Genomic DNA, 63,578 nt, shown 5'->3' with positions numbered 1-63,578 from the left:
ACAGACAGCAGACTGGGGCCACTGCCATTGATGTGCAAAAGGTATGGAGGGAAATTAGCTGAAGTTTAAGGTGACCCTTGTGAGTCAAAGGTCAGTTTCGCCTCACGCAATCAAGGGAAAAGTAAAGTCAAATAGAGTTCTTTCAAAGGATCAAAAGTCAGTCGCCGGTGTCCCTCCTTTTATCTCCCAGGGACCAGGGAAGGTCTCAGTCTTTTCCAATTCTGGTTGAACTTATGAGTTGTTGGTGCAAAGGTAACCTAGGGATACTCTTTGGTGTGTACGATGTTCCCTCCCTTCATGCGGCTCATGTTATCATTATCTAATGACACAACACACGCACACCCACCCACGCACACATACACAGCTATGATCTTACAGTAATTGCCTAATGTCGAAAACCGACGCCAGACATTATTCACATTTGAAACTGGTTAAATGGTCTTTTAATATTTGGCACTCTGATTTTGTGTTTTCACAAGGGAAATCTAGCAATTGGAAGATATGATACACCAATGTGTTCTGCCATTTCCACATTACAGAATAAACAAGTAACGCAATCAGTGTCCCAGTTGATGCATAAAGCAACAAAAAAACACTGTTCTGCCGCGGCTGTGGGGACTACATCTGGGAGGATCTCATTATCTTAGGATCTCCTGCCCATTTAAAGCCACTATATCAGCCTCATCTTTTGGAGGAATCAATAGCGGGCTGACCTCTTCATCTATCATCCAAGTATCGACCGATCCAGGATCGATGGGGCACACACTCGATTGACTCAACACACAAATGTGACGCGCCATACCAATCTTGCGCCCCCCTCAAGGTCTCGTGTTTCAAGACATATCGGAGGGGATCCCATACACCTATACACGCTACACTTTGCGCATCGACGTCCATCTGAGAATACACAGCATGCCCCCGGGAGCTTGCTGAGGGGCCTTCGGGTGCAATCAACATGGATGTGTCCCGTCAGGGGGTTGGGGGCTGGGCAGGGGCTGAGGCTAGGCTGGGCCGAGCTGCGCTGGATTTCACCTGAGCTGGGGCTCGGGAGCAATCAAGCCCAGGCAGCACATGCAATTCTCCACAGCCCCGACCCGTAGCCCTCGCACGCTCCTCCCTCCCTTAGGGGTGGTAGTGCATCAGACTCTGGAACTGGTCAATCTGCCACCCAATTGTGGTTCTCATCCCGCTGACCCTCATGTGCTTAGTTCTTCCTCTTTATTGCACCAGGTTGAAATAATTCTCAATAACAGCAGGTAGGCCTCGGGCGGACACACGCTGATGAGGTTCTGGTTCGGATTGGCAATGATATATACTTAACTGTATAGCTGACACTATCTTCCAATATGTATTAGTATACATATTCCTTTGTGAACAAGTAAAACAAAACAGGGTTGTTTCTTTCAAGGTGAAGAAAATTCCTGCAGAGGTGAGCCTGAAAGTTCAGAAACAAAAAAATGATCGATACAAATCTGAAATTAGTTTGTTGAGTTGGCGCCCTCTTCGGCTATAATAATAATGATAATAATAAATTAAATTTACATAGCGCTTAATATGGTACTCTAAGACGCTTACTTGCTATGAGGACCGCAAAACACACTACAGCCTATAATTCTCCCTTGGGATCCATGCCTCTTGCCGCTGCTGTTCAGAAGTTTGATCAACAGATCCCAACAGCCTTCCAGTGAGGAGGCTGGATGGATCTGTCCTTTTTCATGCCGATGCAGGGGCTGCATGTTCAGGGAGAAGTCAGTCAGTCAGTTTAGAGGATAGGCTAGGTGAGGGATTGGGGTGCTGGGGACCATGAGAGTTTTTGTTTGACAGGTGGCAGAGGGTGAATACACTAGTCCTGGGAACATCACTGGGCTCCTGCTGGTACCCCACTAGCATGTTGAATGGATGTGCACTGAGTGTGAGCGAGCTATACCCTCTGAACCGCTTAAACCCAAGCCTTTTTGAAGTGAGAAATTAGATGCATGTTTCTCCAACTGTGTGCGTCCAACTGAGGGATTTAACAGACGGAGCCATGCATTAAAATACCTACAAGGCAAAGAAAAAAGGATGTTCTGTCGTTCTCTGCTTTCAAGATCAGGGTCAGTCTTCCGATACTTAACATTAAAACAAATATCTCAAATCTCTTGGCCCAAAAAATTAAAAGCCATTCAAACGGTTCCAAACAGCCAATAACTTTGGACTGTTTGCCCGAGCTAAGCAGAAGGTTGGGCACTTTTAAACCGTCTGCCAGACCAAGGCGGTCAGGAGGTATGGAACCATCGCAGGCGATAAATCTCAATCTAAGTGGATGACCGCTGAGGTGTGACAGGTTGGCTTCCAGAAGAGGGAACCCGATCAAAGAAGGGGAGGAACGGAGGGAGAAGGGCCTGTGTTTCACCTCCAAAGAACAAGATATCTTCATCCGTAATGATCCAGATACATCATCTATACAGTTTATATATATATATATATATAAACACAGCTTTATCAACTTTTTTTTTTCAGATATCTTTCTCAATTTGAGTTTTTTGTGAGTAAAACTTCTTATTTTTTCTGGTTAAGAAAGGCCTGTTAAACCCTGAATTTTTTTAGTCCCTAGTGTTCCATAAAGTGGCAAACAACAATAAGAACATCGAACACATCTTTTGAACTGATTAAAGTTTCTTCAAGCTGCTCTATTTTAATAGTGTAAAATATGAACTCCTAATAGACTCTTTCACAGAGACTCATTATGGGTCTGCTTCTTATAAGCACCTGGGCTCTGGAACTACACTTACCTTCCCTGGGTTGGAATACTTCAGTGCCCTGAACATAGAAAGATGCCTACGATGACGCCTCAGAGAAAAGGGTATCATGTAGGACAAGCACAGGTGCCACTCATGACAATAATGATGGATCTGCTCCTCTTATGTACGAGGGAACAGAGTACACTACACTAGCTTTACTACAAGTTCCCTGGTGCATAACATGAGGAGACCCATAATTAGTCTTATGAGCGACACCCTTGTGCGTCCTAGGATGACAGCTTTGTCAGGTTCATTGGTGTTAGTGATGGACACTTCCTTAGGCATTCCACATCACATTTATAGACACATTCGATCCCTTGATACTGGTAATGGTGTAAACTAAGGTTTAAACAAACGTAAACCGGTTCAGGTACAAATAGCCTAGTCAAGATAATCCACCTACCTCATGGTGGCCGATAGACATGTTTGAAACTGCTTATTATTGTTATTTAAAATAAGTTCTGCTAAAAGCCTGAAAATAGAAAGACAGAGAATTTTTTCTCTCTAAACCCATCAGAGCCAAAGTTATCCGGGCCAGAAGCAACATACGGAGGCACTGTGTTTGCATAGCCACTGCAGAAAACACTAGATATCGAGCAGTATGTCTGTGGTTATTAAACACCTGACCAGTAATATCAAAGCGTCGTTAATGTTGGAGAGGTGGAACATGAAGCAGATAAAAAACGTCCTGGAGCATTATGTTCTCTAGTCATGGTTGGAACAAAGTCTTAGCTATGCTTAGAGCTCGAAACAACTTTTGATGTATTTCTTTGTCATACTGTTATTAATACATTTATAATCCCCTTTAGATTTCAAACATGTTTAATTGTGTAATATATTGGTGGTCCATCCACAGAAAATAGAGATGCCTCTGTGTCTTCATGTTTCTTTCTTTTGTTTTATATAACTGAATCCATTTCTTCTAGAGTAACAATAGGTTCAACTGCTTTTTATTGCAAAATGGAAGCCAGCTCTAGTTGAAATACTCGAATAGTAAGCCTATTATCAAACAATGGAGAACCTTTTATTGCTGCACAATAACATTACATTCCTGCTCCATACTAACTCATTAATGGGACACAAGAGATTCAGCGCAAACCAAAGATGAAATACAAAGTTGCAATTTTGTGTACTTTATGGATTTATAACTAATCACGATGAAGCGTGTGTGGTTCAGTGAAAGCAAAACAATAACGAACCACGGCCAGTAACACATGATATGTTTTTAATTGAATCGGAGCGCGGAGACCTTGTTGTCCGGGCATCAGCGTGAACGAGGCTCTGGGTGGGGGGACGCACGCGCCTCGCTCTTCCTCGAGGGCAGAGGGATGCTCGAGCGGCTGCGACTCTAAGGCTGTGTATATAAGAGCTTCCAAGATGCCACTAAACAGTCGTTTGTTCTGTTGCAGATATCGCTTTTCGAGACTTCGTTTCGGTCCGCCGCACCAAAGAAGGCTTTACTCTCTAGGTTTCGCGTTTAGTTTCCCCACGCTAAGATCTAAAGATCTGGACTGAGAAAGAAGAAGAAACGCGGTGGGTCTGCGGACTCCCGGGTCCACCATGCGCTTCATGAGACGCCCGACTCCAAGCGAGGAAGTTATCCAGAGAAAAAAAGTCCTACTTGCAAGAGTGTCACTTTTTTAAAACATAGACTTTAACCTGAAGCGTAATGCTACGGCTTTGTTATGCAGGAGTCTGCTAATATGAGAAACATGAAACAAGTAGCCCTAATTACAGGTGCGTTTATGGTTCATTTCTTGAGGGTTTGAACTTCATTTAGGTGACTCAGGCAAAGTCCAGAGCGTCTGGATAATGAACAATGGATACCGTGAGTCTTTCAGTGAACGGCGTTTCTTACACCGAAGCGCCCAAGATCTACGAGGCGGCCGACCTGCCGGACGACCCGTTCACCGGGCCCATCAAGTCCTTGGCTCCGTGGAACTTCACCTTCCTGGCTGTGCTCATGTTCGTGGTCAGCTCGCTGAGTCTGAGCGAGAACTTCCTGGTCATGTTCGTCACCTTTAAGTTCAAACAGCTCAGACAACCGTTGAATTATATCATCGTCAATTTAGCCATCGCCGACTTTCTCGTTTCGCTCACCGGCGGACTTATAAGTTTCCTGACCAACGCTCGCGGGTATTTCTTCCTCGGGACCTGGGCGTGCGTGTTGGAGGGCTTCGCCGTTACTTTCTTTGGTAAGTTGATGGACTTTTCTGTATAGATCTTCAAATGAGCGTGCTGTTTGTGTGTGTTACTGCTGTCAGCCTACTTATTTGTTGAAGCCCCTGTTGGTGTCATCATCAGGGCCGTTGAACATGAAAGAAAAGTAAAGCATCTCGACTAACCCCATATATTATCCAGCGTTAGGACAACTTCTGCATACTAGATTGTAACTTCGATCGCAGCCTGACGTCAATTCTCTGTCCATTAATTAGACGTTTGGGAATGGTCTAATGGCATTTTTCAAACCGTGCGCTTGGGTTGCAGGAAGATTATATTTATTTGACAGGGACTGAATACATTTAATTTTGTGTGAATGCATAGCCCTAACATGTATACTGTGGCAGATCAGAGAGAGGGAGTGGAGTGGTAAGGATTATTTGATGACAAGTGGTGCATAAAGGGGTCTACCACATGGTTTGGCGCGTGTTCTCAATGTATGCTCATGCCGAACGTGTGAGAGCAGCATGGGCAAAGAGAAACACCACCAATTAACCATTTTGCAAGGGTGAATTATCCATACATCCCGTATGGAGCAGCATTTATGCATATCCCAAAAAACAGTTGATTGAGTAGAGCCTACTTTTGGCCCTTTATTAAATTGAAAGCGATGATAAGGTTGGACTGCACATATAGTAGGCTATAGTATTAGCCTGGCTATTGCCAGACCAAGCTCCATCGTAGATTGCAGCATGTTGGTCTGAGGAAGCTGCTGTCATTTTCTTTAGCACAAGAGGCGTGATCAATGGGCCTAGTTCAAATGACTCTGTACGCAATTGGCTGCTTGCCGTCGATACTCTGTCGCAAAAACGTATTGAAACTAGTAAGAAATGTATTGATCTTCCCCAGACCCTTCTGCAGGGCGAACTCAAATCGCCGGCAGAATAGGCGGGGCTACCCCGTTTAGTTTAGTATATTATAGGGATTATTTGGTTATCAACACGATGGATGCGCGCGCAGAATGGTGGCAAAATTTATTTGACCGGTTGCCATATCTCCGTGTGGTTAATTAAAATGTGGTTATATGCTATAGATCCTATAGTATCTGTGGTGTAAAGGCTGGGACGAATTCTTAATTATAAATATTAACACTTTATGTTGAAAGTATGATGGACGACGCGATTTCCGTTGAAACGATGGCGCAGTGATTATTCTTCAAAACGAGAGCTGGTTAATTGTGAAAAATGAATTAAACTGTAATCAGACAACTTGGTTATATGCTATAGACCCTAGAGTATCTGTTGTAGAAAGGCTGGGACGAATTTCGAATTATAAATATGTAGGTTGAAAGTATAGACGTCGCGATTCCCATTGAAATGATGGCGCGTTATTATTCATCAAAACGAGAGCTAGTAAATTGTGAAAAAGGAATTAAACTGTAGTCAGACAACGCGGTTATATGCTATAGACTCTAGAGTATCTGTGGTATAAAGGCTGGGACGAATTTTGAATTATAAATATGTACAATCCATAACGCTAGCTCTCTGGCTCATAGCTCAGCAGACTAGAATACCTCCCGTTGGCAAGTCGTAGCAAGAGTCCTTCCTATTTATGAGAAAAACTTTATATTTGGATTTTAAAACGCATGAAAATATAAATGAATGATCTCAATTTCTTTTCTTTGGCAAGTGACCATGGTATAAGCGGGATAATGCCCTTCGAGGTGTCTACTGCACTACTACTTTTTGAGGGAGATGAACTCAAACAGAGTATACATTTAATAAGCATGCAATACGAATAATAAAAGCTTAAATATTAAAGTATTTGAATTGTTTTATTGTGTTGGCAAGCAAGAAGTAGAATAAATGGGATAATCAATCTTATTAAAAGGGTTTGTGCAACCAACCGCACAACAAGACATGATTGCGGCTCTTGTCGCATTGTCTCTCCTTCTACGGAGTGGCGAAGTCACGCCCCTTCCGGTAGTGCCCATGGGACCTATGAGATCTAAAAAAATATGAATGGGTTTCAATGGAGAGAAAGTAATTATTTTCTGGTCCCAGTCTTTATATGCCCTGGATTACACATATGTTGTTTGTGGATTTAAATGATAATTTCTCATGCAAAGAAAACTAAAAATGTTCGTGAAGAAGTTTGATAATTTTAGGTTTTATGTGAGGCCGCTTTGTGAACTACAGCTCTTCGCTGCTCTCGACGCATATGATATACGTCACCACACCCGCCCTTGGAACTCGGCACAGAGATGGCGATCTCTCTGCCCCACTTCACCGCTTTTTCCAAGGGGAGGATAAAAGCATCGAAAGAGGTGAAAACCATTATAAGTCGGGGCACGTGCAGAGTTTCAGTTATGCCGATGGGAAGATTGTCGGTCTTCTCCACGCCAGTCGCAGGGAGCGTGACGTCACATACGAGCCGTGTAGTCTTTCTCGTTGTGTATTCTCTATAGCCTTTATCTGAACAATTGCACAATTAACGGTCGAACTCTTTGCATGAAAAATTATCCTTTAAATTCACAAACAACATATGTGTAATCCAGGGCATAAAAAGACCGGGACCAGAAAATAATTATTTTCTCTCCATTGACACCCATTCATATTTTTCGATCTCATAGGTCCCATGAGCCCTACCGGAAGGGGCGTGACTTCGCCACTCTATAGGTAGTAGACCGTGATGGGTTTTCAAATTGGCAACTCATTGCTTGCAATTATTCAATGCTGCTGACAACATGCCAGCCAGCATACCGCTACGCCGTCCACCCTTTGGGGCAGAGACCGGGGTTGGTCAGTCCAATAAACATAATGTGGTTTACTGATAACATTCTTCACGCTTCGCACAAGTCCAACCCAAAGTGGCAGAGACAACCATCCCAGCATCCCGTCTTGTCTCTCTTCCAGGGATCGTTGCCCTTTGGTCCCTGGCCGTGCTGTCGTTCGAGCGCTTCTTTGTGATCTGCCGCCCCCTGGGGAATGTGCGTCTGCGGGGCAAGCACTCGATGCTGGGCCTCCTCTTCGTCTGGACGTTCTCCTTCGTATGGACCTTCCCGCCCGTGCTGGGCTGGAACAGCTACACTGTCAGCAAGATCGGAACCACCTGCGAGCCGAACTGGTAAGCAGGGGGACACAGTGGGAGGCGCTGATTTTAGGGGTGAGTGGGAAACTATCTAACTTTCCATCTTTCGCGTGTGATCACAAAGTGGGCCCCCTTGGATTGAAGGGGAATTTGGAGAAAAAAACGGTGCTGTTTAATTTCAAGGTTGTCATGAATCAAAGCTGTGACCTGTTTGTGGAACGAAACCTTGGTTTCACACACAGAGCCACATGGATACATGGCACAAACACACACACACACACACACATGCACACTCAAACATAATCATTCACAAATGCACCCAAGCACAAACAATGCAATAGATCGAGACACATTCTTCTTCCTCTCTGTTTAAGCTGTGTTCTAACACCAATGGTGTAAAAGGGCCTTGTATATATTTTTAAGTATCTCAAGAATCATGTCAGCGTTGACCTTGGCCTAAGGGTGCATTCTGGGAAATGCCATTGAAACGCCAAAAACCACAGATAAAGGAGAAAGAGGGTTATTGTGGCTGGTGGTTATAGGAGGGGACCCAGGTGCTGTCGTTCAGTTAAGGAGAGCTATTGCACAGATGAAACACAATGGGGGAAACCGGTTGAGACATCAGCATTAGGGAAGAGGAAGCTGGTGGATTGTATGGATGACCCAGTCTGCCTCTGGCTACACTACACACCGCTTGGCTACTGTCACCAATCATTTAGCCATCATTGACTCCTCGGCAGGTTCTGCAAACAAAACTGGTGTTCCGGGAGGGGGAGACAGGGGGAGAGAGTTACAATGAGCCTAGCCACACAAAGAACTGTCTGTGACTGTTGCTGATCCAATTAGAATTTGTCCTTTCATGCCGGTCGAAGCGTCCATATGCCGTCTGTGCAGAAGGTTACCGGAGGGCAGGTGAGGAGGGCAACAGCAGAGGCACATCTCCCTTTTGTGGAAGCTTTGAAAGGGTGAAACATGTGAGGGACAGAACGAGTGACATCCAGTAATAAATAGGAAGGGGCCGCGATTGATATACGGTCTCACCCCCAGGGTTTCCTATTTGCATCCTCTTCAAATCCAATCCATCACATTTGACCTGCTGATTAACGTTATTGTCACATTTGAAAGAGCATGTTGATCGCACACTAACATGCATGTGTGTGTGTGTGTGTGTGTGTGTGTGTGTGTGTGTGTGTGTGTGTGTGTGTGTGTGTGTGTGTGTGTGTGTGTGTGTGTGTGTGTGTGTGTGTGTGTGTGTGGAGTAGATGGGGTAGATTAACACTTGTTTTATTTAGAAGTTTATTGAGCAGGGACAAATACATTGTACATTGTTTCATACAAAATATAAAATAGATGCCATGCATGCAGGTTTCTAGTCAAGACTAATTTGCAACCCCTGTCCCTGGTTAGGCCTTTACTAAAAGTTACACATGAATAAAAATACAGAAGACATCATATACAGGAGACATGACAAGACAAAAACAAGGACAATGATTGCGTGTGCGGACACGCGCGCCCATATGCGTGCGTGTCAATGTTCACAGGTTTTATTCAGTTTCAACCATTGTTTTACTTGTGTGTTAAAAACCTTGAGCTCTGTCAATGTTTTGATTTCTGATGGTAGTGTATTCCACAGTTTAGTGCCTAATGCTAGAAACGATGATTGTCCGAATGTGGTTTTGCGCTTCGCTGTTCTACAATTTCCGCTCGTTGCACCCCTGGTTCAAATTCTACTGTTCAGTTTGTTTATCAATTGGCAGAGTATTTCTGGAGCAAGGTTGTTCACACACTTGAAAATTTGTTTTAAAAAATGAAAAGCTAACAAAGCTGTCAAATCCCAGTAAATTGTGTTTCTTTCAAATTTGGCAATGATGCCATCTAGTAGGTTTCTGATCCATTATTTTAAGTGCCTGTTTGTATAATGGTTTTATTGTTGTTTGGTTGGCTTGACCCCTAACGGTTATACAACATGACAAATGGGAAAATATCATCTGGTATGCATAAATTGTTGTGCTGCCTTGAGAGGTATATATTTTCTTAGAAGGTGAAAGCAATTTAAGTTGGTCTTGACGGTCTTGCATAGCTTCTTAACATTTCTGTTTAAATTAAGCTGAGAGTCTAAAATAATACAATTTGAACTCATCTACTTCGCATCAATCTTTACTCTGGAATTTTCAATGGCTTTTCTTTTAATTCAAAAGCACATTGACAGTGTCTTTTTATAATTTTAAGTCAAATGATTGTTTCTGAGCCACTGGGATACACCAGACATCTCTTCTGACAGAGTTTTGGCTGCCAACTGAGTCGTTTTTGCAGACACAAATACCACGCTGTCGTCTGCATCCATTTGGCATCTGGCTTTTTTACAACTGTCTGGTAAATCATTAATATATAAGCTAAAAAGTAAGGGGCCTAAAATAGAACCCTGTGGAATTCCCATTGAACAAGTCTGTACAGTTGACAGGGTAGAATTTGATCTAACTAGAGCTGTCCCAAATGATTATTTTTCAAACGATTAATCTAGCGATTATTTTTTCGATTAGTCGACTAATCTAACGACTAAATTTACGATTCATCTAATGATTATTTTTTCAGTTACCGATTATTTCACATTACTTCATCAATGTAACTTTTCACACAATATGGATATCAAAACATTTGTTGTTAAAATATCAACATTTATTAAACATTTCTTTAACATGCCACTTTTTTGTGCAATAACATTGTGCAAACACGGCACTTAAATTGTGCAAACTGCAAAATAGTGCATTTTGATGCCATATGTAGTATCTAACAAATGAACAAAATAAGTCAATCAGGAGGAATATACCAAATATAAAAATACTCCCTCTCTCATTGTGCAAACTGAAAAATAATGCACTGCCACCTCAGAGACCCAACTTCGAAAAGGATTTATGTAATTTAAATTGTCAACTTGTAGTGTGTGTTTACTACTTAGAACTTGTTGATAGATCGTGGAATTTCGACAGTCAACTGCTAGAATAGAACTACATAACATGACAAAAGTTCTCTTACTACTTAGAACTGGTTGCTAGATCATGGAATTTCGACAGTCAACCGCTAGACTAGAACTAAATAACATGACAAAAGTTCTCTTTTCACCAAAGTATAAAATCCGAACCCGACAAAGTCTATTCATAATATTGTAATGACCACGGAAGAGGCAGTGAATGAAGTGATTAGACAGCTTATTAGATACCTAATAAACCATTGGAACACGCAAGACCGGTCACCATAGCAACGCTGGTAAACAAACCCTCGGAGCTCGGCTTTAGGCCGAGTTTTATACCACCAGCCTCTGTACTCCTGCTACTGCTTGCCGCCGCCATTGTTATGAATATAAACGATTGGCGACTATCGTTCTGGTGCATATTTACCGCCACGACTTGAGTGAGTGGGGGGGGGGGGAGGCGACACGTCGACGCAAATTATCCATGTCGACGAATTTTTGAAGTCGATTACGTCGACTACGTCGAATAGTCGTCCCAGCTCTAGATCTAACCCAGTGCTCTCTATGTTTAAGATATGATCAGAACAAAGCAATTGGCTCATCTGAGAAATTAAATGTTTTGAGTTTATTAAGGAGAATTTCATGGTACAGTGTCAAAGGCTTTTTTCAAATCCAAGAATACTGCCACCACTACATTGCCCTCATCTAACAACTGTTTTATAGTTTCTGTGAGGTAGCAGTTTGTCAACTCTGTTGAGTAGGCCTACCTTGCTCTTAACCCAAATTGTTTGGGGTGCAGTAGATGTTTATTTATTTATTAAGTAATCAACAAGTTGTTTAGCAACTGTTTTCTCAAGAACTTTTGAGTGCAGGCAAGATAGAAATCGGCCTATAATTAAAAACCAGGTCAGGTGAACCAGACTTGTGAATGGGAGTTAGAATTGCCTTTTTCCAGGGCTCAGGAAATGCATTACTTCTGATGGAGCAGTTGACAACATGAGTCACTGGCACTTGGACAACAGAACTGTGTTTTTTAATAATTAAAGTATCCAATCCAAACTAATCCTTAGCCTTAGATTGCCATAACTCCTTAATAACATTACAAATCTCACTTTGATTTACCTCTTTAATATGAAAAGAAGTTGAGAGATCTCTCTGTATATCATCAAACTCCATTGGTCGAAATTTAGTTGCCAGTTCCCTAACTGATTTAGTGAAAAATGTATTAAATTCATTTGCAATTTCCAATCCATCATTATTACCTAGTTTTTGCCATACACAACTCCTTTGTTACCTAATTTCTTTAACCTTTGAAAATAAGTGTGTCTGAATTAATTCTGGTTACCAATGACTGTTTGAGTGCAATATCCCTTTTCTTCATTAGTCGGTGAATATCCTTATTTAACCACGGTAAAACCCTGGGACGACTTGGCTTTCTCAATTTCTGAGTGTATTTCTGGATCAGATTAGTAAATGTTTTCATCATTGTATCACAACAGGTGTTAACATTGTGAGATTGTATAGCACCATCCCAAGAAATATTCCGTAAGTCGTTTTCAAATTGTGTTGTTTTGTTCTTTGGAATACCTACAAACTCTGGTTTACCATTGCACCAGGATTTTAGAAGTTTTTTGGTTCGTTTTCTAACTATTAAAACCATATTGTGGTCAGACAGGCCTGTGATTAAATTGTATGTCTTTGTCACTCCCTCAATTCTATTTGTAAAGACCGGGTCAATGAGGGTTTTGCTGACTTTAGTTAGTCTCGTTGGTCCTTTGATCATTTGCTGAAAATTATGCTTTGAAGAGATTGTTTTTAATTTTTCCTTGCTGCCTTTGTGCAACCAGTTTATATTACAGTCTCCCAAAAATATAGTTTCACAGCTATAATTTAGTTGTTTAAGTAGTTAGTCTAGATCCTGGTAAAATGAGGCACCATGTGATGGAGGATTATATAGGGTTACAATATTGAATTTCATTTTTGTTAACAACACAACATTAATAGCAATACACTCCAAAGGTGTGTCCAGATTAATTTCAATACATTTAAAACTCTCTCCTTTATAAATCATTGCTCCACCCCCCCTACCAATCAATCTATCTTTCCTAAAGCATACATAACCTGGTACATCAATCATATGTGTTGGGATATTACAGTTAAGCCAAGTTTCAGTCAAACATAAATAATCTAGATTGGAGTCTGTTAACAGGTGTTGAACCTGATCTTGTTTTGAAATAATACTTCAAATGTTCAAGTGTCCTCCTACAATTCCCTTTGGTTTGGTCTTTGCATCCCATATGACCTTTGCATGATTTACAGTCTGGAAGAATCTAAATTGTCTCTGTTTACCTTCAGCGCGACCACTGTGTTTGCATGATTCACTGATTGCATGTTTCACTGCATATTTCCTCCCTGTTGTCGTGTGTTGGTATGAGCAAGATGGTTCTGACACTGTTGGTAAACTAAAGTCGGCAGCATGAGGAGTGGAATCCTGGGTGTGCTGTTGTGGGTCAGGCAGCAGTTTCAAATGAAGCAGGTCCGTGGGTTCCTTCTCTCCTGTCGAAACATGCTGCACCTGCATTTCTTCAGCTTTGTCTAATGTTCTCTGATGATTGATAGATTTTCTGGGTGAGAAGTGAAGTCACTGTTGGCTCTTGGTAGATCAGCAAACGACTCCATGTGGAAAAGTCCATTGGTTCTGTTCCTCCGGTGTTGACATGACGCACCAGCGTTGTTTCAGCTGTGTCCAGTTGCACATTCTGAACAGGGCTTAAATTTGTTACTGGACCAGGGTTCAGCTGGATATCCCCTCTGAGGACCCGTACACACGAAGCCGAAACGGGCGAAACCGTTACGGTTTCGATCTATCCGGTTTCGGAGTATCTCCGTAAAGACGGAGTCAAGCGTAACCGGGTAGATCTGTAGAAACACTGTAGTACACATTCCAGGCCCATAAGGGGCGCTGCTTCTGCTACAGAAAGCCAGAAGAAAAATAAATAAAAAGAGGAGGCGAGCATGCGCATAAAGGGTGAGACTCCGCGGGCTTAACAGTCATTGGCTAGAGGGTCGATGACCCTCTAGCCAATGAAATCGGCTTCGCGTGGACTAAGGCCCCGTCCAGACGAAGCCGATTTCATGGCGAAACCGCAAAGGTCTTGCACGGTTCGGCCTTCCATACACACGAAGCCGGCGAATCCACTGACCGAAACCGCCAACTTCTGAAACCACCCTCGGAGGTGGTTTCAAATCTACCCGGTTTCGTTTTGGATTCGTGTGGACGCCTGAAACCGACTGAAACCGTAAACCATGACGTCATCACCCCACCCCTCGACCCTCTAGCCAATGACTGTCAAGCCCGCGGAGTCTCAGAACTCACAACAACAAGGATTTCTGTAGCAGAAGCAGCGCCCCTTATGGGCCTGGCATGTGTACTACAGCGTTTCTACAGATCTACCCGGTTTCGCTTGGCTTCGTCTTTACGGAGATACTGCGAAACCGGATAGATCGAAACCGTAACGGTTTCGCCTGTTTCGGCTTCGTGTGGACGGGGCCTAAGTAGCTGCAAAACCAGTAGAGTGCTGTAAGCATGCCATTTGCTCCTCTTCGTGATTTGTTTACTGCCTTTTTCATTGCTGTATAACTTAAATTTTGGTGTGTTATTCAGAGGAGTAGGAAGTCCAGAGGTATACTGATTTCTAGCCAAACAAAGACCTTGAACAGGTGGAGCAATCAGAAGCCACAGGCAAAGTAACAGTGTCCAAACACATCCATTTTCTCTGTACCTGTTTATTTGAATCTTGGCTTGGATTCAGGTCTTTCTTTGAGGTAGAGCATTTTTGTTGAAACACATTGGTTAAAACTGTTAGAAACTGATTAAAAAAGATAAAAGTAAGGAGAGGTGTGGAGCCTAACAAACCACACCTGCTCTTGGCCGTGATTTTTTCTGATCCCCAACTGCACTTACTGTTCATCTTGTTTTTACAAGCACACACAGACTCACCAGTTCCCCTTTTCCCTGGGAAGATGGATAATACAATTTGATCTATTTTGGTTGTACATAGGTTGTCATGGTAATTACATGATTAGATTTCATCATTCCCCCTGGACCTCTAATAGTGTCTGTAGGGTTTGCCACAGTTGTTAAAAGAGGCTCCTTGGTTAAGAGGTCGACTGATATTGGATTTTTAAAGGCTGATATAATAACATTAGTTTGGAGCAGGAAAAGGCAGATAGGTAGGGGTGTAACGATACATGTATTAGTATTGAAACGAATCGGTACGGACGTCACGGTTCGGTGCATGGATTTACACGGAGAATACACGGTATAAAATGTAATAAAACTGCCGTGCGAATTAATCAATGTAATGCCGAACTAATGTTAGATCTGCGATCTTCACGGACAACTGAGACGCCTGAAATGGTGCCGGCAAGTTCAAGCTACACACACATTCCGTTGATTGGTCAACAGAATCGCACTACCATGAGACAGGGGGATAATAAACAAACACATTATCCGTAATGTATTTATGGACGGCGAAAGCTTCGTTTATTGAAAAAAACGTTGCACAAAAGTTTGCCATCCTTCTTGGACGTCCTACATTGTTGATCTTTGCTCATTGTGCGCGTTCTTCTTTTTCCTTCGATTAATTACGAGGCTACACTATGTCGGGCTGCTATGAGGTCACAATGCTAACATAGCTGCTGCGGCTATTGCGATCCGGTTTAACCCCCACCTTAATGCCTCCGACGTCCTTTGACGGACGGTGCAGTGGGCACGAGGGGTACTGTCGGCGGGGGAAACGCGAGCCGTAACTGAGCTGCACCGAAACACACCTTCACTGATTACTGTTGGAACACGGGTTGGAGGCGGTTTTAAGTATTGCAGTTGCGGGTAGGGGGAGATGCAGGTTTGCAAAATAAGACCTGTGCAGGACTCTGGCACTGGCACACTAACCGCAGGTCGGAAGAACGAGTCAATAGTTCGCGAATTGTTCAAATACACATAGCAGGTTGTGAAATCTTTCTCCTTCTCACAGAGATGTTTGCGCTCGCTCGATATTTAATCTCTAGGACCCTCCCCCTCCACACATTGGCCACTAAGAGTGGCCATTCCCTATCCTTCTCACACTCATTGGCCTGCTACAGATTCCGGATTCGTTGACGCACCCCTTACCCGTTTAACGTGTAAAAATAAATCTTACCCTGCGTTCACACCAAAAGATGCAAAAAGTTGACGCTCGTCGTGATCCCATTCAAAGTGAATGTAGAGACGCGTTGCTGCTTTGCTGCCGCAGCATTTGCTGCCGAGAAAACGGGCAGCAAAACTTGATTTGCGGCGCGTCAAAATGTGATTTGCGGCGCGGCATGCCCGTGCCCGCTGCCGGGCACGCGCCGTATTTTGCGGCGCGTCAAATGCTGCTCGAGTTGAAATATTTCAACTTTTGACGCGCCGCAAAACCTTTGCCGCGCCGCAAAACTTTTGACGCGCCGCAAAACTTGATTTGACGCGCCGCAAAACTCAGGCGTCAACGCGTTCGGGCAGAAAATGCATCTTTTGGTGTGAACGCAGGGTTAGGCGTCCTCTACCCCTATAGTATAACACTACGGTGTGATGAAACGTTATTTTAATCCTTTATGGTATCGTTATGTCTGGATAGGTATGACTTGGAGAGTGGTAAATGTTCAACACATGGTTTTTTTTTTAGAAACAAGGTTGCACTCTGGAGGTGGTTCATGAAGAATCTCTCGTGGCTGCTAGGGAAAGTGTCATGCACACAGGTACAAGGCCATAAGCCAACAGAAAATCAAATAAAAGGCAAGATATTTACAACACAAAACATTAGAATGTCGGCATCTCTAAATGGACAGCGCCTTCAATTTCTGTGCCAAAGCTCATTGGGTCAATGGAGGGCTGTACTAAAAGGAGAGCATCACTTTCTTGTATTTCACACCATTTCGATTTCTTTTCTGAAGAATTTTGGTCTACAATGGATGATGTTCTGTGGTTTATCCCTGGCCAGGATCGGATACTTCTGTTGTGTGTCCCGTTTTATGGTTACGCCATTTACAAACCATTAATGTTCCCGGGGATTTATTTTCATGAATGGATTGTTTTGTGGCTGGGTTATTTGGAAGAGGGGACACCAAATTGTTAAGTCAAGTAAAAGTTGAATGTTTGATTTTTCCTCCCTTTCTGTCAGTTTTTTATCTTGAACAAGGAGCTGATAGTGTTGTATATTCGAGAGATGACGTTTGTGGGGAGAAATGAACTGAAAACAGTTCAGAAATGAATTTACTTGAATAAGCCCAAATTTTCTAACCCTATCGCCAGAATAATGCGTTGAAGGTTTTTTCATTAAGTGGAGAATTTCCTTCTGAAAAAAAGATCTCTGATGTAGCCTACATTGAAAAAGTAATTCAAAGTCTGACATGCATTTTTAGCTGCCCCACTACCAGTCAGGTCCACAACTATAAAAAACATTTCTCAGGTATACAATGACTATACACAATGCCTTTGTGTATAGAGCCTCCATGCAAAACGGAGATACACGTTCACAATAGTTTGTAAAATGTCCCATCTGTGCTGAATAATCGGTTGAACTCTACCTCATTTAATCCAACTCAATTGATGTGCAACACAATTGAGCTCCTCTTTCTAACCAGCTAAAGGCCATAATTGCCAGAAATAGCCTCTCCGGTCCAGAGCTGTACTGTAGGAATCACGGGTTCTATAAACCGGCTTTCAGCCCTTGAAGGAGCTGTTGATGAGGAATGTGCTTGCTTTCTGGGGCTGAAGCAAAGAGATCTGAGGACCACATCGTCTCACGACATGTGTTGCGTGTGGCATGGTGGAACAGTGGTTAGAAGTTACAGCACCGATGGCCTGGGTTGGAGACCTTTCTTTGTGGAGTTTGTCGGTTCCTCCCTTGTTAAGGTGGGTTTCCTCCTGGTGAGTCAGTTTCGTCCCACACCCTGAAGACACACATGTTGTCGGGTTCATACTCCTTCTTTGGCACTTGACCAAGGCAGCAGCTGTAGACCTGCAGTGGGTCGCCAGGTCTGCAGTATGAAGAGCTGCCCGCTGCTCCGAGTGCTGTAGCTAGTGCAGGGTCAAATGCAGAGCACTACTACATGTGAAATCATAATTAAATTATAATTGAACTAAAAAGGTTCAAATACACACAATATTACAAAGAGAGAGTTTTATCACTTGTCTTTATGCTGTAGTGCGTGTGTCTCTCCATCTGTCGAATACTCCAAATTCAATGCACATTGTGATACCGTCAATGATGCAGTTGACCATAAATGACCATTGCATTGAAGCGCAATTCTGTTTTTCTGCTCCCCCCTTCCCCGCCCCCCTAACAGGTACTCAACCAACATGGTGGATCACAGCTACATCATCACTTTCTTCGTCACATGCTTCATTCTGCCTCTAGGAGTGATCATTTTCTGCTACGGCAAGCTCCTACAAAAGCTCAAGAAGGTCAGTCCACAACATTTTTAGGCTATTGCTTATAACTATTACAGAGATAAATGAGGTAATTTCAACATGGGCCTCTATAGTTCAAAGTGAAGCCCTTTTTTTGGCCAGTTCAAGTCTAGTTCAAGGTTGATAAAGTGTAACCCTATTTTAATTGGTGTAACTCTGAACAAAACAACTTGTATAGATGACAATGTCAGTCACAGAGAACTATGTTCTCTGAACAAGGGTTTTCAAAGTCAAAGTCACCAACTGGTGACAAACAGTGTTAGTTTTGCTGCTGGCATGTTTTAAGTGGTTGTTGTTCAAGATGTTATCTATCACCTCGAACAAATGTTAGAGATGCTGGACCACGTTTCATCTTGATGTTGTCCCGATCCAGAAAGCGCTCGCAAAACAATGTTTTGTTGACCTCAGCTGTTATGGCAAAAGCATGACAATAGAATACACAGTAGCAATGACAGACTCTAATTCACCCCCATTTATTACAACAGACTATCTTTCTATCGACTATTTACTACGAAGTATATACATTTATTGCAGACACGTTTTATTGTAAGCGACCGAAGCGAATTCAGTTACAGTATAATGAACCCTTTTTGTTCATTATACTGTGTCATCGATGGACAATCACAGGTGTCGCTCATAACTCTAATCACGGGACTGCTCCTATGCACCAGGGCACGGGTAGTAGGCTCAACTAGTAAAGGTTAGTCTCCTCACCGTGCCCTTACATTGAAGCAGGTATGGTAGGCCACAGAAATCGGGATGTAGCCCACCCTTCCCTGTCCCACCCGCCTGTGTCCCGCCTTCCCCCCCAGGTGTCCCATGGCCGCCTGGCCACGGCCCGGAAGCCGGAGCGGCAGGTGACGCGCATGGTGGTGGTGATGATCGTGGCGTTCATGGTGGGCTGGACGCCGTACGCCGCCTTCTCCATCGTGGTGACGGCGTGCCCCACCATCCAGCTGGACCCCCGCGTGGGCGCCATCCCCGCCTTCTTCTCCAAGACGGCGGCCGTTTACAACCCCGTCATCTACGTCTACATGAACAAACAGGTAGCTGTGGCCCGGGGGCCCGCGCTCCGTGCTTGTGTGTGTGCTGTGTCCCTGTGTATGCGGCGGGTCTGTGCGGGTGGGTGTAGCTGTGTGTGTACGAGGGGGGTTGCCTGTATGGGGGTGTGTGTGGCAAATGTCATCCACGAGTAAATGAACCTGTAGCCTTGGGGTTAGTTGTTGTCTCTCTCTTTAGTTGTATGTACGTTGGTACCTGTGTTTGCGTGTGTGTGTGTGTGTGTGTGTGTGTGTGTGTGTGTGTGTGTGTGTGTGTGTGTGTGTGTGTGTGTGTGTGTGTGTGTGTGTGTGTGTGTGTGTGTGTGTGTGTCCTACATCCTGAAAAAAGAAGGACTGGAATGAGGTGGGAGGGTGATGATGCTGTGTGGCCTTAACCCCTGGCTCCGCAGCTGGTCTCGTGATGTCTGTTCATTAAAGTATGGAAATGTGCTTTGCCCCTTGTCCATGACACCATTTGCTGCCTGGCTGGAAACACTGTGTGGATCGGTGCACACGTACACACCAGTGTACGTGTGCAACTAGTTTACACGAGTGTGCCGGATAGAGAGGGCGAGACAAATGCTGACCCAAGGGAGGCACGGTACCACTGTTTGTACGGAACACATTAAAAGGCCTGTATGGAAGGTGTCGGTTGATGGATTTTCTTTTACGGTAGTTGCTGAGTTTTAGGTTGTTTCTCAATAATGCATGGTGTATGAATAAATGAAATGTGAAATCCAGAGAGTACAATTGTCCAAGCCTGGTGCTTTAATAATATATTAGATCCCTCTAGTTTGCTGCGGAGGTTTGGAGATTGTAACCGAATTGGTGCTCACGGTCTGGTTCGATAATTACTGTGCATTATTTGAGCTTGTTGGCTTGTTCAACGTTAGGACGCCAAATTACTCTGAACATTTTAATTGGGGGAATTGAGTGCCCCGACAGAATCACCTGCAGTTCAGATTATGCTGAAATACAACCGTGAAATGTTTTACCTCCAAACCAAATAATTACTCATAGATATATGACTGAATTATATCCTCAGAGGCATATGCTTAAATAAGTTCAAGGCATTAGAAAAGGGCACGCTATTGAAACAGGCTTTGTCAACGCAAAACAGCATATAGGACAAAGTCATGTAGTTTCCTCTTTAAAACCACATCAAGGGTCTATAAAAGACTTAAGTGCAAATACTGAGGATTTGGAACGTATTTAATCTCCCCACTGTGTACTAGTGGCACTCACTATTTATCCCCGAAGGCTCCCAGATGTCCTTATTAAGGAGCAAATGGAATTCAGACTTAAAACAGGCATTAGGATGTCTAGACAACACTTAATTGACAGGGGAAGTCCCATGTCCAGGTACAGTGTCCTTGAGAAGACATCCTAAAACAAGGGCACTTCTGCTTTGAAGCGCTGCCACATAGACCCTGACCCACATGGTAGAAACACACAGACACTCGCACACATGCACTCACACAAGCATGTCTCAAGGACGATGCAACACTACTAGAGAGCACAGCGCTATCGTGTCGACGCGTGTATTTCAGCCGGTTTGAACACTGCTCCCCGGTTGTGAGGCGTGTGTGGATTGCAATGCTCCCTGTTTTATTCATGAGCATCCATTATAGGCTTCCCAGGGTTTGCAGTCACCAAGCTGTCAGAGTTGGTTATCAGAATATAGCGAGAGCCCCACACATCCCACGGGAGGGTAGAACAGGGTCACAGGGCTGCCGCTGCTTGTTCTATTTCCTCTTTATTGGACATGTGTGCGAGGGGAGGAGTGGGTGCCATGTGAATGGTACCCAATCCATTGACTTCAGCGCCGCTGAGGAAGATCTTGGGCTTCTAAGCGTGGTCAGAGCTGGCTCAACTACTTACCACAGTCAAAGGACGTCAATTCTCTCTTTCTTTCTTTTTTTTCAGTCTCCTCTTATCTTTCCAGCATCTCTATCCACAGGCATGCAAACTAGTCACCTTTCGGCGAAATTCGCCGTTTTGAAGACAAAATTGACCACTTGTGTGATTCGTGGAGATCCGTTGAGAAAACATTTTGGGGGGGGGTCTGATGGCCAGCCATGGAGTCCTTGTAGTGCCTGCTAATACATTCTCAATGGAGAGGCGAGTGGACAGAGAGAAGGCGCAGCATTCTGTCAGGCGGCACGACAAGTGGGCGCACTCCTGTGGAACTGTCGCTTCCGTGCTCGTCGAACGCATGCACCCGCATGCGTTCGAAGCCGCGCGGACATCCGACAGCGCGAGCGGAAAGTCGCCTACCATCTGAAACGGCCAAGCGTGAGCCCAGCGGAGCCTTTAAATGCCTCGTTTCCACCGAGCGTTTCCACCGCCGACAGTACCCTCATGGTAGGCCGGATGTCGATCGCCGCGGCAGCTACGTAAACATCCCGAAGGTGAACGACGAGAACTGATTCCGAAAACAAAAATAACAAAAATGGTCACGTAAATAAAACATACAAACGAACATAGCTTCGTCTCCCCGCGACCTTATATTATCTAAAAGGTTCTCATCGATTCAGCCAATGAGAGTGCAATCACGTTGCCATGGCAACACGAGGGTAAACAAATGATAAGGCACCACCACACAAGTTAAGTAACGATCGCTGTAGGCTTCAATATCATGCAAGCACCTTGGTTTTCTTTTTATTTTGTTCTACATCATAATTGCATGCTTTAATAAAGTATTGTCTTCTTTAATAGGTCCATGCTCCACCTCCTTGTTCGCCCAAGCTAACGTTTTACGCGACACGTCCATTGTCCAGAATAATACCTCGCGGTTTGTTTTTATCCCCATGTCACGCCCACTTTTGGCGGTGGAAACGCGAACCGTGCCGCAACTTTGCGAACCGAACCGAACGCACCCTCCGGTTGAAACGCGCCAAAAGAGAATTTTTCAGCGGGTCACCAGTTGTGTTGATACATACTAGTCGATATAGCCGAGAGAAGTCGCTCGAAAGCGGGCCCTTGAGACACTGGTCCAGACCAAGAAGAAAAATAAATAATGGCATACTCCTATTGCCCTGTCCTCCCACCTCTTTTTATTCTTCTCAATATTCTTTCTTAATTTTGTAATAAATTATGTACCTATTGGGGCTGCCCTTGCACATAATAAATTAATGCTTTGTTCTTAATTGTGCACAGTCCTGTAATTTTTTTTAGCTTGTGACTAACCCTAATACATTAAAAAATGTAAAAGAAAACTCCCCGGAGTATAAACCTGGAACCCTATAGTGGGTCTGTGTTTTTCTCAGCTCACGCATCATTCTCACCTTTTTCACCCCGAGCCAGTTTGCATGCCTGATCCAGTGCTCCGCTTCACGTTCTCTACGCTGATGGAGTTATAAGTATAGGGCTCTCAAGTCCTGGTCGATTGGTCTCTTGGTTCATTGAAATGCCTTTCTTTAATCAAAATTTCATTGATCACTCACTCTGACCAAGAGCGGATCCGAAACCCACATGACATCCTCCTAACAGCACCTCCCTGATATTTTGGGTACCAGCCAGAGTAGATGGAACCATGGACAATTTAGTTAATCTACAGATAACGTGCAGATTGTTTTTTATTTTTATTGCATCCCATCGATTGGTCGAAGTGTTGGCCGACTTCTAATCGACCAAGATTTTCTTTGGTTGACTCCAGCCCAGTTATGTACCAAGGCTGGGGGTGGGCGGGAGGGGGTTATTCTGCATGCTGCGATTGTCCCGAGGGTTTCCATGTTGTTTTGCTGCCCGCCTCCCACCACATATCTCGGTACTGTTGTTGTTTACTCTAGAGAGACTAGCTGAGCACACACAAGCCCACACACACAAACACAAACAAACACACACACACAGCAGGACATCTACCTGGTGTCACACTGATGCCAGCAGGACAGGAGCCCAGATGGAAATATGAGGTCTGCTCCTGAAAAAATGTATTTGGGTCAATTCTGTATTTGCTTCAGGGAGGAGGCTAGGAGCTGCAGAATAATGCTGTGAGATCTGCTGGTGCCTTGCTCAATTTGCCTTTGCGTAGGTGATTATGTTGTGCTTGGCTGGGAAGGCTCAGCGGAAGACGTACTGCTAATCTGGGGCAGGGCTGAATGGCTCTGCATTCACCTGGTGCCAGAGTTTTTCCCGCTTACCTCAGAAGAGCAACCCATGCATATTTTCCACTTCTACTAACATGCTTAGTTTAAAAGTCATTTGCATACTTCTGTATGCACAGAGGAGTCGACTACTGATGTGTTTCTCTTTGTTTGTATTAAGTTAAAGTAAGGATTTTATGTCTTGGCATTCCTCATTGTTCTGCCTAGGTCTATTTTTTTCTACGAAATCCATTTGAACCATTTGACCAATAGATTTCCTTTAAAAGGAAAGTGTGACAGACACAGAACCAGGGCTCTCATTTATCGACGTTGTGTACAAAGAAATCTGCGTACACCATGTGTTTTCGACAAAGCTTTGAATTGATATATTGGTTCAATTTGTTCTGTTCAGATAATGCTTTTTAACCAACTTGTAGAAATACAATTTCCTGTAAGTAATGAGAATTGTAATGGTAAAATTGGCGAAGTCCTATTCCTCAAGTAGGCCTGTACAACAATTGAATCAATAAGATTGATAATTGCCCATTTATTAGATAATTTGAATATGCTGAATCTTAAGTTGTGTTTGTGTCTGGGTGTGTGCCTGGATTTGCGTGCGTGTTGCGTGTGATTTAATTAACATTGTATAAAATGAGAACAGAGAGAGAGCAATGTGACGGGAGGTGGTGGGGACTGGCGGGACACAATTGCAAACCACTCTGGCTTATTTTTTAGCTTTGATCGTAAGTGTTACAAGGAACGTCCTACTTTCATAATAACTTATATCGCACTCTGTGATAAATGTATTTTCTATAGTTATCATTTGCATTTTACCGTCCACATCCATTTAATTAATCAACAATTGAATAGTCTATTTCCATTTTGGTCATATTCATTCACACATTTCCCATGACGTTTAATGACCATTAACGGTCATATATAACGTCATTAGGCGTGAATATATGGTAATGAGCTAAGCCGGGCATGAGCATATAGGATTTAGAACGAGTAGCGATTAATATATCAAGGGTAGTTGTGCAAGCATAAGAACTCCTCATGAATGCCAACTTTTTAGTGCGTACGAACATTCCTAGTTTAGGGATTTAGAACTTCTTATGCAAAACATTGATAAATGGGGGCCCAGATTTGGTCAATGCCTATTTTGGAAGTGTTGTTATGCAATTGTGTGGCATTTCTAGAATGCTGTTTTTCTTGGCGATCTTAGACAAGTAGTTTTGTATGTGTTATTGGCTTCATTGCAGCAAACCAGCAGTAAGGTTCTTAATCAGAAATATTGGTGGTCAGGTCATCCTAGCCTTATAATAGTAGAATATTTTGATTCAAACAGTTAAAGAAACAGACTAGACTTGATATCTTTGTTCTGTTTTTTCTACATGATAAATTGTCGGGCATTTGTCTAACAACATCATCATTTCAGAGCGTTAGATGTTAATGTTCCCAATGTTCCTTCTCTCATTCCAGTTCAGGAAATGCCTCATCCAGCTGTTTACCGGCAAGGGAACCATCCCGGAGAACAACATCAACCAGACATCGGAGCGGCCCGGCTTCACCGCCGAGAGCCAGACTGGAGAGATGTCGGCAATCGCTGCCCAAATCCCGGTGGGGGGCCGGGCCGGGTCCTCGGGCGAAGACCCCCCCAGCCCCTGCAGCTCTTTCGCCCAGCTGCCCATCCCGGAGAACAAAGTGTGCCCTATGTAGCGGTCATCCCCACGGGACACCTGCGTCCGTGTGTCTTATGTGTGTGCCCCCCTCCATTGTTAACCCCATTGTTGCCCCTGCCTTGCCGATGTTCCCTCTGAACTGCCCCCCCCCAAGCTAGCCGCCACAAGTTGTACACTACACTGTTAGCCTAGTCCGCCTAGTCGTACCTGTAGCCTGTTATCGTTAGCAGAGAGCCGCGCAATGGTAAAGAGTGGCGAGGGGTTTCTTTAAGTCAGGGAATAAGGTTGGGGGAAAGCTGGCTTCAGGCTCACCCTGCCCACTATCCCCTAAAACCCATCAGAGACTCTTAACGGCTGGGCTGCGTGTTGAGAATTGAGTTTATGTACGCACCCACACACACACAAAGGAAACATAGATAAGCTTTGATTCAGCCTGAGAACAATGTTAATGGCTTGTCCTACTTGATGTGTGGGTACGGGGGGCGTGTGGGGTGTAGGGGAAACCGCTTTAAACAGAAGGATTTAAGGATCTATCAACAAAACTCCAGGGATAACCGGGCCTCTTCTGGGTTCTGTGTTTGCGTCATTCCAGATCAGATGTGAGTAACAATCATTATCGAACAATAATGTGGGGCAAAGCCCCGTTTATTAGCGAGTGCGGAAAAAAGGTGACAGACACACGGCAGAGCAGGTGTTACATGCCCACATGTCAGAGTTCTTCATTGAGTGTGTGACACGATGGCTGGTCTATACTGTATGCCTCGATTATTCTATGCACCACCGGTGTGCAACCTCACCAGGTGAGGCTGCTTTAACCAAGCATAAACCACACACTACACGAGGAAGGACGGTTGTCCAGAGGCAGCCACTGTAAATAGTTGCCTGCCAGCATGAGGAAGAGAGAGGGAGACAGAGTACAGTTCCTTGTTGTAAGGGCTCAGCTCTCCCTGCCCAGCATCAGCCTGCAGTTATCTAGTGTTCTTCAAATGTCTTCAACCACACTTTTATCCCACCATGTCTTCTCTTTTGAAAAATCTGCCCCGTCCCCTGGCCTTCACAATGGCAGTGGCAGAGGGAGGCATTGTTTTGCTATGCTCTTTCAGTATCCCCTGCCTCGTCAGAGTTTGCTTATACATCTCAGCAGAGCGCCAAGGTGAAAGGAGGTCACTTTGTGAATCTGGAATGAGGCGATGAGATCTGGAAATGTCCTTTACCTGACTGTGTGCTCTATGTGCTCCCTGGATGTCTGTGTGCACAAAAGACTCCTTGTCAAATCCTCTATACGCGGTGATTGGAAAATGTTTTGAATATGTAACACTGTTGTTTCTGCGTTATACCAAGACCCCCTCCAACTGTGTGCGAATCTAGGGATATTTTGATGTGTAACTATTGGATCTTGCAAGTACGTGTGTTCTGGGGAGATGTCTGATCAGGCCGGTTTCGCTCACAGAGTTAGTCAACTTAGTAATGGATTTCTGTGTTCTTGCCGTGCTGAAATATGTCTGTGTAGCATGTGTTGTCTTCTTTTAAAAAAAAAACTGTTTTCTTGTAGACCCTCACCTCAATCCAACTGCTATCATTTTGGGTCCCAGGTTTAAAGAAATGTATATAAGTAATTGGTTGATTTAATTATTATCCAATTGGTTCATTTAGAAACAAATGGTTTGTCAGTTGCCATAAAAGGGTTAGATGATGCAAAATGTATCTATGATGGAGACTTAAATATGTCTTGTATATCAACTAGAAATAGAACAGCATGACAAACAGTCAGCCAACCTGCGAGTAGATACATTATTGTATTCTCCCAATATTACTTTTTAAAGGAAAACAGAAAGTGGTCAAAAGTTAAGGTTACAGCTTTTAGCCATTCTAATCATAGTACAGGACATGAAGAAAATAACCAAATAGCACTTTGGTGTCCCAAATAACATTTCCATACAGTGTTACTGTCCATAAATGTACCCATTATCCAAAACCCAAATGCACAGTGCACTTACAAACACGCATACACAAAGCAGACTCCCACACACACACGCACGCGCACACACACACACACACACACACACACACACACACGCGCGCGCGCATGCACACACACCTACATACACAATGAAGCTTAAGTCAGGGGGAGAGTGGTAAAGGAGTGTAGAAAGATTACAGATTGCACTGCATGTTGATAAGTGGAGGCAGAAAATCCAATATGTATAGATAGGTAGAGTTCCCATAATTCTCCCATTCCTTTCCCTGCATATCAACTTCCTCTGAAAACTGGTTGCTGTGCTGTACTTACAAAGGCATGTTGAGAATTGTTCTGCTGTACCGTTTATGTATGTTTTGTTGTTTTTTCTTTGTGTAAGGAGTATTTCTTATCATGAGATTTATTTACAGTTCCTAAATGCACGCTGGTAATGATGACCATGTCAGTATTAAAGTATACATGTATAGATATATTTTTAAAAAAACAATTGTGCTCTGTGATTTCCTTATGGAGTTGGAGAGTTGGATCCAGACCTAGCAGTGTTAATTGAGCTAATGTGTAGCCCTCACAACATATATTAACATCGGAGGAGGGGAGCTAATGTGTAGCCCTCACAAAATATATTAACATCAGGGGAGGTGAGCTAATGTGTAGCCTTCACAATGTGTGTGTGTATATATATATATATACATACATACACACACCAGGGGAGGGTTGTCCATTCATTTTACAAGTTTAATATTCTGGTAACACACAATTATGTTCGGGACAAATTTTACCCATTTAAAGTTTATGTATCATAAATATTATCCAGGTCTTTTCTGGTACATAGAGCTCTGTTGACAGGACCTTGGGAAAGCACATATGTAGAATGGGGGAACATAGGACCCTGGGGACATAGGAACGTCTACCTGATCCCTCTTTATTGAATATATTTATTAACGTTAGGGGGAGGGGTGACCATCGACCGAACATGCGACCAGTATATAGAGCTGAAGCAGGGCTGTCAGCGTTCACAATCACACGTGATTGTGAACGGTGCTCATGCCCTCCCATACGGTCTCCCGATCAATACCCGGCCCAGTCACATGGTGTATGTTCAGCCTTGTTGAGGGCGCCACTCAGACATGCATCACAAGAGATCGAGTGGTCTGTACATTTACGTCACAATATCAGCCTTGACTGGAGAGCATATTTGTGTTGTCTATATTACTTTATAACTTTGTTTCTGTTGCACTGAGTTTGTGAGGCTAAATAAACATTATTGCATTTTGTATTTCAGCTCCTGATCAGGATTTGTACTGCTACACTAATGCATTGACAGGCCCTATTTTACAAAACACACAGAGTCACACACACACACACACCCCCATACATACAAACAAACAAAGTACCACACGCATGTATGTTTATTTTGTTTCCCATAACATTGTTTAAAATTTAAGTTTCAGTTTCCATTACACTCACAATTGTCTTGATATGGACTACTTTGATATCCTGTAATTCTAAAATAAACAAATTCTACATAGGCCTATACTTAGTCCATAACCTAAGTATATATTTTCCATTTGATAACTTTTTAACTAAAATGTTCATTTCATTCAGTTAGCATTGCAAACAACATAGAAATTCACACTTCATTGCTCAGCCTTCAAAATGATCGGATGGATTAACTAGAGCTGAATCTAGGGGTCATAACAAGTACAACTAGTAGCTCTGGCCTCCTTGTAACTAATGAGCATTTCCAGAGTGGATTAGCCATGGCGTTGTGTTTGCATAGAGTCAACCATACAGCTGTGTGTATTACACTCTACTCTAAAGACGCTGGGCTTGTTGAAGTGTGTGTGCAGAAAAACCTGAAAAAATGGGGCCTGCCCGTAATTCCGACGCCTCATTGTTCCGACGTCTCAATGTTCCGAAATATTTCCCATTAGATCGACACGCCACTATTCCGACGATTCAATGTTCCGAAAACGAAACCCATTGGTCCGAAGGTCCGTTAGTTCGACTTTTCAAAAAGGAGGCGCATTAGGCCGACGGTTCAATATGCCGAATAGGAAAAAGAGTTTTATACCTCGCTCGCTCCTTCTCTCTCTCTCACTGTGTGTGTGTGTGTGTGTGTGTGTGTGTGTGTGTGTGTGTGTGTGTGTGTGTGTGTGTGTGTGTGTGTGTGTGTGTGTGTGTGTGTGTGTGTGTGTGTGTGTGTGTGTGTGCCCGTGTTGAGAATTATTAGACCTCCGCTCTCTGTCCATGGTGCTGCAACACTGTGTCGAAATGAAGTGAAGCGTTGTCTTTTTGCCCTCCAAAATTCATCGTGAACTTGATATATAGGCCTAGGTTGTATTTTGGAGACAGAGACAGAGAGAGAGTGAGAGTGAGAGAGAGGGGGAGCAAGCGAGGTATAAAACTATTTTTCCTATTTGGCATATTGAACCGTCGGCCTAATGCGCCTCCTTTTCGAAAAGTCGGACTAACGGACCTTCGGACCAATGGGTTTCGTTTTCGGAACATTGAACCGTCGGAATAGTGGCATGTCGATCTAATGGGAAATATTTCGGAACATTGAGACGTCGGAACAATGAGGCGTCGGAATTACGGCATGGCACCGAAAAAATACCTATGGCCACACCATCACGTGAACAAACGAGATGCAGAAACACAAAGAGATCACTAGACATAGATAAAACAAAAGTAGGTGAAAAGTGGTGAAAGAGAAGACAGTTATTTCATCCCCTTCAACAAGCCCATTCAAATGAAGAATGTAGCGCAGCGATCGAAAGCTCAGGCCCCGTTCACACGAAGCCGATTTCATGGCGAAACCGCAAAGGTCTTGTACGGTTCGGCCTTCCGTACACACGAAGCCGGCGAATCCGCTGACCGAAACCGCAAACTTCTGAAACCACCCTCGGAGGTGGTTTCAAATCTACCCGGTTTCGTTTTGGATTCGTGTGGACGCCTGAAACCGACTGAAACCGCAAACCATGACGTCATCGCCCCAACCCTCGACCTCCTAGCCAACGGCTCTTAAGCCCGCGGAGTCTCAGAAATCACATGCTGCAGCCTTTATGCGCATGCTCGCCTCTTCTTCTTATTTCATTTCTTCTGGATTTCTGTACCAGAAGAGGCGCCCCTTATGGGCCTGGAATGTGTACTACAGCGTTTCTACAGATCTACCCGGTTTCGCTTGGCTTCGTCTTTACGGAGATACTTCGAAACCGGATAGATCGAAACCGTAACGGTTTCGCCCGTTTCGGCTTCGTGTGAACGGGGCCTCAGTCTTTCTCTTAAGCTGTGTCTTTATCGTGGTCCTTCAACTCCATATCCTTGAAATCTTCCAGGGACTCATTACTTTGTGCGGCCCTCATACAAACACAAATAGACACAGACAGGGAGAAAATAGGGAATATCTTGAGAGGATCTTAAACTCGTAAATCAAGAACTCTACTAAAGTTTGAGCTGAACATTGAGGCAGTGAGGGGAAAGGGATGTCCTTGGAATAGGAAGAAAGGAAGCTGCCAAGGCTGAATTGCACACAACAGAATAGTTTGTTTGACATGCAGGCCTTGGTATAAATCTTAAAAAACATATTTCAGGACGGAAAGGTGGAGAGATTTGATCTTTAAGATACAGAGACTGAAGCAGCAGAGTGGCAACCAAGTATTCCATGGCTCTCCAAGGGCCTCATGACGACCTCATGAACCCATGGCCTACAACACTCACTTCATACAAGCACATCAACAGTTAAGTACACAACAGTTATAACTGTGTTTGGGATTAGGCAACGACCTGGATGACATTTCATAAGGGCAAGTATTGAGAATTGCTTGCTTGCTGTGAAGAAACTAAGTATGTGGCAAACCGCTGATGACTGGGCCCACCGAAGATCCCAATGGTACATTATTAGGACTGTATTGCGTAAATCAATTGTTTTCAGAGTTTTCATCTCCCAGGGAGATATTTAACTTTATAAAAACATCAAAATATTGTTTTTTGAGGTTTTCAATCAGAATTGTACGGAAGAGGATTAGGGCCACACATAAAAAAATAATTAAATTCTGAGAAAAAAGTCTGAATACTGACTTTAATCTCAGAATTCTGAGAGTCAGAACTACTGGTATCTGTAAGGACCAACCTCTGAGAATTCTGATTTTAAAGACAGAATTCTGAGATTAAAGTCAGAATTCTGACCATAAAGTCAGAATTCTGAGATTAAAGTGAGAACTATTTTTCTAATCCTTTTCCGTAGAGTTGCCCCACACATTTCAATTTTTTAAGAAATAATCAAACAGTTAGGTAAAATAACACATATAACTACACAACCCAATGACAATGATCCAAACACCTTGCAAATGTGTGGTTTCATCGGAAGTAGCATCCATATCAATCACAATAGCAACGATAGAAAATGTTACATTAAGTATAACCTGAACAGGTTGACTGGGATCTTCGACTTGTCGATGAGCGCTGAGTATTGAATCTGAAACAGGAAAACATACATTTGAATAAGAAACTCCTGGAACAATCTGCACAAATTAGTTCTGGAACCAAGATAGTACAATAACTAATTTAAAGGAGGATTGAGCAGTTATGATACTAGCATGTCTGGATGTTATGGCCCCCTTGTTGTCACCCAGTCCTCACCCTGCCTCCGAAGCTATAATCTTTTCTGGTTAGAGATATGCATTATGTGTGATTGCCTTATTTTAATGTCAGTGTTATGACCATGGCTATGTAATATTTAGCCCTTCTCTTAGACTATGTCTCCCTGTGTCTGTTTTAGACCTGAGCTGAAAAAGTGTTCATGACTCTTCTAATATCATGAAGCTTTTGGAGATGTAGGAGAAGAACAGGCCAATCGTATTTATATCACTGTATATATCCTAAAGGACAATACCAGGATTGGTTCTTCATATTGCTCGAGTGGATACAGTGGATAAAGAATTGTGTCCGTCTTCATAATGTCTCTGTACGCTTCCTTCACAGGGATAGCCAACACGGGGCGTTCTTTTACACGTGTGGACAGTTGATGATGCAGTGGAAAGAGATGAAAAATTAAAGAAGAAAATCCACCCTCTCAGGCTCCTTGCACTTAATAATGTATCTCCGCGTTGCTGACCTTCTCATAAATCACTGTGGATGTCCAGACTCTTATTTATTCAAAGAAGTGACAGGTGCCGTCCATCAACCACTGTGGTTTATTACCATGGCAACGGTGTGGTTATGGGATGATGGTGGGAGCTTATTGACAGCACTCAGAAGGAGTTACTGAATAATGAGCCGCCACGAGCATCTATCAACCCCTCCCTCTCACCCCCACGTCCCTCAGTGAGGACCAACACAAACAGCCGTCCTTCGGGAGTTGATGAAGGTCTGAGACTTAACACCAATGTTGTGGAGCTGAACATTTCCATACGCACACACACACACACACACACGTGATGGGTGTGTGTTCAGAGAGACTTTATGAGGGCTTCTGGCAAGTTTTCCCAACAACGTCCCACCAACAAGCCTAATAAGCCGATGCTCTAGTCTAAACCTCCATGGTCTGTTTGGATGAAAACGGAACATGTTAACTTTATATTAAAGGTCCAATGGCATGAAAATATCTCTTTATGAGGTTTTCTAAGAATAATATGAGTTCCCCTAGCCTACCCATGGTCCCCCAGTAGCTAGAAATGGCGTTAGGTGTAAAACGAGCACTAGGTATCCTGCTCTGCCTTTAAAAAATGAAGGCTCAGGCACTCAGATTTCGAATTTTCCCCGTATGTCATCATACAGGGCCATGTTACCTTACCTCCCCTTCTCTGCTTTGCCCGCCCAGAGAATTTGGCCCGCCAGTGAGACAATGAGCTCAGACTGTTCTTTTCACTTCTTTATTATTTGGATAACCATTCTGCTGTTGGTGTTATGGCAGATAACACGTCGGGTTCTCTGACGTCTCTGGTATTACCACAACGAGACTCGCAGTGGGGGTTGTCTCAGCCATGGTTGAGAAGGAATTGGGGAAAAATAACTTTGGCTTTGTCTCCCTGAAGTATATGAACCACCACATGGAGGAGAAAGGGATTGTTGCCCGTGATTGTCTCCCGCTGGAGCCCCGCTGCCCGCTGCCCACCACCGCGAGGCACCACCGCCGCGAGGCACCACCGCCACGCCCGCTGCCCACTGCCCGTTGCCCGCTGCCCACTTCCGAGAAGGCGGTGCCTCGGCAGTGGGCAGCGGGGCTCCAACAGGAGACAATCACGGTCAACAATCGTGGGCAACAATCCCTCTCTCCTCCATGTCGCGGTTCAGTCTATTTCCGATTGATGTGGAACTGGAAGAACCAGAGACGTCGGAGAACCCAACGCAGTCGTTATTATTTAAATATAGAGCTCCAGGACTCTCGCCGGAGCACCTGGAGTGTATTCACAGAACACGGCCAAAAGCTGTGTGTGCCTCGCCATTGTGATACATCCACTGTAAACACAAGCGCAGGGCCGCAAGCTGCTTAGGGCCACACCCCTACCCTACACCTTGAACTGCACGTTTGAAGAAAGCTCATTGTGGGACTGGCTCGTAGTGGCTGTAATTCTGCACCAAGGCTGAATTTCTTGAACTTCTTCAAGTACTGTATTAAGGGCCCACTAACACCTATATATAAGCATCCATGAAGTAGCATGCCATGGGACCTTTAACATGTTCAACCCGGCTCATCCAAGTTTGTTTGACATGAATACACATGAACACTCCTCCTCTTCTTCTTTCCCCTCTGCAGCTCCTCTTTGTGTACCCAGGCAGGGGGTAGGCGTGTCTTGAAGGACTTGTGGGTAAGACAGTAGTGCTCCAAGGTGCACTTATTCTTACTTGAGGATTTATTGACTAGAAAGATGATTAAAGTCAAATAGGAGGGAAAGCCTTGTAAATACCAGTTCATATTATTTTCCATGTTAGGTAAGAATCTGAATAGATATTTGACCTCGCTCTATTTCCAAGAATGTGGTTGGCTTAAAGAAGAGATTGTTTTGTCCAATTTTATTAGAGCAAATAATAATCTATCATGGTGAGTAAAGCAAAAACAATTGGCTTCAAAACATACTTTTAGGATGCTATTGTTGGCAGCAGATTCCAAGTGTTTGTATGTTGCGTGATTATCGATGCACAAAAATATATGCTGCAAGGCAAGTTCTTGCCTTGAACCCAAGAACCCCATTTTCTCATTGTGTTATTGAATTTCAACCACCGAAACAGTATTATCCGGGACTGTACTGCCACCAAGATTAAATCTGCTTTCAACCCCGCCTCTATAGGCGTTCTCATTTACATGTCGTGTTTGTTCCGGTTATAGATCTTGGATGATGGCTTGAACCTAATTTCATAAATGTTTTTTTCTTATTTCTTTATGCATGACGTTATCATTCCTGCGTTTGGAAAGTGCATCTTAAAAACGCATGTCATTTTTCTGCCACGACATCCTCACTCTGTGCGAGAGAAAGTCCTTCAGAACTGGTTTCTCCTACTCATTAACTCTCTATTTACTCTCTAACTCTCTGCCCTTTCAAGGTGCAGAACAGGCCGCCCTTCCCTTTGATAAACTCACTCTGTTGATTTGGGGATACTTCTTCAACAGCTATTAGTTTCCGGTCATCAGCGTCAAAGTTAAACCCACTGGTGTTTCTGGGCGTATCATGATAATCACATAGCTGCGGCCCAATGGCAGTTGTGTGTCGCTTGGTAGAGACGATTCCTCACTGCCAGGCAACACAGGGATATTGTGAGCAAGCAGCCAGTGACCCAAGAATCAGCGGGTGGGAGAACGTTTGAACTGCAGTGGTGTGTCCTATAGGCCGAGAGCAGGCCATGGATCGTATGGCGTACCGGGTCTACAGTATCTCAATTTCAGTTCTCTTACTTCCGATAAGGGTACATCTGTTAGCAGTCCACAGAGCGAGAGGAACAAGAACTCAAATATGAATTTGACGAGGCAATGCCGAAACATGTAATGAAAACGGATATCCCTCGATTGAAAGTCATAAATTCAAATCCCATCAACTGCCAGATTAAGTTGGGTGGCTCGCAGGGTGATTTTTCACCCCGTTACATGTGTTAGAGGGAGTCACCCAGGAAAGGATGGGAGATATTGACCAAGACACATGAAAAGTGTCAAGAATCATCCATCATCCAGTTCCCTGATCAATGAATATTTCCATGTGATGATTTGCTTTGAATGTAGCAGCACAGATGGGATGAGATGCTCATCTGATCACACAGTATTTGATGTGTCAAGAGAGCAAGGCCGGGTTGAAAGGAAAAAAGATGTGTGCTTAATGGTTGAATAGAAGATTTAGCCTCTTAAAAGTAAAGGCAAGGCATGTTTATATATACAGCCGCCTTCAAACACACTTTTTAAAAGTCATTCAAAGCTACAACAGCCAATAAAAGACAATGCAATCAACGACAATGCAATGCAAAAAATGGGAAATTGAGGTTATTAAAATACGAGATATGCCGATGCAGACAGAGAGGTTTCGAGCTCTGATTGATTGAAAAGTCAATAGTGTGGATGTAGACCTGATCATGTTCCAGAAGTTTGTTCCAGATATGTGGTGTATAAAATCGAACTTCTGTACTGAAATGAAAGCTCTAGTGGTTTACGATATCCAGGATGTTTTACAAAGAGTAAGGCCAAATCCCATTTCTACCCCTTACCCCTTCCCCTTACCCCTCCCCCTTGTTTTGAAGGGGTAAGGGGAAGGGGTAAGGGGTAGAAAGGCCCAATCCCATTTCTGCCCCTTACCCCTTCCCCTTCCCCCTTCAAAACAAGTGGGAGGGGTAAGGGAAAGGGGTAAGGGGTAGAAATGGGATTGGGCCTAAATCATCAGTCTCAGCGGTGTTTGAACATAGATATCTCGGAAACCTTTCAGTAGATGGCAGATAACCAAGGAAAAAAAGAGGAAATTATGGTGGTAATGTTTATAATCATACTGATTATGTAATTGCTTAACAGGCGCCCTGGTTTTCTGTGGATTAAGGATTCATATTATCCTCCAGTATGGATTAAACAAAAATGAGAGCCAGAAATAATCTTCTCTGATCAAACCATAAATGATGTACATTAAACCCATCGTCGTCCAACTATTTGTATGAATGCGGCCTCCAGACACTGTGAGCGAAGTGAACAAAGCCATAGAAAAAAGCCTAGCACAGACGTTTTTTCGATCTCCATGTCATTTGACAGCTACAGATATGCTCTCTCCCGGTCCGCGGCATCCAAGAACATAATGGCTTTTCATTTCCCCGGCACTTTTAAAAACATCATTAATGGATAGGATGTCATGAGTTTTTTTTGTCAGGACTTTGCGTGTTAATATTTTATCTTGGAGGCGTAACATAAAGTGACAGGAATTTGTTATTTTTGCTAAATGGATGGCAGTTGAGACACACACACACACACACACACACACACACACACACACACACACACACACACACACACACACACACACATACACCACACACACACCCTTGCATCAAATACACGCACACACACACAACCTCGCATCAAACACGCACATGCGCGCAGTCCCCCTATTCGCCGTTGCATTAGTGTGATTCAGTCATAGGACTAAAAATAAAACAAGGTGATGTCCGTGATGAATTTGTCCAGGAATAAATTATAAGTTTAACTACCTGTCTGATGAATTGGGGTCTAAAGTAATGAGTCCTTAAGGATCATTAGAGTAACATCCTCCTCACCGACACAGGGCCGAGGAGGTGGCATCAAGCAGCAGTCTTCTGATCTTTCATGGACTATATTTTTCCCTGTGCTGTTCCTCCCCTTGTTTTTAGTCATCTCATCATCTTAGTTTTCAATATAATTGTTTGTACTAATCCTTGGATTACATAATCAGATTACAAAATACCCTGATCCCCTTCTGTGCCACAACTCCTCTGCCGCAATTTTCATAACATGCATAATATAACAACGTTTGTTTGCATAAGAGAAAAAGTCAGTCGGAGCAAGATTAGCGACATTATAATGGGTTTTAATAGAGACATATGCATATTGAATGAAGCTAAGCGGTAGACTCCACCCAGGGTAATAGGTCTTTATATATAAAGTCGATGAAGATGTATCACCATAACCTGGACCAAAATAGTCCCATCCTTCAGATAGTCCCTTGCTAACAATAGCCCCAGTCTAATAGTTCTTTCCTAAAAAGACCCCAGAACTCACTTTTAATTAGTCTCAGATTCCATGCATTCTTGAACTTTAGCATATCATTAGATTGGCTTAATCGATATTTTGTTTATTTCCACAATCAAATATGAACGTAGACAATTGAGACATTTGAAAAGACCGTCGGGCTATTCTAGAGTTATATTTGTTATGTTGGGAGCAAGGATTCTATCAACTATCTGGGGACAAAATGTAGAATTGAAATGCGTCAACTGATTTATAAACGTGTGTATATTGTCTGATCACGTTAGAAAACTCCAAAAAGGCAGCTAACAACTGACCTTCTACCTCCTCTTTCCCCTCTCCACGCCACGGACCAGCACCAGATCACCTGTCACTGCGACCGACACACAGAACCTGACCTGACACACATCTGGCGGGAGAGCACTTCTGAAACAAATCATCTGTTGACAACGTCGTTGACAACCTCACAAACAACCACCAGCGGGGAGAGAGAGAGAGAGAGAGAGAGAGAGAGAGAGAGAGAGAGAGAGCGAGAGAGAGAGAGAGAGAGAGAGAGAGAGAGAGAGAGAGAGAGAGAGAGAGAGGGCTGTGACCTGTGGCCGCTCAGAGCCTAATAGAGATCAATCAAAAAGCCAGGCGAGTCACTCAAGTCGATTAGCAGAGAGGCCCGGGCGCCTGGCTCCCTGACTGACGCTCGCTGCTGACTGTAGGGCGCTGCTCAGACAGGCAGCCGGTGTAGTATATCACACCACCGTCCCGGTCACAATGTGGTGCCTGGGCCAGCTGGTGTACCATGCACACACACAAACACACACACACACACACACACACACACACACACACACACACACACACACAGACACACACACACACACACACACACACACACACACACACACACACACACACACACACACACACACACACACACACACACACACACACACACACACACACAAACGGCTTTATCACTCCATTTGTTTTCTTTGGTTGGTGGTCACCCCAGATTGTCCTTCTTCAATTTCGATTTCCTCCCTCTCTCTCTCAGAGCTCTCCTGGGAGCCTACGGTGTCTAGACGGAACCTAGTTCATGTTTCATCCTCGTTGTGATTCTGTGTATTCCTGCATAGAGGAAACGTGACCACGCAGACACTGTACATCACACGGCCGATATCATACACACAAAATACAACCAACCCGTTTGAGCCGCTTTGTCAAGCGCAGTTCTGGCCGAGGGCCCTGGATACACCCTTGCCAAACGGTGCCCTGGGATCTGTCTCTGGGGCCAGGTGGGGGTTGGGGGAGGGTGGGGCCCCTGGTCAAGTGTATAGCTAGGATCACCTATAGTGTGTGCGCCGGGATTGATGGCTGTGACAATAAGGATTGGCAGAACCTCCATGCTGATTTGTTCTACACACCCGAACCACCCAACAAAATGTCATCTGATATGATTTAAGTCTCAAGGCTTGATTACATTTTAACCCCTTTTCAGGGAGGGTCTGTCCCCCCCCCCCCCTCTCTCTCTCGCTGTCTCTCTCACACACAAATGGTGGACTGGTGAGCAGGTACCTGGTGACAGATGCAGGCAAATGAAAGGCATCTGTTCAATCGGCTGGCGAGAAGGTGGCCAGAGAGCAATGAGGCCACTTACATTGCAATTATTTCCATGAATCACCTGCGATCACACAGAAAGAGCCATGAACATCAGAGCGAGCGTGTTGCATCTGAATGGTCAAGAAGAAATTAATGAAACCACTCTCCGCCAAACAATCTTATCATACATTTTCCCTCAAGACTGCAGATGGAAACGTCTTTCTTGGCCTGTAATCATCGTCAGATCAATATCTTTTGTTTGGAACCCGGGCTGTAAAGTACGTTGCTACGCCTGTGTACACTAGGTCACCAGTGATGCAGCCAGTTATAGCATTGTTCTATTGTGCTGAAATCCTTGTGTTATACATGAGTGATGCTGTGGTCTGTCTTTGGGTGCCATTGATTAGTGTCGAAATTGAAGAAAAAAATGGCTTTAGAATGAGTTTAGTTGAGCAGTACTTTAATAATAGTGTTCATAATCATACAACAGCAATGTGTGGAGTAAATCTTTAATGTGATTTTTGGACCACATTTGTAGCACACAAATACAGACAGATTGTCATAGTCTGACTATTACTTTTGTTATTTAAATTCCATTACCCACCTGTCCACCAGATGTCCTTTTGTTCCTGCTGCTCCGCCAGTACAGAATATAACCGGATACAAGCTAGTCATAAACTAAAGCCTGAGCACATTTGTTCGAGATCCCAATAGCTGATTGGATAAATAAGGACCTAAATCCTTGGGAAGACATACAGTAACCAGAGCCAAAGTTACTCACTGAGGTGGCTGAGAGTCCAATAAAACAGGCTTTACTTTTTAAATGGGTGTTCCTTTGTACAGATAGGAGAGCTCTTAGAGACTACCACCTTAAACTACGGACTGATTATCCATGCACCAGAGTGCCCAACTAGGTGATCAAAGTTAAACACTTAACCCTATAAAAGTGGACTAAAACCCCTTTATCACCTTTACAAAAACGTAAGAACAACCTTTATCTGGACTTCTTATGATTGGAGCTTGATTAGCTATATTGAAGTTCAACCAATCATTGTTATTGGTCCAAGGAGAGTAGGAGTGGGAGAGCCCTCCCTCCGGTCTTATATAAAATATAAATATAAAATATAAATATAAAATTATCCTTTTGAAGGTTCAGAGTGAGCTCCAGGAACTATTCTACTGCTTCAGGAACTATTCTTGGCCATAGGAAAGACAATGCCAAAGATTTTGGCGAAAAATAAGATCATGGTGATTAACGCAAATAGTTTGGCTACAAAACATTATTTTAGGATCCTATGGTTGGCAACAGCTTCCAGGTGTTTGTATGTTGTGTAGATTATCTATGCACAGCAAAATATCTGCTGCAAGGCAAGTCCTCTCTAAGGTGGGAGATGATGAACCCCTTCCTTGTTGATCATATAGCAGTGGGTTACCAATATGTTGCCCTTAAAATACATTCTCAGGTAGTCACATACATATAAATATAAAGTAGTTAAAATCTTCTCTTTATTTTCATTTGCTGGAGGAAATGTTACAGGAGTGGATGTATTTAAGGTGGCGATTATGGAATGCAATGTTCTCATTGTGTTATTGAATTTCAATCACTAAAACAGTATTATTTGGGACCGTACTGCAACCAAGATTAAATCTGCCTTCAAGCCCGCCTCTATAGGCGTTCTCATATACTTCACGTGGTTGTTCCCGTTATAGACCTTGGTTGTTGGCTTCACCCTAATTTCATAAATGGTTTTAGCTTCTTTGTTACGTTTCCATTCGTCACCTGCAGAAAAAGCTTAGATTCCCAAAGTACGAGCAACTTTTCTCTTGTCTTCTTAAAGATTTGAGCTGCATTAGCGATATTGAAGTTCAACCAATCATTGTTATTGGTCCCAGAAGAGTGGAAGCAGGAGAGCCCTCCCTCCGGCCTTTTAAGAAATATGAGGCTTTAAACTAGACTTTTGAAGATTCAGAGTGAGTTTTAAGATCTGTTTTGAGTCTGATATGTTCTGGCTGGATTAATGGCTGCGGAAGAAAGGAGCATTCAGGGTTAGTCCTTCAGTGCTTCAGCTACTTCTTTGGCCAAAAGAATGACAAGTGTACGCCGTATTTATCCCTCGTTTTTAACGTTTTCTTGAACTGTCTGGATTAGGTACAATTGGATTAGTGGGTTGGTTAGTGAGCCGCTCAATGACGTGGGACCAGAACCCTCAGAGTAATGGTTAATTCAGGGGGGGGGGGGGGGTCAGGTTCAAACCATGTGTTAAGCATCATACACCATCAAGACACGCTTACCCTGCTGAGTCCGCCAGATTCCCCTCCTTAGACCTACAGTGCAGAAACAACCGCCACCAGTGTCTTGTATTATATATACCTTCATTAATAACCCAATACCCCTAATCCAACCACCAAGCAAATGCTAAAATGCTTATTTTACGGCATTAACTAATGTTAACTTATGGCTAATTGATTACCAAATGGAACCCCTGTGTGTGTGTGTGTGTGTGTGTGTGTGTGTGTGTGTGTGTGTGTGTGTGTGTGTGTGTGTGTGTGTGTGTGTGTGTGTGTGTGTGTGTGTTTGTTGATCTGCAACCATCTCCCGCCTCACATCCCAGTGACCAGAACAAGGGTATCCTGAGGACAGATGTGGCAGTGAAAGGTCTCACACACACACACACACACACACACGCACGCACGCACGCACGCACGCACGCACGCACGCACGCACGCACGCACGCACACACACACACACACACACATAAAGAGACACAGTCATTCCATTTTGTCCCCTTCTGTCCTCATCAGTCCTGTAAAACCCAATTTGGATGCAAAATCTAGACATGATTTGTTTTTGGCAACTATATATTTTGACATCCTGCCACTCTGGATAGAAACCTCACCAATTAGCCCATTCCTTAAATGGTTTTGTTAATGAGATGATAAGCTAAAAAACCTACTTCTAAATTAAAAATAAAAACATATCTAAATCGTTGCAAAGAAGTTGTAGAAGAATTGAAGAATAGTTAAAGAAGAGTTGCAAGGAGAGGAATGAGAGGAACCGTTCTATGTCTACATTGAGGCGAGACATGGATGAGACTGGGAGACTATGGATGTAGCTTTACCTGAATGACAAGGGCTGACCCTGCATTTCACGTTGTCTATAGTGCAGTTGTCAAGACTCTGTGAGTCTGTGAACACTGGCAGGTCTGAATGGAAACCCTCTTCCTATGTCCTTGAATTTACAATGCCCCCACTTGTCAGAAGCCACATTGCAGATTAAAGGTTATATTTCATGAAAGATACACATTTGGAAACACACAGACACACAATCACACAGAACTTCGAAAAATGAGTGCAACTTCACCCCTTCACACTCACACGCACAGACGCACACACGCACACACACACACACACACACACACACACACACACACACACACACACACACACACACAGACACACACACACACACATTTAGACTGAAATATAATAGACCTTAGACCTGCTATCTTGGATAGTCCATCTCCAATGGGGTGGAAGGAATGTGCTGACCCAGTTTGTATATAACGTTAATGTTATCCTGTAATATTTAGCAGGATTAATCAGGGTTTCAGGACAGGGGGGTAGAGTATGACACAGGGCTAGGTTTCTCACATTGAGCTCTTTAGTGGCCATAACTTCCACACACCAGACAGGCCGTAACACCGGAACGTCCGGTCCCACCAGGCCGAAGCACGGCTCCTTGTGCGTGTGCAGTGTGAACCAAAGCTGTATGAGAAACTATTGAAAACTATTTAGATTATGGAACAGACATTCATCCTTTAGCTTATGGAAAAAACCTTAACATTAACGGAAAAAAATACCAAAAATAAATAGACATTTTACCAAAAATTACATTTTACTCTCTCTTCAATAGACATGGCCTCATTTCAAATGAAGAGAACAATTTAATCAATCGCTTTTCAAGAGGGTCATAAAAGTGCAAATTACTTCCCAAACTCCCAAAACTTTAGCGTTACATTCACATTTACATTTAGCAGATGCTTTTATCCAAAGCGACTTACATCAGTTAATACACACATTGACACACCGACGGCAGAGTCAACCATGCAAGGCGACAGCCAGCTCGTCAGGAGAAGTGTCTTGCTCAGGGACACATCAACACTCAGCTAGGAGCTGCGTTAAATACCATAACAAACCAATGTATGAAGCATAATGAGTATGACACCCCGTTACCTTTGTTAATTGCATAATTCATGAAACAGATTACAAAAATTACTCCATTAACATTCTTGTCCAAATCCTTTTTTTGTTTGTTTTTTGTTTGTTTTTTCACAAATAAAGTCCATGTGACAACCTGATGTCCAAGTCATCTCATCAAATGCATGTTTCCATGTATCCATGCGTCAGTAAATGTGATCAAAGCGTGAGACAAGAGCAAAAGCAATCTGTTTCCAATCTGTAAACAAAAAGGAAGGTTTGTTTGTGATGTGGGAGTGTGCCTATATGGGCCTGTGGGCATGTAAAGACAGGAAAGTCCCCAGCTGCAGGGACCTAGGGGCAGGGGCAGAAGGGATGGTCCATTTTTATATTGGTTGGGTCAGTTAGCTTTACAGTGATAGCCTTTGTGGTTTCTGAACAACTCTTCCTTAGTGAGTTCTGAGTTGGTCAGAACTTTCGATGCTCTAACAGTGATTTTGTTTTGCATGAGCCCGTTTGTCCTTGTCCTGACCAGAGGGACCGGAGGCCTTTGCAGCGGGGGAACGGGGGAGCTGGCAGGAGTCAAACCCTGTCCCATTTCAGGCGGTCTGGGATACAAGGGGAGGGAACCGGACAATGCTGTGTATCTGCGATGAGTGTCCGTATTCTCTTCAGCTGAGGGCTGATTCATTGCACTAGTGTTGAGGACCCTTGACAATAGTTTCATCCCTGCAAGACCGGTATAGTTACAAGCAGCCGTACTGAGTGACTTTGGGGAAAGCTTGAGACTTCCTTAAGGAGCCGGTGAACCAAAACTGTTTTGTTTAGTTTTTTCTTTAAAAGTGGTCACATGTCTTATACGATCGTGAACATAATAATCGAAGCAATTTTGTCGCTGGTAAATAACACTGTATTTTACAGAAAACAGGTGTTAAATCGTTCCACTCAGCGACATGCAGGCAGCTCGCTCCCACGACTGAACTTTTAGTTTACCTTTTAAACCTCTCTTTTTCAAGTATTTTTGTCTTCAACCGTCTAGTGTTAGTGTGTTAACCATTATTAAACCACGACAATGTTTCTTCAGAACTTGAAGCCAGTGAACCCATATTCAACCCTATGCAAAATTAGTGTTATCGTTGATGCCTATTATTTGTGCTTGAAAGCAAGGTAAGCTCTTCCCCTTTTATGGTTCTCTCATTACAATATTATGCGCTTGCGCTGGGTGCAGCTCAACGTGAGGCTGTTCATTTTGAGTAGCCTATTGCTTCGAGTTTAAACGTTAGATATAGGGCTGTCAACGAATATTCGAAGTTCGAATATTCGTTCGAAATGTATCCAAAAACGCAAATTCGAACGTGAAAGTTAATATTCGAATGTGAAAAAACACTCCCGCGGTACAAGCGCCTCTATCTGCTTTGTGAATGAGCCTCTGTCTGTTCGCGATGTCCCTCATAATATTCGAATGTGAAAAAACACTCCCGCGGTACAAGTGTAACAGACTAGTATTGTGAAGAGCGAATGTATTTTATCCCCTCGGGGTTTCCGTACTTGGATATAGGTATTCCAGCTCGGCTATGCCATTCAATAAGCATCCGTAGTAGAGCTCAGGGAGCTAGTAGTCTGGCTGGTGAAAGCTGCTATAACGCAATGTTCTCGGCAAAGTCCGAGACAGTTTTTTTTTCATGAATCCGAACGGTGCGTAGTGCTGGCCCTTTCGCTGGCATGGTGAAAGACGTAGGCGACATGCATTTTTTTCTTTATCGATTTTAATAGGCCTTCTCGATAAATGGTAAGCAAAGCAAGGAACGTTACCACTAGCATACTTTGTAACATTCAGAAGCGGGCGTCTTCTTCGGATTACTATAGTTTGCGCGCTTGCAGGTGTGGTGGTGAAATGCAAGCGATACAAAGTTGTGGCTTTTCATGATTAGGCCTCCACGTTACTGGGCTGTTTATAGGATATATATATATCCCACTAATTTGAACCATGGTTTTGTCGCATTATTGACATATTGACGGCAACTGCGTAAAATAGGCAACCAGATATTCGAATAGTTCGAATTCGTGATTTTTTTCCAAACGAACATTCGAATGTCATTTTTGAGCAATTTTGACAGCCCTAGTTAGATATTCACGTTCCAGTGTTTCATCGCATTTTCAATATACGGACGTTCAAAATATGTGTTCAAAATAATGTCTGCGAATGGCTATGCACTAGTTTATGTTCCTCATGAGGTTTTTAAGATGTAATGTTTATCTTGAAGTTTATTAAGTCGTCGTGGGTTCAGTGAGATAGATTTAGGAAGTATCAAAGGATGCTGATCAGTGAATCAGTGAGTTTCACGTTACTGCTGGGTCTTGCAGCAGCAACGGGGTTCGGGTTGGGGGGGCGCGATGCTTGGGGGGAGAGGGGTGTTTTTTTTTTTACAGTTTTTTAAGTTTTGTTTTATTATGCGTTTTGTTAGTGTACTTTCCTCTTTTTTTTTTTTTTTGTGCTACTGCTATAAATCACAGTGTTGGACCCAGATAGGTGCTTTATTCCCTCTCTGGCGCTGATTTTGTCATTCCCATCATTTGTTGGCTAGTACATTCTCCTTATCTGCACCAAGTGGTGCCGTTCGATTCACTAGTTTGAATGTTAAAGCCCTGAACTCTCCAAGCGCAACAAAGTGATTAACCATCTTAAATCTCTTAACACTAAAATAGCTTTTTTACCAGTGATGTAAGCCATTAGATCACGCTAAACTTCACAGAGGTTCGGTGGGCCAACTTTATCACTCCTCATTTTCAAGCAAGGCACGCAGGGAGGCAATTGGCATTCATAAATCAATCCACTTCCCACTTTTATAATTGTTACAGGTAAAATAATTTGATGTTGGAAAATGTGTATGGCCCAAATTGGGATAATGAGAACTTTAAGAATTTTTTTTTCTCTCTTCCTACCTAAACACTCACCAGCTTATCCTTGGCAGTGACTTCAACTGCTGTCTTGACCCCTTGCTTGATCACTCATCTAACAGGCCTCATGCTCCATCTAAATCATTCAAAGCAATCCAGCTTCTCATGGAACAATATGCCGTCTCAGACGCCTGGCGCTTTTTTAATCCTAGCACCAAGCAGTTCTCATTCTTCTCTCCTGTTCATGGCACGTTCCGACGAATAGACATCTTTCTCATTTATAATAAACACCTCTCCTCTATCACATCATATTCTTACAATCCAATTGTAATTTCAGATCATGCAACCGTCATCATGGATGTCTCCTTCACAGGCAGATCTCTTTCCCTCTCTCCCTGGCACTTTAATTCGTTGTTACTTGGTGACACCAACATTATTAGCACAATTAACAGTCGCATTGATCTTTTCATATCTACCAATGCTAATCCAAATGTATCAGCAGCAGCCATATGGGAGTCATGTAAAGCTTTCTTAAGAGGAGAAATAATATCTTATTCTGCCTATCAGAGAAAGCTTGCTGGCAAAGAAAGTCTCTCTCTACAAAGATATAGCAGAGCTGCAGTCAAATTGTGTAGACACACCTGATGGTGATCTTTTCAAATATGTACTCACAAAGAAGGGAGATTATGACATTGTGGTCTCCAATGAAACACAGAGTCCCTGCTTAAAACACGCCGTAATTTCTATCAGTTTGGAGACAAACCAAGTAAATTGCTTGCTCACCAAATTCGCTAGTCCTACTCATCAATGCACATCGCCCAGATTAACACAGATTTTGGAACAACCATTAACCCTTAATTGATTAACAATCAGTTCAGAGATTTTTATGCTTCATTATACTTTTCTGAAAGCTCAGATAACGAAACTGAGATATGGATGTAAAAGTGTAAAGTGTAAGAGCGCCTGCCTGCAGAGCCCCTACTACCCCCGTGTTAATCAATGAGCATTTCCACTGCCGCGGGAGAAGCCCCAGCCCACCGCAGGGCTGTTTGTACCGCCTCCACCTGCTGTTGTACACATAGCTATCGGTTATCTCCCTGACATATCCCTTCCATCAACTCTGAAGTGGCATCTAGTCTGGATGTCCCATTTACAATAAGCACATTTAGGAGTGTGTGGAGGTGGGGCGGCGTCTGGCCTGCAGGGGGAGCATGGAGCACCGGGTCTGCTGGGGTGATGGGGTCTGATTGCGGACAGGTGTCTGCAATCTGACCCAATCAGGAAGTGTGTATTTATGTGCCTGCTTGTCTTTCAGTCGGGGCTTGAGATAGGGAGGAGGAAGACGCTCTCTGCGCGCCAGAGAGAGCATTGTAAAACCAGGAGACGGACGGATTGAACAGTGAACCGTTGTCCTTTTGTTCGTGTGTCTTTAAGATTGTGTAATTGAAGTGGAAATAAACAGGAGTTCGCTCCATTTCCACAAAGAACTGTGTCCTGACTCCGTGAACCCGTTACACTGGCGCCCAACGTGCGGCGGAGTCAAGTATGGATCCATCATCATTGGCCAGTGTCCTCGGACACCTGGCCCAAAGAGCGGAGCGACAGACCCAACTGCAGCAGGCCCAGAACGAGGTCCTGGTGGAGCTGGCCCGCTCCTTGGCCACCGACCGGGAGGCCATGCGGGAGCTACTCGGCTCCGGAGAACGCGGCGGGGAAACCCGACCGCGGCGACATATATACGTCCCCAAGATGGGGGAGGCCGACGACCAAGAGGCCTTCCTGGAGACCTTCCGGGGGGTGGCCGAGGTCTCCGAGTGGCCGCCGCAGGAGTGGGCCCACCGTCTCCTGCCTCTGCTGACGGGAGAGGCCCAGCTCGCGGCCCACAGCCTACCAGCGGCGGCCCAGAAGGACTTTGACACCGTCACCAGGGCTATCCGGGACCAGTTGGGCCTAAACCCGGAGGAACATCGCCGCCGGTTCCGGGCCCTGGCCTTCAACGACGGCGACCGGCCCTTCACCTACGCCCAGCAGCTGCGGGACTAGGCGAGGAGGTGGCTGGACCCGGAACAACACACACCGGAGGACATAGTGGAGCAGGTGGCCCTGGAGAGGTTCGTCGAGGGGCTTCCAACCAGAACATCTACCTGGGTCCGGTACCACCAGCCCGGGAGCCTCTCGGCGGCCGTCAACATCGCGGAGGGCCACCTGGCTCCCCCTCTGTCAGACCGACGACCGGTCCCGAGCCCGCGGACCGGTGCCGCAGCCCTGCAGCGGGACAGGCCCACCCCGGGACCGAGGGCGAGATGGGGGGGGGGGTCCCAGTCACGAGCAGGCACATAGTGCACCTTCCCACCCCATCCCGCAGACGGGCACTCAGACGGCAGGGGAGGCGTGCTGGCGGTGTGGACGGCCGGGCCACCTTCGGCGGGACTGTCCGTTGATGGAGGTGGGCCAGGTCGTCCGCGTCACCGGTGCCCCGGTTCTTCCCCACGGTCCCGGCGAGGCGTACCGTATCCCGGTGAGGATACAGCGGGGTACGTACCAGGCGCTGTTGGATTCGGGGTGTATGCAGACCATGATCCATCAGCGCCTGGTGCGATCCGAGGCATTGATAGAGGCATTGAGTGTTTCGGTGCGATGTATACACGGGGATGTTCACACGTATCCCTTGGTCCCTATCGAAATTCGTTATGGGGGGAAAACGCATAGAGTCAAGGCGGCCGTTAGTCCGAGCCTCACGCACCCCCTGATTCTAGGGTTAGATTGGGCTGGGTTTCCAGGGGCGGTTAGCGAGACTACGGGGGTGCGGCCACGACAGATAGGGACATGTAGGTCATGCGCTGTGTTCTGCGCCGATGCAAGGGCGTCCGATGCTGATCAGGGATCGGGGGAGGAGGCGGGAGGTTCTCAACCCGAGGTCCAAGCGCCGAGCTTCCCACCGGTGGACGATTTCCCCCTCGAGCAGTCTCGTGACGCTACTTTACGCTCAGCCTTCGACCAAGTGATTGCTATTGATGGTCCGAGGGTACAGCCAGACGCAGTGCTGACTTACCCACACTTTGTGGTCGTTAGGGATAGGCTTTATCGGGTGGGTCGTGACACCGAGAGTGAGGAGATTTTTACCCAGTTGCTGGTACCCAGGAGCCGCCGGGAAATGATTTTCCAGGCGGCGCATTACAACCCAATGGCGGGCCATTTGGGGTACGAGAAAACACTAAACCGGATAATGGCTCGATTCTATTGGCCGGGGATTCGGGCGGAAGTGCGTAGGTGGTGCGCAATTCCATTGCGCAACATCTCTGCGAAGAGTGTTGCGCAGGCGTTGTTTCATGTCATATCGCGGGTGGGAATCCCGAAAGAGATTCTCACTGACCAGGGCACCAATTTCATGTCACGCACGATGAAGGAACTTTACGGGTTGTTGAAGGTGAAGGCCATCCGCACGAGCGTCTATCACCCAGCCACTGACGGCTTGTGCGAGAGGTTTAACCGGACGTTAAAGTCCATGATCCGGAAGTTTGTACTGGAGGATGCTCGAAATTGGCATCAATGGCTAGACCCTCTGTTGTTTGCGGTGCGGGAAGTTCCTCAGGCTTCCACGGGGATTTCCCCATACGAGTTGCTCTATGGGCGCAGGCCCAGGGGCGTCCTGGACCTCATTAAAGAAACCTGGGAGGAGGGGTCCAGCGACAATAAAAACGAAATCCAGTACGTCATGGACTTGCGTGCAAAGCTCCACTCACTCGGGGTAATGTCACGTGAGCATTTGCACCAAGCCCAGGAGAATCAGAAACGCCTGTACGACAGAGGGACTAGATTACGCGATCTTACACCGGGGGATAAGGTCCTCGTTCTGCTGCCCACCTCTAGCACCAAATTACTCGCGAAGTGGCAAGGTCCCTTTGTGGTCACACGGCGAGTCGGGGACGTGGATTACGAGGTAGTGCGGCCAGACCGGGGCGACTCCCGACAGATCTACCACATCAATCTGCTCAAAAGGTGGATTGATGTGGTCCCGGTCGCGTTCGCTACGACACTACCGGAGGGAGAGGAGTTCGGACCGGAAGTCCCTACACCGGGGCCTGTCCCTCCGGTCGGCCGAGGAGAGGATCTGTCGGGGAGTCAGGCGGCGGACGTGGGCAGTCTGCAGCTCCAGTTCGCCGACGTCTTTTCGCCCCTGCCTGGTCGCACCCCGTTAATAACTCACAACATCGAGACGCAACCCGGGTTAACGGTGCGGACACAAGCAAGACGTGGTACGGCGCGAATTGGCAGCAATGTTAGAGTTGGGCGTCGTCGAGGAGTCCCACAGTGACTGGTGCAGTCCCGTCGTGCTGGTTGGGAAGCCGGACGGGTCTGTCCGGTTCTGTGTCGACTACCGTAGGGTGAATGCGGTGTCAAAGTTCGATGCCTACCCAATGCCTCGGATCGACGAGCTAGTGGACCGGCTTGGCATGGCCAAATATTAAACGACCCTGGACTGCACGAAGGGCTACTGGCAGATTCCGTTGTCTCCAGCAGCCCGAGAAAAAACTGCGTTCTCCCCTCCGCTCGGTCTTTACCAGTTCAAGGTGCTTCCGTTCGGGTTGTTCGGGGCCCCGGCCACGTTTCAGCGACTGATGGACCGTGTGTTACGGCCTCATGCTGCATATGCTGCCGCCTACATAGATGACATTGTCATCTATGGTGACGAGTGGGGGCAGCATGTGCAGCAGGTGGCGGCCGTCCTTCAGTCGCTGAGACGGGCGGGGCTCACGGCCAACCCGAAGAAGTGTGTGATCGGGCGGAGGGAGATTCAGTATCTGGGGTTCCACCTGGGGCGGGGGAAGGTCCGGCCGCAGGTCGGTAAGACCGCGGCGGTCGCCGCCGCCCCTCGACCCAGGACCAAGAAGGAGGTGAGGCGGTTCCTGGGGCTGGCGGGTTACTATCGGCAGTTCGTGCCGAACTTCTCCGACCTGGCCAGCCCCTTGACCGACCTCACCCGGAAGAGAGCCCCAGATACCGTCCAGTGGTCGGAGCCATGCCAGGTGTCGTTTGAGGCTATTAAAACAGCCCTCTGCGGGGAAGCAGTCCTGTGTGCTCCTAATTTTGCTCTCCCTTTCTCCGTCCAGGCAGACGCGTCGGATAGGGGGTTTGGCGCGGTCCTGACCCAGCAGGTTGAGGGGACCGTCCGTCCGGTGCTGTACCTGAGCCGCAAGCTGTCGGACCGCGAGGGTCGGTACAGCACGGTAGAGAAGGAGTGTCTCGCCATCCGGTGGGCGGTCGGTGCCCTTCGCTACTACCTGCTGGGTCGCCAGTTCACCCTCTACTCCGACCACGCCCCCCTCCAGTGGCTCCACCGGATGAAGGATGCCAACGCGAGGATCACCCGGTGGTACCTCGCGCTGCAGCCGTTCAATTTCCGGGTGGCCCACAGGCCGGGGGCGCAGATGGTCGTGGCAGACTTCCTCTCCCGTCCCGGGGGGGGGGAGTAGGTTTACGGCCGGATGGGTCCCCGGCCTGTGTCGGGCGGTGGGGGTATGTGGAGGTGGGGCGGCGTCTGGCCTGCAGGGGGAGCAGGGAGCACCGGGTCTGCTGGGGTGATGGGGTCTGATTGCGGACAGGTGTCTGCAATCTGACCCAATCAGAAAGTGTGTATTTATGTGCCTGCTTGTCTTTCAGTCGGGGCTTGAGATAGGGAGGAGGAAGACGCTCTCTGCGAGCCAGAGAGAGCATTGTAAAACCAGGAGACGGACGGATTGAACAGTGAACCGTTGTCCTTTTGTTCGTGTGTCTTTAAGATTGTGTAATTGAAGTGGAAATAAACAGGAGTTCGCTCCATTTCCACAAAGAACTGTGTCCTGACTCCGTGAACCCGTTACAGAGTGCTTTAATGCTTATGCAGACTGGGAAATGCCCTGGCCCTGACGGTATGCCTGACAACTTTTTTAAAACATTTGCAGATACACTGTCCCCACTGCTACTTAACACGTGTAATGAACCACTGCAAAGTGGCTCACTCCCTCTCACGTTAAGTCAGGCTACTATTTATCTTATATTGAAAAAGGATGAGGACCCACTGTCCTGTACTAATTATCGCCCTATCTCTCTGCTTTGTGCAGATGTAAAAATACTAGCTAAAATTCCGGCTGGACGGCTCGAGTGTGTCCTTCCAACTATCGTCTCCGAAGACCAAACAGGGTTTGTAAAGAACCAACATTCCTTTCATAATGTCAGACAATAATTTGATATTCTGTATTCACTCACAACCTCTGACCACCCTGAGTTTGTATTATATATTGTATTTCAATGGATGCCGAAAAGGCATTTATATATAATTCTTTATTTCAGACCCAGGAGGATCCATATCAACACAAACAAAATAAACAAATAACCAAACACAGAGTAAAAAAAATACACAAATTCGGAATATTCAGTGCCGAGCATACAGACATGATCGCCAATGGTTCCACAGTCTGGAAGAAAATCTAACCGAACTGCATAGAGGGTTGGCCAAAACTGCAATTAAGTTATTTTCGGACTCAGATGACCTACACATAAATTTATACATAAGGCCACGTAACACAGCAGAGCAGGTAGGGACCCCAACACTTACAAACATTTGGCTTGCGCTGGAGCATCTTGGAGCTCTCAGCAGTAGCCTCATGCTATCATTATAGGCCACTGTAAGCTTTCTAATGCTGCCTTGTTTATAACGACACCACAGGTGGGCAGTATACAGCGGCGTACATACGCTCGAAAGAGTGAGATTTTAACAGGTACAGAGCACATACTAAACCTACGGCAGAGCATGTTTGCCTGTACATACAGCTTCCGACGCTGCCTATAGATATCCTTGTCATCAGACAGGTCATTTGACATAATATGGCCCAAGTGTGGAGGGCCACTCCATTGTGGAGGGCATTGTGGAGGGCCACTCCATTTGACCGTGTGGAGTGGCCCTACCTGTTTTACACATTGAAACGTTTTGGCTTTGGTAATATTGATATCACGGATTAAGCTTTTGTATTGTTCGATTTCAGCTTACTTCTAAACTGTTCGTATAGACTCTGCGTTGTGTATTTTCCGTCGTAGTAGTAATTCTCGAAGTCGAAATCAAAGCAACTTGACAGGTTGGATCAGAGGGTTGAATAGATGGTTTATTCCAGGATGTAATACAGCGAGATACAGACTTAGGTTGAATAATCTATAGTGGACGAGGTTGAGGAGCAGTTTTGAGACGTGTTCCTTGGCTGTCGAACCCTCTTCTCCCCGAACCAAAGGGTTGGGGCGAGTATTATACACAGAGAAAACATGAATAACATGTAAACAGAAGCACTCTCCGCCTTGATATGGTATATGGCCTGCTATGTCCCAGAGGACCAGGTCGGTTCATCCTTGTTGAGACATAACAAATGGCAGATGTTGGAAATAACACTTGTATCAGTGTGAGAGGCATTGGCCTGTTCCTAGACTAGAAATGTGAACACAGAGAGACACTAAAATACAACAACATATTACAGTATACATCCCCTCTTGCCTGTGTCCGCACAAATAATGACTACACTGACTATTTCTCTCTCGAACGTGGTACCCAACAGCGCTGCCCACACTCTCCATTACTGTTTGCCATTGCCATTGAACCCTTAGCAGAAGCCCTCAGGTCCAGTCAAATGCTGGGTATCTCAAGAGGTGGCATAGAACATAGGGTACAGGTACCCCTGTACGCCGATGACCTCTTGGTATTTCTCTCTGGTCCAGAAAAATCTATCCCCCTTATACTAACAGTATTGAAAGAATTTGGGCATGTTTCAGGTTATAAACTAAATTTTCATAAAAGTGAACTTAGGCAAGTTAATGCGGCAGCCACAGCCTATCCCCTCTCAAAGTAACATTCAGAACCAAGGGCGTCAGTTTGTTTTTAGAAGTGGTGGGGACAATAACCATAAGCTTGAGTGTGGTTTGAAAAGTGCTGGGTACCTTTATGTAAGCTATTCATCCATTCAACGCTGCATTACAATATGCCCTACAGTGTATAGTCAGGTGTTGAAAATCCTATTCGAACAATAAGTTGAAAACACAGTTTGTGTTTTGGCTTGTTTTACAAAACGGCGTTGGAAACATCAGGGTATTGGCTCGGGATATGTAATACTAATACACACAGGACAAAGAACAGTGTTGGCAATTTAACACTTATCTTGACATCCACAAAGTTTACCAGACAAACAATGCCAGACTGTAAAGGGGGTACGAAATGAAACGAGGTACTGAGCATCAGCCTTTTGAAGACGAGCAAGGGCTGCTGGTAGTATATGTTATGCTGCATTAAATATTTTTTAAAAAAACAAGCGCCCAGAGGAGAATTGCATCTGCCAGATCCTGACCACCAGTAAACACTTGCGAAGGACCAATGTAGACTTCAAATATAATCCCCTACAGTTTAGGATAATCACACAGGTTATGCGAGAACATATTTATGTCAGGATAGGCCTACCAGGCTCCAAGTTGTCACATATCTCAATCAGACAAAACAACTATAACCACATTGGCATAGCAATCGCACTGTGTGTAGCTGCTACTAGCTGCAATCTATACAATGCATACTGGCTGGAGCACCAACCAGAATCAGATCACAATCGCTTAGGACCGTGGATAACCTTTGGCCAGGTCATCACGAGCAAACAGAACCAGCAGCAAAGTTTACGTAAACCAATTTCTTACCTTATGTGGCCCTCCACATGCACGCTAGATTATGTATCCATATCGTGTCACAAACATGCTTTTTACAGGAAGCAAAAGGACCGAATATAATAAAAATTACAATTTTGGCTGTCTATCTTGAAACTTCTCCAGTGCGTTCACACCAAACGCGACGGGGCAACAAGATCCCATACAAAGTGAACGTATAGACGCGTATCGGGCAAATTATTTTGATTTGTTTTGATTTGTCGCGCCACAGTTTCGCCGTGCACAGGCGAGCACGTTCACGAGGATTTGTGGCGCGACAAATTCGCTCGAGTTGAAATATTTCAACTTTGACACGAATTTCGCGTGATGACAGCCAATCAGCGTTCAACAGCGTGGCCACTGAGTGACATGTGTAACGTAACAGCCAATCAGCGTTCAACCGTCAAACTCAGTGCAGTGCAGTCCGGGGTGAACTGCAGCATGGAGGAGAAAGTGATTGTTGCTGTTTGCGACTCTCGGAGCTCTATATATAATAGTATATAATATAATATAATTGTATATATAATATCACGGCCAAAAGCTCTGTGCGCCTCCGGATGGCCGTAGCGCGGGGAGCTCTAGGGATTGGGCTTCTCGGGAGTCGGGGTTTGTTTACCGCCGTTGCTATGGGTTCCGGTCTTGTGTGTTCCAACGGTTCATTAGGTAGGCCTATTAGGTAGGCCTATCTAATAAGTGATGTCTTCGTGCGCGCCTATCGCATGATTTTAGACTCAACGATTTCGGTTGAGCATGTGGGGATTTTTTCAGTTGCAATTGGTTTGCAGATTTTTAAAAGTGGTGGGGACAAAATTTGTATTTCAAATAGTGGGGGGGGGGCATGTCCCCCCCGTCCCCCCCGTAATCGACGCCTATGTTCAGAAAGTCTCTGGAGCACTTTAAATATCTGCGTACCTGTGTAACTAAAAACAATTCAGAACTATTTAAATTTAACTTTTCCCCTCTTTTAGCCAGGCTGTCCCTAGATGTCCACCGGTGGTCAACCGCTTGTATCGTGAACCTACAGACTTCAGTGGGGGTTTCATTCCGTCTGCGCACGGCACCTTCTCAACAATAATCAATAATCTTCCTCCCACTCAGGGTGAAAATGGTAGGTCTTAGCTCATTTCCCCTCAGCCATGCCAACGTTTAGGTGTGCGTAACTACTGTTGACGGCTTTCAACTGCTATTGACAGCGCATGCGCTACCGCGCGTATATGTCCCGCGCAAATTTTATTTTATTAAAAAAAAAAAAATCTTTTTTTTTTCTTCTTCACCCCTCGCGGTCGACTTGGGATCTGTCGGCGGTCTACTGGTAGACCGCGATCAACTGGTTGGGCACCCCTGACTTAGACATTATAATTCAAGTGACATTCACATGACTCTGATGAGCCAGGACGTGTGTGTGGACCCCCTGTCTGTCACAGAGGCCCCTATGGGGCTCTATAGGAAGGGCTATGCTTTGACTAGCAGTCAGGCTCATAGTAAGAGTCTTGTCTGATGAGTCTCATTGAATGTTGAGTGGTGTACCGTCGAGAGTAGGGCTGAGACGATTTAACCTGCAGTTTGATCGACTGTGTTGTGTCTGTCGTCTCTGGCGTTGGACCTGAAGCTGTAGTTGATCCGTACAATCTCAGGGATTTTACAGCATCCTCTGTATTTTCCTGAGTTCTTCTGAGTGGGCGTATTGAGCACTTAGGGAAGGGGTAGGCACAGGCAGGTGAGTAGGGGTCAGAAGAGGGACAGTGAGTAGGACAGATGTCGGTGAGAAAGAGTAATTTTACTGGCATTATAAGCATTCTCAATAAGTAGTGCAAACAGAAGAGCTGAATCAATCATCAGCCAAAGATATAGATCAATTCCGTCACTGAACCTCCAAAACCTAGCTCCAGCTAAAGCATTTTGTCCATATGGGTTAAAAGGCTCTTCCACATCCATGACAGTTATTGTGTTGCCTCAGATAAGAATGCAAGGATCAATTGATTCTTCAGCCCCAAAATTGCTTATGGACATGCAATCGTTGTGCACCTTCCAACAACTGTATGAGAGTGTGTATGTGTGCGTGTGTGTGTTGCATTGCAAGTGTACATTCGTGTGCACCATTGTGCAGGGGGCTTTATTCCGGCCTAAGCATGCAATAGATAAATCCATAGACATGGCAGGTCTTTTCGGTGCTCAATTGTGCTAATTTCGATTACCGATCAATTCCCAACAAGGCTTTTCTCTTGGCACAGAAACGTTCAAAGAGCTGTATGTATTCGGACATCAGACTACTGCCAAATACGACGCAAACATGGCGCTTGAAAAGCTACAGGCTCCCCTAGTGCATCATTAAATCAGTCCTTTTTTGTAGCAACTTCTCGCATGAAGGGATGGGTAAGAATATTGCTGTCTGTGTTACATCCAAGGAGATGTCTTGAAGGCTGAATGTGAAAACTGATCAACATATAATGATGCTGCAATTTGTGATTAGTAAAGGCTGTTTAGAAAGCATTAGTGAGGCCTTTGTGTGAGCTCATCTGAAGTATATGTGCCTGGCAAAGCATTTATAAACATATAAAAGCCTGGATTGATCTGGTGAGGAAGCAATATTTATGACTTGTGTGAGATCTAAACTAAGGACTTTATTTATAAATTACATATAGAGGACTGTCTATGCCTAACTAATTAATGAAACCCCTTTAGGGCTGGCCCGAATGCCATTTTTCAGGCTTCGAATACTCGTTGGTTTTTCCGAGCGAATATTCGAAAACTCGTTCCAGAAAAAAACACCATCAAAAACAACATTAATAATCCCTATATACTCCCTGGAACCGATTTTGACAGTATCTGCATATTTTGTTGAAGATTGAATAGCTTTTGAACGTTAATTAGTAGGCCTAAGTAGGTTGAAGTTCCTTAGTTTTTCCCTGTGAAGGCGAACAGCTGTTGCTCCGTTCCAAATCAGCTCTTCTCTGCCATCTCAGCCCTTACGGGAGCTTTTCAATTCATCCTGGAACGTGCATCTTTTCAGGGAATTTGTACAATAAATCCATAACAAATACCGAATATTGATTGTCTTATGTGTCCATATTATATCCATTATATTGACCGGGTATTCCCAAGACGCTCACGCTCTGCAGCAAGCCAGTCACAGTAGATTGGCGCGGCGCCGTACAGCGAACGTAAACAAACAACTAAGCTAAGGTTTTAAGTATTACTTTTCCTCCAGAGATCCCGCTAATGTGGTGTTATAAAGTAAAGGGAAACAAGATAACTATTCTTCCTCCACCTCCCTCGCTTCTCTGCTTGGTGTCGCTGACGCTTATAGTTTGCCTCCCTCGCTCTGGTAACATCACGTACGTGGAAAAAAAACTAAAACGAAGCTCCGAATACTGATTTAAGCTTTGAATATTCGAATATTCGAATAATTCGGGCCAGCCCTAAACCCCTTTAGATTTTTCAACATATTTCCAGAAATCATAGCATTGCTTCATAATGAAATGCAGTAAATCTTTTCACCAGAATAGTACAAATCATATCAATATATACAGAATTTATTTTTCCTCCTCAAGCTGTAGGCTATTCCCTTTAGGCCCGCATCCCGCATTCTGACATTAAAAAAGGAAAACAGCATGCAATGAAGCCATGGAATAATAACTATTGATGTGAATTTGCAGCATGAAAAGTCAAGGTAAACGACGGCTACTAATAGGAATACTCTGAAGACAGCTTTGCCCTTGAAAGCTGTCTTTAGCAACAAATAGCTGGAATAAACTCCCAGAGGATTTAAGACTTGCCCCAGCTCTGAGCACCTTTAAAACAAGACTGAAGACTTTTATGTTTGCTATAGCTTTCTGCTAAAATCTTAAATACATTGCACTTTCTAAAAAACTTTTTTTACTTTGCCTTTATTTTCTATTTTAATACTAAAATGCCTTTTTCTATTTTACCCATTTCTTTGCATATGTTTTTCTTTTACTTATCTATTATTTTATTTTATTGTATGACAATGTTTATATGTGAAGCACTTTGAGTCTGCCTTGTGTATGAAAAGTGCTATATAAATAAAGTTGCCTTGCCTTGCCTTGCCTTGACCTAAAGTTACTACCCCCGTGTTAATCAATGAGCATTTCCACGCCATGGGAGAAGCCCCAGCCCACCGCAGGGCTGTTTGTACCGCCTCCACCTGCTGTTGTACACATAGCTATCGGTTATCTTCCAACTCCCGCCAAGCATGCTCTCCTTGGAAACCAAATTAGTTTTTCAAATGCCGAGTAAGTTGTAATGTCAATTATAAACTCCTGACTACCACATGAAGAATCAAATGGAGACCAAATGAGAATGATGTGGGAAAATGTTACAAATGATCACAATGCCAATTATAACCTCAGGTTGTAACCAGCATGTCTTTGTCACAACAGAGACTGTTGTTAGTTACCATCTCTGCCGAGCTAGATTCCAATCCTGCCAGCGGTGATATCCATGGAAACCTGATATTATCTTGCATTGACAACATTGAAATGAAATAATTGAGAAATGTAACGTCATTTGAATTATAATGCCACTGATAACCTCTGATCAGGTTGTAGCCAGCGACTTGGTGGCACAGTGGAGATGGTTGGTTATCCCTTCTGGAGACCGGGGTTCAACTCCGGCAGTCTTCATGCAATTTATGAAATGTAACAATGTCACGTAAATTGTATGCCAATTACAACCTCTGACCAGGTAATAGCCAGTGCCTTTGTAGCACAGCAACAATAGCGCTGGGTCATCATCCCCGGGGACCTGCATTCAACTCCTGGCGAGGACGGTCTCCATGGAAAACAAATGTAATGTTAGAAATATAACAATGTTGTATTAATTGTAAGGTCAACTATAATAGCTGAGCAGAGCAAAGCTGGTACCCGTTATCAGTTTCAGAGCTTCAATTCCAGTAGAGGGCTCCATCGAACGGACATGTAATGTAGAGGATGGATATTGTGTTGGTGATGACTGGAACAAATTCAGCAACATTTGATAGCGTTTAAGTCGATTATCTCTTGATTAACATAGCACTAAGGATATCGCAAGGGGGGGTTGGGTACTCAGATAGTACTGGGGATAGATCCCTGAAGCTTTCGGTTTGATCCTCCATGCCCTCAGCTGTCCTGTCAGCGTCCGGTAGCGAGGTGCTCAGCCCCTACCTGCCCCTGAATTCCATGAATCTCTGCTCCCTTTAGGACACTTTGGTAAAATGTATCAAAGCGTTTCATAGGAAGATGTTATACCTTTCAATTAAAGTGATGAGGAGGTGGAAGAGGAGAGGGCATTTGTGTCCTGTGATAAACAATGTCAAACACAAAATGAAGAGGCTGCCAAAACATCCGCCAAAACACTACATTTCACACCATCTTTCTCTCTAATCCATTCTCTCACACACACACACACTCATGCACAAATGCACAAACACACACACACACAAATTGAAGCAAGTCCACAGCCTTCATTGCATCTTCAATATAAATTAACAAACACACTTCTTTACCAGAATAAATGTTTCTAAGAAGCCCTTTGTTTGTTTCAAACACATCAGTCACTCAAAACAAACACACTTCATCTCTCTCTCTCTCTCTCTTGATCTCGGCCATCCTTGGAGCAGTATGCTTAGTACTCACACAGATAAAGAAACACTCAGACACACAGTTTTGCTGTCCTGTTTCTACGGTTTCCTAGGATAGAGAGAGAGAAAGAGAGAGAGAGAGACTACAGTCAATTCTCCTTCTACTCCCAGCTTTCAGCTGAAACCCTTGGGGAGGGAGAGAGGGGGGAGAGAGAAAGAAAGAGAGAGGGAGAAACTCAGGGACGCACTTGCCATCTGCTGATCTGGAAGAGTCCCGAATGGCCACTCCAATCCAGACAGTACTGGCCGATGGGACAAAATGACATGTTATGACAAGTAATGTCAGACGTGTTTCTCCTTATTTACCGATCCGCCCAAAGTAATTTTGGACCTGAGCCACGACAATATCATTCCATCGACATAAGACAGGCCTATGGAGAGCTGACAGTGACATAAGTAGGTCATTTAGGCCACTTCTCAGTTCATTTATAATTCCAAGGCGTGTTTTTAATGGCTGCAGACCAAAATGCCTCTGAACACAATTGGATAGTCCTACAACCAATCAGAGCGTCGAAAAGTATGACGCATCAGGGGCAGCCAAATCCTGAAACCCGACCATATTAGATCAGTTGTTGCGATTGGACAGACACGGGCCAGGTCTGCTGGACATCTGCCCCAAAAGGAGAGCAGCCTGAGCAGATAAAACATGAGCTCACAGATGTGTCTTGTTTCCAGATCATAAGAACGTGGTGAGCACTTTAAAATCTGTTTGACTGTCAAGCGTTGTTTTAGGTGAAATATGATAAATGGCAAATAAATCTTAAGAATGGCACCTTTGCACATAGTAGATGTGTACAGCATAAAGATTTTATGTAAAAAAAATAGATGTCACACTTGTTTATTATTGGTGCCCACATCCTATGCTAAGATACCCTAACGTTTTAGTTTTGAGTAGGAAGAAACAACACCTTTACATACACTTTTATAATTGTCAACCATTTGCCTACAGACCAATTTTCATTAATATTCATATTGTGACTGCAAAAAGCCCAGAGGATTTATTTAAGTTTTCAATGAACAAAAAGCGACCACATAGAATGAAAAAAATCTATTTTATACAGTCTACACTCCAGGTAGCTCCACATGTGCTTGATTTGTATTTTCCTTCTCAGGAATGCAACATACAGTCCTCATTCAAACAATTAACCGCCTGAAAAAACATACATATAAAACCGTTACTGTAATACGAAATAGCCAGCAGCAGCCCCGAATATTAACTGTTATCTGATTGTTTAAAAAAATGAATAATTGCTTGTAAATCATTTTCCAATTGTAAGTTATAAGTGTTGTTATATAAGACCCATCAATATTGAAAAGGTGCACTTGCTCCTGAAAAGTAACTCCAATGTTTTGTATTTTATTTCCTTCCTTACAGTGTTTTGAAAGCCCAAACAAGACCTGCTCCATTTCCTGAAGCCCCCTTCCTGTCCCCCGCCCTCCTCCCCAGACACCGAGAGCCATTGAGAGAGAAAAGAGAAAGGTATATATAAAGCAAGAGAGAGACATCAACAGAGAGACATCAACAGAGAGAGACAAAGAGAGATATGCACAGATAGAGAGAGAGATCAACAGAGAGAGAGAGATCAACAGGGTGAGAGAGACGGAGAGAGAGAGAGTGAGAGAGTGAGAGAGCGAGAGAGCGCGAGAGAGAGACAGAAGCAGAGAGAGCGAGAGAGAAAGAGAGAGGGAAGTGAAGAGAGACGCGGGCACCTGGCGCCTGACACCCTCCAGGGGTGTCCCCTAGTGCAGCTTTTCGCCCTGGGCCACTCCTCCATCCCAATTGTGTCAACCGCGATATGTCAACCGGATCCCTTCATAGACATGAGTGACAGGCGGTCGGCCAGGCAGCACCCCCAGGCGGTCTCTCCTCCACCGCTGATATGAGTCGCATACAGTCTGCTGATGGAGGGCTCCTCACTCGTGGAGGACATTCTATATAGCCTCGGATGAAGAATACAGGAGTTTATTTGCGAAAAGACAATAAACACCATCCTTGGGAAAAAGGAAACTGTGAGACTGTTGTCTCACTTTCTGATCCCAAATAAGTTTTGTAACAAACGCCCTTGGCTTTCAAGGCAGGTCCAACAGCAAAAAACAGCCAACGCCAGAGCTGTTCTTGAACGCAACCCGATAAATCTGCTCGGAGAGTCAGCGCGCATTATTCAGATCAGGTGACGCAACATGGCTGCAAACTCATGGTGTTATAGTTTAATAGAATAGCGTTCAGTTTAGTCAGCAGCTTTTGTTTTCAATGTTGGTCCATTTTTATGAGTCCTGAAAAACGACCCCCTTCCACCCTTTAAACAGTGTAGGCTAGCTACATTTGTAGTCTGTGTCAAAAAGTCGTTCTCAATAAAAACAAAAAACTATGAACAATTGTAAGCCTCTGGTACAATACTCCGCCATTGCCGTCTTGCAAGCTGTACGGAAATGTGCTTTTCTTTACGCAACCCCCGATTTTTCAGTCGCCGACAAGTTCTTGAATTTTATTTTTGACGTTTTGGACATTTTTGAGCACATTGGTTCTCAAACTGGAGGTACGCGTACCATTGTTAAAATTAATTAATTAATTTTAAAACATAATACTAATCATATTTTTTATAGTAGGCCTACTACGAATGAAAATGACTGCACCATGAGATCATTGAAAAGGCATTTAAAATAGGTTTAGCTTTTCCTGTAATATTTTTGTTTCATTATCAGCCTGTTACATAGTCAGGCTATGGTGCTCACAAACATCCAGGATTACAAGCTAAACTGTGCGGAAAGATATAAGAGCTACAATTATGAATGGTTCAGAAAGGCTTCGCTTCACTTGCCGTCATTAAAACTAAATACAGATGCAGGATGGATGGTGAGCCAGACCTGAGACTGAAGCTGACCTTGATTGATCCAGACATCACAGGACTGTGTTTGAGAGGCAGGCGCACACTTCTCATTAGGCTTATGGATGTAGAGGCTGTCAACATGCTGGCCAACAATAAATATTATTTGTATTTAGCCGAGGAAGGTTTTTGGTATATTTGTTATCTTATGTTCTCACTTTCTGTGTGTGTGTTTGTATGTAATACAGTTGTTATACTTAATG

At 44.5% G+C, this 63,578-nt stretch overlaps 1 protein-coding gene across 1 annotated transcript; it reads left to right on the top strand.

Annotated features, from left to right (window-relative positions):
• Positions 1 to 4,093: 4,093 nt before the first annotated feature.
• valopa (vertebrate ancient long opsin a) lies at positions 4,094 to 28,551 on the top strand. The gene is made up of 5 exons (XM_030379847.1): positions 4,094 to 4,975; positions 7,856 to 8,066; positions 18,367 to 18,484; positions 19,303 to 19,536; positions 25,098 to 28,551. Exons 1-5 carry the CDS (start codon positions 4,600 to 4,602, stop codon positions 25,332 to 25,334), a joined length of 1,176 nt encoding a protein of 391 aa, XP_030235707.1. The 5' UTR covers positions 4,094 to 4,599; the 3' UTR covers positions 25,335 to 28,551.
• The last annotated feature ends 35,027 nt before the right edge of the window (positions 28,552 to 63,578 follow it).

This window comes from Gadus morhua, chromosome 15, assembly GCF_902167405.1.
Source record: "Gadus morhua chromosome 15, gadMor3.0, whole genome shotgun sequence".
Taxonomy (NCBI): domain Eukaryota; kingdom Metazoa; phylum Chordata; class Actinopteri; order Gadiformes; family Gadidae; genus Gadus; species Gadus morhua.
Note: the sequence above shows the minus strand (reverse complement) of the source record. Positions and strands in the feature narration are given on the sequence as shown.

Excerpts from the sequence above, each read along its gene's own strand:
- valopa (XM_030379847.1), top strand. The coding sequence starts at position 4,600 with ATGGATACCGTGAGTCTTTCAGTGAACGGCGTTTCTTACACCGAAGCG. Across the intron at positions 8,067-18,366 it reads ACCACCTGCGAGCCGAACTG|GTACTCAACCAACATGGTGG; the intron begins GTAAGCAGGGGG and ends CCCCCCTAACAG. Across the intron at positions 19,537-25,097 it reads ACGTCTACATGAACAAACAG|TTCAGGAAATGCCTCATCCA; the intron begins GTAGCTGTGGCC and ends CTCTCATTCCAG.